Source organism: Oryctolagus cuniculus, chromosome 8 (genome assembly GCF_051225735.1).
Source record: "Oryctolagus cuniculus isolate XC-2025 breed Fujian yellow rabbit chromosome 8, ASM5122573v1, whole genome shotgun sequence".
NCBI lineage: Eukaryota > Metazoa > Chordata > Mammalia > Lagomorpha > Leporidae > Oryctolagus > Oryctolagus cuniculus.
In genome coordinates this window covers 50,116,383-50,188,471 of record NC_142874.1, presented here as the reverse complement: position 1 = coordinate 50,188,471, position 72,089 = coordinate 50,116,383, and the positions used below count along the sequence as shown (strand labels likewise).

Here is a 72,089-nt window from a genome sequence, read left to right as displayed (position 1 = left end):
TGTGTTGGCAATTTGGACAGGGTTCAGCTGGAATGGTTCATCTCTTCTCAAGGCACTGGGTAGGCTCACACCTGGGTTTGTGAACAGTTTATAAGTCAAATGGAAGCTGGGTGTTCCAGTGACCTAACAAGTAAAGAAATGGGTGGTGCTGTTTGCTGAGCTGCGTGTCTCCAGCATGATAGTCTGGATTTCTTCAAGAGGAAGGGCAAAGGGCCAGTGCCGTGGCACAGCAGGTTTAGTTGCCACTTGCAATGCTGGCATCTCGTATCAGAGTGCTGTTTTGAGTCAGAATTGCTCCACCACCGATACAGATCTGTGCTAACCTGGGAAAACAGTGAAGATGGCCCAAGTACTTGGAACCTTGTCACAGACATGGGAGACCCATATGGGGTTTCTGGTTCTTGGTTTTAGCCTGGCCCAGCCCTGTCTGTTGTGGCCATTTGTGGAGTGAACCAGCATTTGGAAGTGCTCGCTCACTCTCTCTCTCTCTCTCTCTCTCTCTCAGCCATTTGGGGAGTAAATCAATGGATAGGAAGATCTCTCTCTGTCTCTTTCTCTCTGTCACTATGCTTTTCAGATAAATAAATAAATCTTTAAAAATGAAAGAGGAAGGGTAAGTCCAATTCATGAACATCTTAAAAGCTTCTGCATGTATCACAATTGTCAGTGTTCTATTGGCCAAAACAAATCACACAACCAAGCTTTATATCAATGGTGGTGGTGAAGGGGGAGGAGTATATGAGATTATGGATAGACATTATTCACTGGGAGCTGGCATGTTAACAATCAGCACACCAACTTTGCTGTGTGCATTGCCCTTAAGAGCTCAGAGTTCTCAGAGGGAGAGACATACATACAAACATATATACATTTAGCATTCTATGAGAAGGGTTAAAAGTGAAATATGAGAAACATGCTAAGGAGCACTAAAAAGAGAATCACCAAGTCTGCTTTGCCTGTGCATAATAGCAAAATGTTCACAAAGAAGGAAATTTTAATGTTGATCTTGATAGATAAATGATAGATAAATAGGAGTTTGTTAGGAGCTCCAGGAGTACACAGTATAGTTTTGAGATTGGAGGAAGGACATTCTAGGAAGGGGAAGCAACATAGGAACAAATGCGGAAGTCAGAAAGACACAGCCTGTGTAGGAGTGGAAGGTCTACATTTATTAGGAGATGGAATGCACACATAAGTAGAGCCAAGTGGTGACGGAAGTCAATGCCAAGGAGATTGGAATAAGTTGACAATGGTAGATCATTGAAGATGTTTTGCCAGGTGTCCAGTGGTACTGGTGATCAGGTGATTGGCAACGCTGGAGGATTAACCTGAATGGACTTTTGGTAGTATGAACAGGGGATGCCTGCTGGCACAAAGAGCACAAGAAAGGCTGCTTTCTCAATTGTACTATAATTCAATGGTGTTATTACACTCATACCACAGGGCTAACCTTCATCTCAGGCTTGTGTAAAGGCTTTGCAAGGCTGTGTTAATGGCACCCCCAGGCTCACGTCCATCAACTCAGGGAGGTCCAGTTCTCTCTGTTACCTCCATGTTGTTTGAAAGTACAGGAGTCAAACTGGGAACCTGGTCTATTGAGAATAGGGCAACTCTGTGAGCCTCTCTGGGCCTGCATGCCCACACATAGCAGCGTGTTTTGTTTTGGTTTGGTTTTTTGCAGATGACATTTATCCCCAAGGCTCACTGTCCCAGGTATGGCCACAAGTTTTCTTTCTTGCCAGATTGCACAAAAACATCTGAGGGTTTTACCATCCAGGGAGACTTATATGGAGCTAGAGAAGCCATCTCCTGTGTTCCCATTCCTAATACTGTACAACAAACTAGCTTACACTACAACAGCTTCCACAACCTTTTGAACTTGATGGGTCAAGCATTTGGACAGGCACAGAAAACGTGCTAGTTCTGCTCCATGGAACCTGGTGTCTCAGCTGGGGAGACTCTGTGGCTGGAGGTGACTCAGTGGCTGTGGTTGGAATCATCTAAAAACTTGTCCACTTGCATGTGTGGAGCCTGGGCTGGGAAGACTTGAGGACCAGGACTGCTGACAGAGACTCCCACTGCGACCTTTCTGTGTGACTTGGCTTCCTCAAGCATGGTCACATTTGCATAGTCAGAATTCCTACACGGCAGCTCCTGGCACCAAGAGCCCGTGTTCTAGAAAATAAGGTGGGGTCAGCATCACTCGTATGGCTCTGCCTTAGAAGCCACACAGAATTGGTTCTGCCATTCGTTGAAAAAATCAAGAGCACATACAAATCCAAGTAGGAGTCCTTTACTTAGTGGGAGGAATGTCAAAGAATTTTGGAGTCCTGCTTTCAGACCCCCGAAAACTTCCCTCCCAGTTTATCACTCGTATTTGTTTCCCTTTCTTTCTGAGGGTTTTGCTTGGGTTCGTCTGAGGCCCAGGGTGGGGTGGGAAATAAGGGGTGAGGAATATTTGCTCTGACTCATGGTGTCTTCTCCCAAATATTTTATCCATGCCATGAGCCATTTCCATTCACTGAGAGCCCGAGTGTTTAGAAACTCAAAAACCAGAAAGAGGCAGGAAGAACATGGCTTTTTATTGTCACATTCCTTCCCTGAGGTTAACAATTCTACCAAAAACTCAACTATCTGAAAGGGTGGAGGACCCAAGGGTTAAGGAAACATGGTTATGTAGGGGGTGGGTGGTGAGGTAGTTCTCAGTTATCATTAAATGACATTTTATTTATATATGTCATTTTACATATCTACATACATTATCTGAATAGCATTCCATCAAACATAGGCAACAAAAATAAAAAATATTGTTCCTCTACTTTGCTAATTTGCTCAACAACCATCCTACTCCTGTTTTGGAATAGTCTCTTTCTATGGATCTCTCTCTCTCTCTCTTTCTATCTCCCTCTCCTCTCTCTCTCTCTCTCCCTCCCTCTTTTTCTCTCTCTCTCTACCTTTCTCCACCCCCACTCTGTCTCACATACATATTTTATTTTTCTTTGTATAATTTTCTTAACTCATTGGACACAGTATCGTTGGGACATGCCAGTAATTTCAGGGTATAGAAACTGAAATATTCTGTTGTAAAATCTTCAACTTATACCACAATCTATAATTCAGCCCTTACTGCTTATCTCACATTGCAGATGATCAAATAGTTCAGCTTTTCATCCTTTTTACTACTCGACAAGAGATAAACATCTATTTATTTACTTTTATCCAAGGATACAAATCCTTTGAATGCCCCATAAAAGTTCACTCTCTGACAGAATAAGAACAATATGTAGTGACCCCTTCTAAAGATCTTTCAAATCAGGAAGAAAAAAAGCCTTTCCAAAGAGTTATGCAAATAATACCTGACCACCACAGACACTGCTAGAAATCAATCAGGAGTTTATAAATTCTTGGTTTTTGAACTGTTTATTGGCCATAATGTAATTGCTGTGTTTATACCTCTCTTGTGCTTTATCTACATCCGTTTCTGAATCACTCACAGTGGTTACAGACTGCAGATTTTCTCCATCAGGCCCATGCTTGGAATGGCCATGGCGGAGGTGAGGCAAGGTGTTGGCTTTCTGGGTGATAGTGGCAAGATTTAGGGATGAACGTCCGGAGAGAATTAGGAGTCTGTTATGAAGGATAAGGGTAAGGGTAAATAGAACCAATTTCAGGTACTTTAGGGCAAATGTGGAAAACTTGAAAGGCATAGCCAAAGGATAAGGATATGTAGTCACAAGATGACTAGACATTGGTTCAAGGACTGAAAGCCAAAGTAGATGGAGAGTTCTGCTGGATGAATTCTATGCAATATCAAGGTAAAGGACAAAGCAACCAGTGGAAACACCTAAGTGGCCAAGGAGTTGCTTGTGACACTAGTGGAGATGATAGAGAGGAGGAGTCAACTTCCCTCACAGAGGGTCAGTGTTGACCAAAGCAGGCTCTTAGAAAATGATGCTTGACAGATCTCAGCAGCAAAGAAGAGAAAACTGAACTAGGTTTTCAAGATAGATTTGCACTCATTTTTTGGTGGAAAGTGCAGATGGCTACACTTACATACCTTTTAGACAGTTTAGACTTGCAAAAGATCTGACAGGCAAGAGGCAAAGGCATTTGAAAATGTAAAGTGAGCTTTTGGACATTTGGGGCAAAGTTCTCTGCTTTACAGCTGAATGTGCCATTAAAGTCCCAGTACTCACTGGCCAGTATGAAGTGCAGCACAGTTCTTGAGAGGCTAATGTTGGGGAGCCATCTTTTTTTGAGCTAGAGGGGGAGTCTGAATAAAATACAGCCTAAGTCAGCATCTAAACAAGGATGAAATTCAAGTTTACAAAACTTTCTTGCAAGCCTGAAGCAGCTTATTTATGAATTTTTAACATTTGCCTTAGAAAGAAACAAGGGTCTATAATTTCATAAAATGCTAAGATAAATAATCAGCAGAAACAAAGTTAAATGATTTCAAATTTTTTTCCTCCAACCAGGGCTGGCAGCAGAACCATGGTGACAATAGAGAACCATCCCTCTGTGTAGGAATCCTAAGGACCACTCCCTAGCTGGGTTTTAAGGAACTCTTCATTTTGAAAAAGTCACTTTTCTAGGTCAGAAAGAGACCAACCTATTGAATGGGTCGTGTATGGCACTAAAATGTGTTGCTTGCTACTTTGAGTACAGTTAAGCTACTTGTCCCCAGTCAAATATTGAGTCAGTAGGCTGGGAATGACCTTAACTCCTTGGCTGGAACTCTCTTTCTCCCCTAGTGCTTTCCAGAATGGAGCAGTAAATCTGGCTGTGTTTAATGAAAGAACTCCCACTGTGCGTGCCACCCACAGATAAGCACCTTTAACTCTGGAACTCCCACCAGGCATGTCTAGCATTCAGGATGACTGAACCCAGGAACCCCACCTGCCAGAGTGATGCTGAGGGGAGGTCTACAAGCAAGTGCAGGACATAAGGAATAATCCCTTGCAATGAACAAATACCTTCTGAAACCCTGAACGTGCTCAGAGGAGCACCACTTGGATTAGTGGATTAAATGCATTAGTCCAGATGGTCTACTAATTCTGCATTATATAACAAGTAAAAGCCAAAGAGTGTTGGGAATGGTACTTTGCAAAGAGAGGACTTTCTAAAGGAAAGTTCAGAGATAAGAGAGGAGATTGCTACATAAAAGGTGTTTAATCTCTTGGCTGTTGAAGGGCTTCTGAGGAAGTACAAGACACAGCATTGATGTGCTCTGGTCAATGATGATATAGCAAAAAGAACCTGTCTCACAGAGGATGCCTTAGAGGACTTCCTCTCAGGCAGTTTATGAAGATGGTCCGCTTTACCAAGACCATGAAAAATCCATCACTTGACCTGAGAAGCCTTAAGTTATATTAAGGAACACATTTGATATATGAAAAACATTCATCTTTTTCTTTTTTTCCTGTAGAATACATTTTATGCCTACCGCAAACTTGAGAGACATAGTCATAACCTCAAATTGTCATCATGAGCATACATCGAATGAATATTCATTGAGTGAATGCTCAGCCTATTGGGTTCTAGCAGAGATACCAATTATGACAGCTTGGGCCTGTTTGCACTCACAGCCATGCAATCCTAAGAAGATAGATTTGGTGTGCCAGACTGTCTGTTGTATCCTCTTCACACATTTAGGGGTCCAGTTGGACCCTCTGACAGACTCAGTATTGCCTCTTCAGGAATTAAGATTTTTTTTCTTAACCAAAACCAGCTCAGAAATGTGCCTCAATTCCGACTGGACTGACCACAGTTTTACCCCCACAGCTGAAGAACGGGTTTCAGCCTTAAGTCCTGGAGGTGGAATCTGTTTAGTTTTCCTTATCTGGGACTCCAGAAATTTTCTTCTTTTGTCCTGCCAAACTTCATTCCCCAGTAGCTGAACCTATGGACAGAGGGGTCAAAGAGGCCTGTGTTGTGGTCTTTGCTGTGTGTCTATTAGCTGAATGACATCAGGTAGATTTATTTCTCTAAGTTTTAGTTGCTCATATATAAAATGGATCCAATGATGAAACCAAAGGGTTGGTATGAGACTAAATGAGATACTTTATGATACATGTGTAGTACAGAGCCCCATACATAATAGTTGCTCAATAAATTTAAGCTATTAAGATGAACAAAATGGACAGAAGTTTGGCAATTCCATTGTTTTGTCTACTTTGTTCTGCATGAGTCTTTTCTCCCAAACTGGATTGTAGATTTTTGTAAGTCAAGGGCTATGTTTAAAAGAGTTTCCAGATTTCCTTCCAATGGAGCCAAATGTAGGGCACCTACTGGGATTTATTAGAGTTGCTGATTGATTTGAAACCAACACAAGGTATAAAATATCTTATTACTTGAGCTCAGATTGAAATTTCGCACATGCATGCTGAAAAAATACAGAACAATTCAGTCTTCAGAAAGCAGGAAGTGTGAGCTCACCCAGTTCAGAGCAGCATTGCATGTGTAAAGCCATTATCCTGGGGCACACCGGCCTTAAAGAACAGAACAAGGTCATCGGCTAGCTTTCAGTTCCTAAACATATGGCTAGAACCTTGCATTGAAATTGAGTGCAAGCAGTCAGGTACAGAACCAGAAAGAATTGCTTGGATGATACACAAATTATTCTTCAATACAGATTTGGAGTGAAACATTCTGTCCCATCATCTTTGACTCCTAGTTACAACTATTATTTCAAACCTTATTTATGTTCCTGATGATCACACAGGAACTGAATCAGGCCAAAGTCTGGAGCTGGAAACTCAATCCAGTTTCCTTACATTAGTGTCAGGGACCCAAGTTCCTGAGCCATCACCTGCTGCCTTCCAGGCTGTACATTAGCAAGAATGGAGTGTAGAGCCGCGGTGTCCCAAGCAGTAGTTTAGTTACTGTGCCAAATGCCTGCTCCCAGTTCTGAGTCACTAAATAGACTTTATAAAACTCCAATGAGCATAGCTTTTCTCTAACAGATACTCACCAGAAAAGAGCTATCAGGAAAAGACATTTTGTTACAAATAAAACAGGGATGGTAAAAGTAGCACACGTTAATCAGCAGCAGCAAAAGCGACTGTTTTGGTGTCGATGTATACATAAAATGCTTCGTTTAACATAATGTGGTTAATAAACACAGATTTATAAAATCCTTTCTTTCATCAATGAACTATGGCAGACTTGAAATACAAGGAGTATATTTTTGAGTGTTGAAACTCAAAAGGCTCAAAAACATCCCAGGAACAGATTCTCCCAAATTAATCATAGTTTCTACCTTTTTGGAGGTGTACACTGCCATCTTGTATTTAAGAATCCAAGTATGTGTGTTTCTTCTAGTCTTTTGACTAAAAGAATCATCGCAGTCTATATAGATTGCCTTGTTAGGTAGTCAGAAAAGGAAAGGGTAAGAGCATTAAACATATTTGAAATTTTTTATTTGTCATTTTGAGAATTTGAATATGTCATTAGCCTCAAAAATATAATAATTAGTGTGTATTTCTTGGAGAGGAAATTTTGCATGGAAAGTTTGAGGAACACCAACCTAAATTCTATAGGGTGAAATATCTTGCTTGTTTTGTGTTTCATTGCATGGATAAAGAAATAACTATCTTAAATCACCCCAAGCTTTAATGTTAATTAGGAAACACAAAGAGTGGATATTTCTCACATGGTTACTTTATTTATTCTGTTATTTTCCAAGCATCTGACCCTGACTTTTTATGGTAACTGGATACTACACTTGTTGCCAGGAGCAATATGCCCTTTCTAGAATCAGGTATAAAACTTAAGACCTTTTTCAAAAAAAAAAAAAGGGGGGGAAACTTGTTGAAGTGAAATGGACACTGTGAGAAACAGTGACTTGATCAGCTCTTGTCCTGATGGTTGATGTACAATGTAATACTTTATCCATTTTAGTATTTTGTTTAGGTTCTAGTACCATTGGTTGAACTCTGTAATTAACACACAATTGTTCTTAGGGGTTTAAATTTTAACTGAAAAGTGATCCCTGTTAGGAATTTGGAAAACATTATGTTGAGTGAAATAAGCCAATCCCAAAGGGACAAATACCACTTGTTCTCCTTGATAGGTGACAACTAACTGAGCACCAAAAAGGAAACCTGTTAAAGTGAAATGAACACTATGAGAAACGGTGACTTGATCAGCCCTCACCCTGACTGTTGATGAGCAGCTTAATATGTTATCCCTCTTAGTATTTTTTTTGTTTGTTCTACTTAATACTTTTGGTTGAATACTGTAATTAATACACAATTCTTCTTAAGTGCTGAAACTTAACTGAAAAGTGATCTCTGTTAAATATGAGTGAGAATAAGAGAGGGAAGAGATGTGCAATTCGGGACATGCTCAAGCTGACTTGCCTCAAACGGTGGAGTTGGAAACATACCAGGGGATTCGAATTCAATCCCATCGAGGTGGCATGTACCAATGCCATCTCACTAGTCCCAGTGATCAATTTCTGTTCACAATTGATTGTAATGATAGGACTAAGAACCAAAGGGATCACATAAACAAGACTAGTGTCTGCAAATACTAGCTGATAGAATCAAAAAGGGAGAGAATGATCCAACATGGGAAGTGAGATACACAGCAGACCCATAGAATGGCAAATGTCCTAACAGCACTCTGGCCTCATAATCAGCCCTTAAGGCATGCGGATCCGGCTGAAATGCCCATGAGAGTATTTCAGGCATGGAAAGCCAAGACACTCTGGGGGAAAAAAAACCTAAATGAAAGATCTCCGTGAGTGAGATCCCAGTGGAAAGAACGGGTCATCAAAGAAGGAGGTACCTTTCTCTGAAGGGAGGAGAGAACTTCCACTTTGACCATGGCCTTGTCTAAATATGATCAGAGTCAGTGAACTCAGGGAGCTTCCATAGCCTTGGCAGCTCATGACAAGAGCCTAGGGTGATTACTGACACCATAAACAAGAGTGTCAATTTGTTAAGTCAACAATAGGAGTCACTGTGCACTTACTCCTCATGTAGGATCTTTGTCCTTAGAGTGCTGTACATTGAGATTTAATGCTATAACTAGTACTCAAACAGTACTTTTCACTTTATGTTTCTGTGTGGGAGCAAACTGTTGAAATCTTTACTTAATGTATGCTAAACTGATCTTCTGTATATAAAGAGAATCGAAAATGAATCTTGATGTGAATGGAAGGGGAGAGGGAGTGGATAAGGGGAGGGTTGCAGGTGGGAGGGACGTTATGGGGGGGAAGCCATTGTAATCCATATTCTGTACTTTGGAAATTTATATTCATTAAATAAAAGTTAAAAAATATATATAAAAAAAGTTTTGTTAAAAAAAAATTCTTGTTCTGATAAACAAAGTGTGACAAAGATTGAATCAGATGTGTGTTTCAGAATATCAGAAGTGACCAGAAAGAGGAGATTTGCATACACACTTCTTTCACAACTGCATGTATTGCAGTATTGGAAAGGGTGGTATCATATCCAGGCAATGTTTAATGACATGAAGGGGACAAAACCCAGGACACTCAGATTGCTGGTTCGCCACCTGGTGGGGGATGAAGTAATCCTCTCCAGGAGGTGATCATGTCACCTTTTTGTGTTGCTTTGTGGGCAGTGTGTGCATTCAAATTTACTCCCCTTAGAGGCTATTTGGGATTCCACGTGTCATCTTGTTTGTATTCTGCCATGTGTTTCCTTCTAACCCAAATGTCTCATTTCACGTGAACAGGACCAGCATGAGACCCTCAGTTGTCATTGGCTGGTCTAGCACGTCATTCGACAGAGTGACACTTCTGGCAACCCACTGTGCCCCTCACTTAGTTCTCTTCTTTGTCTTTTCCTCCCTCTGATTGGTATATGACATCTATTAGTCAACATTCCTTATCAGGGAAGGGAAATCTATTAAAAGGCTGTGCATACTGGGAATCACCTCTATTTTCTTCCCCAGCTGAACAGCCTGTTGCAGCAACAGGAAGTGTTGCAGATGTGTATTATCTCAAGGCTTGGATTCCGAAAGGTGGGGGCACTGAAACCTAAAAACCCCATTGGCTGTGTCTCTTAGCCATGTCCTCTCATTGAGTTCTTGCATTAAGTTGGCATTTGCATCTGCAAGTGACTGGCTTCTGTTTCAAACACTCAGAACTCAGGCCAGGAAAAGAGCTGTGTCATTTACTGGGCACCCTCAAATCCCAACAATTACATGAACAACTATAATTCAAATTTTCAAGTTATACACTGATTTATTTAGCCTAGAAGTTTTCTAGAATAATAAAGTGGTGAAATAAATCTCAAGATGATGTGGCCTCAGTCTTCAGTAAGAATCAACTATTTTCTTTTTGCTTTCCTATGGTTTTTATTAGGTGACTTTTTAGTAGCTACAAAATACTTTCAGTGTATAAGAACTTAGGATTATTTAGTCAAAAGTAAAGCCTTCAAAAATGTCTGCTGTTTTCACCAATATAAAATTTCTCAACGTCTAGGAGTTAAACTATTGATATCTTGCCAACATGTTATCTGCAGTTAAGTTCCTACACATGGTGCTGTGTAGTCATCCTCAGTGAGGTTGACTTCAGAAACCATGCTATAAATGATGGTTTATGAAGTAAATAAACTAGACTCAGAACTTGTGGACCCTCAAAGCATGAGCTATGACTCATCGCTTAATTTTTCTGAACACATTAACTTTACTTAGACCTTGAGAAAAATAATGCCTGTCTTGCATTCCTTATAAGACTGCTGTAAAAGTCACATAGTGTGAAAATTTGATGAGAAGTAGTGCTGCAGAGCTTCCTTCGACCAGTCCTGTACCTATCATTCAATATAATTGACCGTCACTTTCTCTCTGCATTCAAGACACCTTCTCTGGTTTTCCTCCATCACTTTGATTTCCTTTTATACATATACTTAGCTGTCGCCTTCTTTCAGAGAATCTTACACTGGGTTTTCCAAAAATTTTATTTAAGGCAGTGATCCCAGGAAACAAACTGGAGACATAGGGAGAGTAAAATAAGAAAAGAGGAAAAAGTAATGCAATCATACGTTGGTCACTATTTTGGACACTTGGTCCTATCCTGGAGGAACTTTTGAGGAACCACGGAAATGCATCTCACACTGTTTGCCTGGGAATGAAAAGAAGAAAATGTATCTGACACTCCATGATTTCCCCTTGGTGATTCCATGGACAGTCACTGCTCTTCACCTGCACTTCACCACGCGTGGGTGCTCAGTGGCTCCCGAAAGTATTCCAGGTAGCAAAGTAGACAAGCTCTTTGTGGGCTGATGAGAGGCCTTCTCAGGTTGTCACTGTGCGAAGGTTGTAGAGGACTGCATGGAATTAGTCATCACAACAGTGGCTGGAGCAAGAGCCAAGGTCAAGTGGATTAAAGTGGTGCAGAAGAGACGGAAGTACACAGATGTCTGAATTTGGGATTATTAGGCTCTATTCTCTTAATATGTCTTACTCTTCCTCAATGGTTGCATTTATTCTTTTGACTGAAGTCATCACCCACAAGCTTACAGTTCCCAAAAGATCAGTAGCTAAAGTCAGCTATCAAAATTCCATATTCATTTACTCTTTTCTCTACATAGTACCAACTTGAGGATATTTCAAGCAATACTACCTCTTAACCTTTCCCTACTAATATGTTCCATATGTAATCTTTAGCAACTTAGTAAATAGTACCTACAATTGCTTAAGTAAATGTATTACATATAAATTGCTATTTAACAAATTACCACAAAGCTTGGTAACAAAATACCAATTTAGTTTCTCCCCATTTTGGTGGGTGAAGGGTTGAGAAGCATCTCAGCCTAGTGGCTGTGGTGCTGACTCGCCTCTGACTTGCAGCTGCCCAGGGCCGTAGTCATCTGCAGGTTTATGAAGGGGTGGAGTATTTGCTCCCAAGCTGGCCCATTTACAAGGGTTGTCATGGGAGGCCTCAATTCCTCAATGGCTGTTGTGAGGACTACTGGACTCTTAGTAGCTTCTTCACACATCTCAAGTGATACAAGAGGAAGGGAGCAAGGCGAAAGTGTCAATGACTTTTATGACTTTACCCTGGGAGTCACTCCCACCACTTCTGTCATGCCATTGGCCACACCAGCTCTGTGACAGTGAGGGAGTGGATTACAGGAGGAGGTGATAATCAGCAGGTGGACAAAACTGGAGGCTATGTTGGAGGCTGCCTACCATTGCAAGGGACCTGAGAGTAATTACTCCAGATTCAATGTCTCATCCAGTCCTGTTGATCTACTCCCAAATACATCTCAAATGTGTCTACTTCTCTCAACCTTCACTGTTGTGGGGAGCAGCCCGGACTGGACTGAGTTACTGGAATTAAGACTTATTCTATGCATCTGCTCTCCCACAATATGGCGCTGGGAGAGAAGTAAACAGCTTCTGCACAGCTGCCTCCAGTTCAACCAATAAACTGTAGGACTTGCTCCTGATTGGAGGAGAGCAGCGTACTCGGCGTGTGGGTAGCAGAGTTGGGATTGGCAGAGGAAGACTATAAAGGAGGAGAGAGACGGCATGCACCAGGAACATCTAAGGGGAACATCTAAGGGGAACACCTGTGCAGCCCCCGAGAGAGCCGGCCGGCAGTGTGCCGCTCCCCTGCGGAAGTGGGGAATGTGGCAGGGGGAACCGCCCTTCCACGGAGGTGGAAGGGACAGTAGCCAACCCGGGAAGAACCAGCAGCAAACCCGGGGAGGGCCGAGCAGACGAAAGAACAGCGCAGGGTCCTGTGTCGTTCCTCCACGAAGAGGGGGAGCGACATAATGGTGCCGTGACTCGGATATGAAGCCTAGGCAGGGTTTAGTGTCGTTCCTCCACGAAGAGGGGGAGCGACAACTGTCATGTCTCTGATCAAATATTTCACAAGATGGGCCTTGAACTGTATTTTTCTAACTGGATTTCCTTGTCTCTATTCTTGCTTCCCTTCAATCCAATCCTCAGAGTGGTCAGAATGATTTTTGAAAATATATCACGTGATGTCACTCTTGATAATCTCTAAATATGCCATATTACCTTTAGAATGAACCCCAAGTCTCCTAATAAGGCCTGTGAAGTCCTTCTGGTTCTGACCTTGTCTATCTCTTTGACCTTATCTGTCACTGCTCTCCCTTAACTCCTTACAATGTTGATCTTTATATTCCCTTACCCTCTGACCCCAACGCCCCCACACACATGATTTACACCCACTACCATCACCTCCATTCTCTTTCTTTGTCTAATATGACTCATCTTCAAGTATCAGGTTAAATTTTTGGAAGACCTTTCCTTGCTGCCCAATTTAAATTATGCTCCATCCTTTTATAATCTAGCCATATACTCTGTTTATAGTACTTATTGATATTTATTATTAGAAATGCTACTATGTGTTTGTTTGACATCTGTCCCAGTAGGCAAGGATCATGTTTAATTTTTCTACACATGTCTATCCATCAATACACACCACATTTAGCATAGCATAGCATAGTTATTGAACAAGTATATATACCAAATCAAAGAAAGTCTTTCTGTTGTCATAGTTTAAACAAAAAATGGACCTGTGTCTCTGTGTCAGAATTTCCCACAAGTTATGAATGACTGTTTATCAAAGACTGAAGAAGAATTCTACTAAAGGAAATAAAATATGGGTCACTGTCCGCATTGCTATAAACTTAATGGAACAAGATACAAGCAACCAGAAAGATAACAAACACAAACAGAGAGAAACAAACAAAAACTTGTTTCAAATGAGGCCAACAGAGCACACAAAGTATGTTATTATAAGAGAAAATGTTGAACATAGAGTTGCAATACAGTTGAACAGTTCAAGTCAAACTGAAAAAAACAAATGAGTTTACATGTAATGCTTTGCTTGCTGGACTGTTCGTCTACTGACAGTGACAAAAACATGAAGATAAAGCTAACATCTTTGAAAAGTTCATTGTTCATATGAACACAATAAATCAATTGCTATCTTTTTATACACAACGATCTTTCCTTCATTCCTAATGATATCAAGCTGAAGCTTATTATACACAGAAAATCTGAAGTGTTCACACATGATCCTCACACAATGGGCCACCGCTCCAGATGAGAGCATTTCTATCCTCTACCAAGTTAAATATTTATTGAAATGATTTCCCATCTTTTATCACTGTCATTTGCTTTTCACCCACAAGCACTCATGTTCAGCCACTTATACCTTTGATTTTTTTTTCAGGAAAACAAATAAGTGATTGTTTTCTTTAAAATTCAATTGTTATTTATATAATGTGTTGTAGAAGAATCAATGGCATTGAAATAATCTCTTTTCTCCTCTCTTCCACTTTCTTCTCTCTCCTCTTTGCTCTCCTTATTTCCTTTTTAGCTGTCCATACATCACCAGGGGCATTGTAGCAAATTTAATTATCAGTTTTCAATTTCATCCCTGTACAAATTGTTACTTCTAGAAACACTTAACATCCCTAGCTGCTGAAGGGAGGAAATGAACTGCTTTAAACCTATGAAAGGCCAGTTATAACCGTTTCATATATATAATCAAAAGAGATTTCTCCTTCAATTGCTGAAGTGAGAACTAAAGCCTCTTTGAGAATGTGAGCTTGCTGTGTTTCCTCTATGATTTCTCTGAGCTTAAAGAAGCAAACTTTTAAAAATTACCCTTCCATGGTCAGTTGAGACCAAACTCCTTGGAATGAACATATAATTTCTTAGAAGGTGATGAAAGAAACAGTAAAAAGAAAATGAATTTCAGTACTTGGTCATATAAAACATCTCTGGAAGCTCTCACTACATCTGCAAAGTTGATCTGGCCTAATGAGCAAGTAAATATTTCCTTAAGTGAAGGGAAATATTTTTTTAAAACCCTATATGCCATTTAAATTGAGTTACAAATACCTTATAGCAACAGGTTGGGATTCCAAAACAACTTTTTATGCATCTCAGAATTATTGATAGAATGAGACCTTAAAAAATATGGAAGGGGAATTGTTGATAGAATACACATGTTACTATGGTGATATTTTTGGAGCATACTGTTCGCCAGGAACATGGTGTAATTCTGGCTAATTTCAGCCTAAATTAAATGCTGTTGTGACAAAACAGAAATGTCTCTAGGTCACATCAGTGTGATTTGCACTGGGAAATTAGATTATTCTTCATTGGAAACATCAGTTACAAGGCATGACCACACAGCTTCATAAATCTTCCTGATTTAAGAAATGGAAAATGTGCTCTTGTAATGTAATCATTATTAATAAGTGTACTACATTTTCAGAATACTCATTTGTAGTTAGGAAACGACTCAAAGTTTCACCCTTCTAACTATGACTCCAACAAGTCCCTATCAGAGTCCAATTAATAATTAGCTGCTGAGGCATGTAGGCCTCACAGAAGGCAGGAGCAGATGGATTCTGGATCTTGCTTTCTTGGAGCAAATGTGCACAAGAGGGCAAACTTTCAGTGCAAAACCCCAGCCAGCTCTTTGGGTTCCCGCCTTAGCAACTTCTATTTTACAGGGGCCTTTGGGGTACATTCTGCAAGATCTTACTTAATTCGAAGTCCTTGGGTAGATCTGCAAGAAGCATTTGGAAGACAGCTTTATTGTTTCTGTCCTGTGGAATGATGAAAGTAACTGGTCTTATCATGTGACATTTGGTGTCTGGAAACCTAGAGATTAGCCCAAACCCACATTTACCTGATGCCAGTACATATTCAGGCCATCTAGATGTTGGGAAGGAGGTCGAACAAATGTTTCTCTAGCTGATAGTTTATGGTTATCTTCAGGACACAGGTTTATCAGGTTGTATTTGTACAGCACATTGGGGTAAGTGGAGGGAGTTTCTTGAGGTTGAAGGACCTACCGAAGGCTCCATGAGTCACCTACTCCTGGGAATGATGAAAGCAGTGGGTCCCATTATGTGACCTTTTGTGTCTGGGATTTGGAGCACTTAGGATCTGTGACACTGAGTGTGCAGTGGCAGAAGAGGTCTTGCTATCTTTCTGACAGAGGTCTGCAGCTGCTTCCTCTGAACCAAATCTAAAACACCTTCATCTATTTAAATTGCACAATCTGCAACTGCATCCGATGTTATGACAGCAATGCAACGAATTCCTTTTGGTATTTACCATTTAGTTTCTACAAACGATAGTTTCAGACTAAAGATTTTGGTGTCATGTAAATTTCTTTACATAACAAGCACAAAACCAACCAAATAACAACAGAAGTACTTATTTTAATGCAGTTTGTTATTAGTGCGATCTATGAATCTTTGATTGGGTCATACCCAAGTAATAATTACCTAAGAGCTAATAAACAGTAGATACATTCTTAAAAGTCTACATTTGGGAAATATATTAAATTCCTTTAAAAGCAATGTGTTCCTAAGCTCTTATTTTATTTTTTTATTTTTTATTTTGACAGACAGATTGGACAGTGAGAGAGAGAGACAGAGAAAGGTCTTCCTTTGTCGTGGGTTCACGCTCCAATGGCCACCGTGGCCCTCATGCTGCAGCCGGCGCACTGCGCTGATCCAAAGGCAGGAGCCAGGTGCTTCTCCTGGTCTCCCATGGGGTGCAGGGCCCAAGTACTTGGGCCATCCTCCACTGCACTCCCTGGCCACAGCAGAGAGCTGGACTGGAAGAGGGGCAACCAGGACAGAATCCGGCGCCCCGACCGGGACTAGAACCCGGTGTGCCGGCGCCACAAGGCAGAAGATTAGCCTGGTGAGCCGCGGCGCCGGCCCCTAAGCTCTTATTAAAGCTACTTGGGGCTGGCACTGTGGCATAGTAGGTTAAGCCTCTGCCTGCAACACCAAAATCCCATATGGGTGCTGGTTTCAGTCCCGGCTGCTTCACTTCTGATCCAGCTCTCTGCTGTGGCCTGGGAAAACAGTGGAAGATGGCCCAAGGGCTTGGGCCCCTGTGCCCACGTGGGATACACGGACAAAATTCCTGATTCCTGGTTCCTGGCTTTGAATCAGCCAGCCAGCCCTGTCTCTTGCAGCAATTTGGGGAATGAACCAGTGGATGGAAGATCTTTCTCTTTGTCTCTCCCTCTCTCTCTCTCTCTGTAACTGTGCCTCTCAAATTTTTAGAGTCAATATTACAGAGAGAGAAGGAGAGGCAGAGAGAGAGGTCTTCCATTGGCTGGTTCACTCCCCAGTTGGTCCCAATGGCCGGAGCTGCACAGATCTGAAGCCAGGAGTCAGGAGCTTTTTCCAGGTCTCCCACATGGGTGCAGGGGCTCAAGGACTTGGACCATCTTCCACTGTTTTCCCAGGCCATAGCAGAGAGCTGGATCAGAAGTGGAATAGCTGAGACTTGAACTGTCGCCCATATGGGATGCCAACACTGCAGGTGGTGGCTTTACCTGCTACGCCAGAGCACCGGCCCCATAAAAATCTTTTTTTAAAAAAGAAATTACAATCAGGGAATATTACAGCTGAAAACCATTTAGAAGTTAACTTCTTTAAATTTACAATTTACAAAGAAACCTTAGAGATTAACTTATTTAACCTTAGGCTTTTATTTTTAAATTTTTTTTAAAGATTTATTTATTTGAAAGCCAGAGTTACACAGAGAGAGAGGTCTTCCGTTAGACAGTGAGAGAGAGAGAGAGAGAGAGAGAGAGAGAGAAGGAGAGAGAAAAGTCTTCCTTCTGTTGGTTCACCCCCCAAATGGTCGCTACGGCCAGCGTGCTGTGCCAATCCGAAGCCAGAAGCCAGGTGCTTCCTCCTGGTCTCCAATGTGGGTGCAGGACCCAAGCACTTGGGCCATCCTCCACTGCCTTCCCGGGCCACAGCAGTGAGCTGGACTGGAAGAGGAGCAACCGGGACAGAATCTGGCACCCCAACCGGGACTCGAACCGTGGGTTGCCGGCGCCACAGGTGGAGGATTAACCAAGTGAGCCGCAGCGCCTGCATAACCTTAGGCTTTTAAAGAGGAGGAAATTAACATAGAAAGATAAAATCGCTTTCCCCCTTAGCTAATTAGCAACAGAACTACAACAGGAACCTGGGTGTTTTGCTTTCAAGCTTAGCACTTTTGTTGACACACCTATTATTTCCCATTAATCGAAAGAAAAAGGATTAAATGAGATGAAAAATTCAGGAAAAATATAATTTAATCTTTGATGTATGTATTTTTCCAAATAATCTTTTAATAGGGAAGTACTAGTGATAGTTGTATATTCTCATCTGAGTAAATGAATGGTATTAATTGCAAAAATACACCAAGGAAATCCAGTATCAAGAAGCTTGTTGCTTTGGCTCATGTGTGAATACCAGGCACAGAATTTGTATTTTCAAAAGGCTATATAGATTCTCATGATGTACTAAAAATTGTCAGAATTTAGGCCGTAGTTTAAAGCCATTTAAAGTATAGTTGAAGTTGTTTTCAAAATCCAACATGGGAAGCGAGATACTCAGCAGACTCATAGAATGGCAGATGTCCTAAACAGCACTCTGGCCTCAGAATCAGCCCTAAAGGCATTCGGATCTGGCTGAAAAGCCCATGAGAGTATTTCAGGCATGGAAAGCCAAGACACTCTGGCAAAAAAAAAAAAAAAAAAAAAAAAAAAAAAACACTAAATGAAAAACTAAATGAAAGATCTCTGTGAGTGAGATCCCAGTGGAAAGAACAGGTCTTCAAAGAAGGAGGTACCTTTCTCTGAAGGGAGGAGAGAACCTCCACTTTGACTATGACCTTGTCTAAACAAGATAAGAGTCGGAGAACTCAAGGGGCTTCCATAGCCTTGGAAACTCATGACTGGTGCATAGGGAGATTACTGATGCCATAAACAGGAGTGTCAATTTGTAAAGTCAACAACAGGAGTCACTATGCACTTACTCCAATGTAGGATCTCTGTCCTTAATGTGCTGTACATTGAGACTTAATGCTATAATGAGTACTCAAACAGTATATTTCACTTTGTGTTTCTGTGTGGGAGCAAACTGTTGAAATCTTTACTTAATGTATACTAAACTGATCTTCTGTAAAAAAAAAAAAAAGAAGAAGAAATTATCAATTCCCAACTTGACTCTCACTGGGATTAAACATGACAATAGGTCTGATCTGATTTCATCATCATTTAAAAAATCATCTATTATTTTTCACTTTATGTTTCTGTGTGGTAGCAAACTGTTGAAATCTTTACTTAATGTATGCTAAACTGATCTTCTGTATATAAAGAGAATCGAAAATGAATCTTGATGTGAATGGAAGGGGAGAGGGAGTGGGAAAGGGGAGTGTTGCGGGTGGGAGGGACGTTATGGGGGGGAAGCCATTGTAATCAATATTCTGTACTTTGGAAATTTATATTCATTAAATAAAAGTTTAAAAAAAAATTCTCTCTTCCTTTTGTGCTTTTGGGTGAGCTGATTCTTAGATGTGCCAGCTTATATATTGCTAGATATATTTCTCAGCCCGTCTCCTGAAAGTGAGACCTCATGCCATCTCTATTGGGTCTTCATTTATATTCATATTATAGGAGACTCATGTCCTATATGACAAAGCATAAATAGCACTTTCTACTTCTCTGTCCTATCGTCTCTAGCATAAGAATTGCCAATGGCTTTCTGTTGTTTTTCATGCAGGTACACATGCCCTAGTTAGTGTTTCAATGCTCATGACAACTTAACTTCACCTGCTGTGTTGAAGTTTATCTTCTACTTCTCCGAAAACTGAACTTCCCTTTTTGGCTGGGCTGATCCTTCATCATGCTGCACTGAATGTTTGCTTGTTTCCATCTCTGTCTTTACACTTGAGTTTTCACAATGGAAAGGCATATTCCCTTCTATCTCTGCGGACAAATCCAAAACATTCCCGGATCACATAGCCTCCATGAAGCTTATCCAGGTCAAGTTTAATTCAAAATACTTCCCTCAATAAAAATTCCAACAGTTTTTGTAACTTTTGGTAGTTAAATCTATTCTTTTCTTGTAATACCCAGTTAACTGATTGCCACGACAATAAAACTGACAGTTATATATTAAATGTTTATATTAAGGTATATTAGTTATATCTGCATTATTTTAATTGACTCTCACATACTTCCATGAGGTTGACAGAGAACTTATTATGACATTCATCAGTAAAGAAATTCAAAGTTAGATAAGTTACTATGAAATAGAAAAGTTAGTAGTTTGTTTTTCATAATGTAACATTGAAAACAAGTCAATTGTCATTTATTTCCTAAATTAAATGGTACTTTACTGCCTGGGAGTGAGATGGTTGAAAGGAGGGGAAAACTAGCTTTGTAAAAACTCACTACATTTGCTAACTGGCCTCATTTTAGTGAAAACTTCATTATCTAACGGGGCAACGTTTAAGGGCTTTTATACAATTTTAATTCTAAAATTTCTCTCATTAAGAAGACAGATAATGCAGGTCTTTTTTGCTTTCACTGTATTTCTTTTTTTGTACACATCTACTTAAGAGATCATCCTGACCATCCATGTAGAACTGATAGAGTGTATAATAGAACACTCAGGGAAATGATATTATATGCTATCATTACATGATAACAAGGAGGCAATGGAGCAGACAAAACTTTACCAGTGTATCTCATGATGGTTAGGGCTTGGTTTAATTGCATTCATAATTTATAGAAGTGATCCAGTCATTAAATGATCAATCACAGAATGGGAAATATATGTACAGACTGATTGAAAGATTAATCTGTGCAGAATGATAAAGAGATTATTCATAAAATTCTGCACACTCAACCCCGTGCTAACCTAAGAGGCAGAGACCTCCCTCAGAGCTCTGTTTCATGGCTCTTGGTGAGCTGTGGGTTAGACCTATCAATCTCTGACTCCTGAGGCAGCTGAGTATCTGACTCTGCCCACAGAAATATCCATGTTAAGCCCTTATAATCAATAAAGCATGTATGTCTGAGGGCTGTTACCCACATTTCTTCTTTGGAAGTTACCTTAGTTCGTTTTATGCTGCTAAAAATGAATGCTATATGTTGGGTAATTTATAATAGCCATATGCTGGAGCCAGCATCGTCATAGCAGGTAAAGATGCCACCTACCACCCTGGCATCCATATGGGCGCCCATTCGTGTCCTGGCTGCTCCACTTCCCATCAGGCTCCCTGCTAATGTCCTGGAAAAAGCAATATAAGATGGCCCAAGTGTTTGGGCCCCTACCATTCATGTGGGAGACCTGGAGGAAGCTCCTGGCTCCTGGCTTCAACCTGGCCTAGCCCTAGCCCTTGTGGCCATCTGGGGAGTGAACCAGCAGGTGAAAGAACTCTTGCTTTTTCTTTTTCTCTCTCTCTGTATGTAACTGTTCCAAATAACACTTTTAAAAAACCACTTATTGCCTCATGTCTCTGAAGGCTAAGAAGTCCAAGATCAAGTTGCTGGCATCTGAAGAGGGCCTTCTTGTTCAATTGTGCCATGGTAGAAGGTGGAAGGACAACAGAGGTCAGGAAAGAGAGAGAAAGCAAACAGGGGACTGAACTCCCCCTTTTATAAGAAACCCACTCATGACAACTAACAAATGCATAACCAGAAAATTAACTTTTGAGAAAACTTTGTGAAATGACCTTTCCTTTCCTTAGTACACACTCTAGGTTTTTCTTTCTTTTATATTTTAAATATTTATTTATTTATTTGACAGGAAAAATTAGAGAGAGAGACAGAGAGAGACAGAGAGAGAGAGGTCTTCCATCTGCTGATTCACTCCCCCAATGGCTGCAAGAGCCAGAGCTGGGCTGATCTGAAGCTGGGAGTCAGGAGCTTCTTCTGGGTATCCATGTGGGTGCAGGGCCCCAGCACATGGGTCATCTTCTGCTGCTTTCCCAGGCCACAGCAGAGAGTTGCATTGGCAGAGGAGCATCTGGGACACGAACCAGTGCCCATAAGGATGCCAGTGCCTAAGGTGGAGACTTAGCCCACTATACCACAGTGCCAGCCCCGTAGAGAATACTGCTTAAATGTTCTCAAGGGAACACACTCCCCTGGAATGGGACATGGCTGCAGCTCTGTCTCTGCCTATGCAGGCTCGTGAGGGCACACCCTCCCAATGGAAGGCAGTGGCAGAAGGCAGCAGGACGGGTAATCTGTAAGTAATGGTGAATACTGGTTTAGGGAGCTCAAGGTTGCAAATAAGATTCCAGATCCTCGTACTGCATGATAGGGATCAGCTTGCTGTCTCTCATCCTGGAACATAGGGTTTGGTTTTCTCTGTCCCTAAGGTGGGCTTTGGCTAATGTATTGCTGTGCCTGCATGCTTGCTAGCTTGTAGGATTTCTTGTACCCTCTAATAAAAAGTGCTGGCCAAGACTATGGGCAGCACACTCTTCTGATGGAGGTTCCCGTGTTCCGTCTCTTCATTTGAAAAACCCCACAGGCCTCGGTTTTCTTTCTTAACCTGCATTTGTTTTTTCAGTTTCCTGAAGTTGTGGCAAACAGGCATCTTCTAATATTATGCACAAAGAGGCTGAAATAAGCAAATCAGGTATTGAAGGGTGTAGAACCTCCATTTACTTCAAGCTGCAAGGCACAGAGCTATGGGGAACCCACCTTGCACTAGCCAGGACTTGGCCAGGGGTGCCACTGCCTTGATCCATTCAAGTCCACTAAGCCACGTAGCAAGATTGTGTGGTAGAAACAGGACTGAGCTGGTTGTGGGAGTACCTACATCCTGGAATTGGCTCAGTCCCTTCTCCATTATGTATCTTTGAGTTCAAAGGCAGGAGATAAGACTAGGTAATTTCCATTCTCTTTAGCTCCAAAACTCCTTGAATTTTACAATTAAGATCTTATGAGTGTTACCAGAGACAAGAGGTCCATTCACGTGGGGTATTGCTAAAAAAAAAAAATCAGCCTCAAGTGGGAGTCACTCAAAGGAAAACTTTATTTACTCTTGACAAGTGAAGGTGGTTTCCAAGGGTTAGGGACACATTCAGGATGTAGAAAAGTGGTCGTGGGAGGGCCCTTCCTGCTTGCTGCATACATGCAGGATGTGGGAGGGAGTGGTGGGGTCAGGGTAGGGGTGGGAGGGAGTGGGGGGGCTAGCTGCTCAAGCAGCATGCATCTCCATGCGTCTCCATGTATTACCTCTTTAAAACTCTGACTCAGGTTTCTTGCAGCTTTCCTTGATTGGTCTGGCCCTCCCCAAGTACAATACTGCAAGATAAGCCTTCCTGGAATGTCTTTAGCAAACCAAGCTCCGGGCAGTAGACGGTATCACATTCTCTGGTCCTGTGCCTGCACCCCCACTCTTGCCTAAATCCTGCACTGGTGGTTACACCAGGACTCCATGTACCAGGGATTCAATTTTAGTTTGGAATCATAACCTGCTTTGCCCCTCCCTTTTCAGTTGGAGGCATCAGCAGCAATTTTAGGCACACCTTGTTCTCCTTGGGCTGGCTGTGAAACCCTTTGAGGGTCTGAATTGTTGTAGTTACTGTGTATCTTTGTTTCTCCCTACTCTGTCCACATCAGGGTGGGGACAGATGTTGACGCAGCCTGACTTTGCTTCTTTGCCTTTTCCAAATCCAACTGTGCCTACCAAAAAGAAAGTGTGGCTGGCTGTCCCAGTAATTAACCTAGCCAAGAACTTGACATATGAGCATTGTATCTTGGACTCCTCTCCAAGTTTCTCCTAAATATGACAGCTGATCCCTTTTATAACTTACTGAAGATCATTATTTTGGGTGAAACTGTCAAGTTTGAACTCTTCTCTTTTCTGCTTTATTCTTGGTCCTAAACACATATCTGTGTATGCTTGGCTCTTGGGCATTCACTTACAACCTTGTTTCTCAAGAAAACTTTCTTAATTAGTGAGGACATTTGAAGCAATGGCTTAAGTCTCTTCCTCTGCCTCTTTGCCTTTCAAGATAACATGAAAACTTAATAAAAGAGATATTACCATTTTTCTTTTGAATGTTCTGGAACATATAAACCAGAATTTATATTTGGTACAGATTTCCAAAAAGAGAAACATCAATCTGTAAAATGAGTATAACTATGAGCAGCTTATCTGAGAGTTAGGGAGTCTTGTCAGACGTAAATCTCTCAAGAACATGATTTTAGGCTTAATATGCTATTGAAATATCTTCCACTACTCAAAGATCTAAATCTTTTTCTTTGATTTTCCTCATTCTTCATTTTATTTGTCTTTTCTTTATTTCTCCTTTATTTTCTTTAGGGATAGGGGAAAATAGGCTGCAAAAAACAAGGCAAGAAAGATGTTGAAAAAGATTCCATGTAGTTTTAAACTGTGACCATTCTACCCTCTAGTGTTTTTAAACACAGCCCTTTTCCACATTCCAGAACATCTGTGGTTGCGTTTAAGTTCATCCGGATCTAGGACATTTTGCACCAATTTGAAACCTACAACCTATGTGCTTTTGGAGGAGATATGGCTCCATGAATTTATCTTGAGACAGGGGCCCACCCAAGTAGGCAAATAGTTGTAAGTACAGTTAAAAAAATAAAATTCAAATTTCTACAAAGAATTCTAGAATCCATTGGCCAGCTCTCCCTAATCTGTGTGAATCTCAAATCGTTTCCTGACTTTGCTTTTGAACACCAGTGATAAGTTTTGGTTTTCTAATAGTGAGGTATTGAGAGGATTTGGCTATTTTCTCCACCCGGATCTGGGATCTTGGTCCGGCAGATGTTTCCAGTTGTGTTAATGGTGTTGAGTTGTGTGTGGGGTATGATGATGTAGAAACCCAGAGAATAGTTTGAGACCAAGCCAAACATTGTTGCTTGTTGCTCACTGTGGGCCAAACTTGAACTCATGCTTCCAAAGATTCGAAGATTCAAAAGTTAGCTTAATAGTTTCTCCTGGAAAATATAGGATCCAAAAAATTAAAAAAATAATTCTCAAAATTCAATCATTTTTGTATGTGAAATCATTACTACATGAACCCCTCTCTTTCTAAAAGTGTAAGGATGTTTAATGTTTAACTCTTCAAAACTCAGAAAACAGGCTCCTTTTGCAGACTGAAGAAAGCATGTCTTAATGAGACAGTATCCTGAAAACATTGTCAGTATAAAACACACGGTTGAAAGACCTGGTAACATATCCAGTATCTACAGGAAAGAGGGAAAAAAAAATTGAGCCAAATGGTATCATGTTTCTTCTGGGGTTTTCCTCTATTCCTGGTGTGCATGAGAGCCTGAGGTTTTATCATAAAGGGATAAAATGGAAGAAATCATTTACTGGCTTTAGTCATGAAGAAAAGGCATTCACATCTGTTTCTGGTATTCTGTTGAAGAATCTCTCCAGTTGATAATTTGGATTGGAAGCAAATTGGTTTGTTTTCATAGGTCCTTTTCTTCCAAGTTCAGATAAAACAAACCTATCCTGTGGGTCCAATGGTTTGCATTCTGAATTCTTGGTTTACGTGGCACAGAATCCCTCTATTATATTGCTAACACATTATCCATCTTGAAGAGAACAAAACTGGCTAAGTTTTAGCAGGATTTATACTACATAAACTGCCATGACTGACTACACATTGTGCATGTATCATATTGTGTGTGTGTGAAGCTAGGATTCTTAGGGATTTCTAATGTAATTCTTTTAATTTTGTATTTGCTTAAAGTGACTTATGCCTCTAACAGCTACAACTTCTTGCTTGGAAGATTCTATCTCACTATTTATCTAACATGATAAAAATAATGGTGCAATGATTAAGGGTGGTAAAAAGGCCTCTTATGATAAGGTGGGCAGCCCTCTCCTCCTGGATGTCTGTTAAATGAAGAATAAGGAGCTTTTCTTTTTTTAAATTTTTTTGTTCTAGCAATAACGGATAAAGATAAGACCATACCTAGATGAGTTAAGATCAAGTTTTTTAGATAAAGAAAATACAAACCCCCTTCACAAAGTGAAAAATACATTAACCAATTCATGTCCTCACTACTCAGCTGCCAATCTAGCTCCCTGTTAATGAGCTGGTGAAACGGTTGACCGTGGCTGGAGTGCTTGAGTTCCTGCCACCCACACGGAAGACCAAGGTAGAGTTCCTGTCTCCACAGCCTGGGCTGTTGAGGGCATTTGTGGAGTGAATCAGTGGGTGGAACATCTCTTTCTCTCTCTGTGTGTCACTTTGCCTTTAGATAGATCTTTAAAATAAATACCAAAGTGGGACAAATGTAAAAGTAAATAAGTAAAAGTGAAAAAAGAGTCAAATGCATAAACACAGAAAAGCATCTGTTTATTAGAGAGGTGGTAGACCAAAATGACTGCAGCCGAAGGAAAGTGAGTCATCGAGGTCCAGTGGGTTAAGCTGATGTGCCAGCAGCATTTTCTCCACTGATGCACCTGAGAAAGCAGCAGAAGATGACCCACTTGGGCCCCCCACCTGGGAGACCAGATGGAGTTTCAGGATCCTGGCTTTGGTTTGGCCTAGCCTAGGCTGTTGCTGCCACCTGGGGAGTGAACCAGTAGATAAAGGTTTTTTTCTCTCTATCTCTCCCTCTCTCCCTGTTCCTTCTTGCCTTCCCTGCCCCGTCATTCTGCCTTCCAAAAGATCAAATACATAAATCTTTAAAAAGAAAGTGAATTATTGAGTTCATTGTGAGTATATTTTTTTCCCAGAATTGTTTGAAAAAAAAAAAAGGAAATGTTTTATTGCAGGAAGAGGAGGATGACACCTTGAATGAAAGATGTTTTAATAAGTATCTAATTAATCAGGAAAATTATGTATCCTTTTCATTTACTTCTGATGAAATTCTGCTGTAGATACCTCCTGAATAAAGGCTGGACTGAAATACCTTCACAAATTATTTCAAAGCTGAGTGAAATTATTCCATATGGCTTTGGTTCCTTCAATTAGAGTTTTAAAAAGAAATTCAAATTAGCTAAATGGCTACTCTTTTGAAGTGACAAAACTCTTTGCAAAACTTTTGATTTTTTTTGTCTTTTTTTTTCCAAGTTATAATAAGAGACTGGAAAATGGGAAATTGTTTTAGAAAAAAAATGTTGTCCCTTTGTCTTTTTTCCCAAGGCATGGTAGTATAAACAAGTAGCGGATTTCCTGTATGGCCTAATGAGACATAAATGCAGATAGTAAAAGCAAAATGAACACCAGAACATATTGCTTAGAAAAACACATTATGAAACTTGTGACATTCATAGATCCATTGAGACATATTGTTTGGGATTATCTGACTTTTCTAGTTAAAAATAAATGTTAAATGCCTTGAGCCAGAGCTCGGTGGTTGACTGACCACCAAGTCCCATCCTACCTTGTAATCTCTGTTTCCTACATTACACTCTGTGGATGTGTTCTCCTTTCTATTGCAAGAATTAATCCTCTGTGTGACTATAAATAAGACTCCTTTTAGATCTCTTGAACTTGAGGATCTAAAGAAATGGGCAGACACAAGACTTTTTTTAATGGAAATTCTTTTCATATAGTCTTATGGCAAAAGCTTACTTCTAGGCAGAACTAATTGATTCTATATTTTGTAAAAAAAAAAAGGCAAAATTTTAAAAAAATTAACAAAAAACAGCCTAAATGGACAAAAAAAAGAAAGAAAGAAAAAAGAAAAAGAGCTACACCATGGTCTAAATCCAACATTGGATTGAAATAAAACAATTGATATTTTAAACATAATTTCTGCATTTTCACACTTTCCATCCCCCAGCTCATGTTAAATACTTTATTATTTACTATGGATAAAAAGTCAATTAATAGTCTGGAACTTTTAACTAAGTGGTGTTGCAGAAAAAGAAGGAAAATAGACAAATACTGGTATCAGGAATAATTCGATTAAAAATGCCGTGGGCTTAGTAAAATGGGAGAACACACGACCAGAAGTAACAAAGAAGCTCCTCTGAAAACATATAGGCTTTGTACTCAAACTTGGTTTAAAATCCCAGCTCTATTGCTCACTTGCTCTGTGTGACTACAGTTCAATTATTTAACCTTATGACTTTGTAGTGAAAAACACAAGAAAGATTAGAAATCGCTAAACGAAAGACATTAAAGATGCTTTAGAAAGAGGAAGGACTATGGGCAGTGAACAGGAATTCTTGAGTCTCAAGCTACATCTTCATTTCTGTGTAAACTTGATCTGAGGAGGAGAGGAACTGAGTAGGGGAAAATCTCTGAGGTGTTCCCCTCTTCCCTCAAGAGCGATCACTAAGATCCTGAATAGAGGAAGGACCCTTTATAAAAACCACACTGTGGGCCGGCTGGCGCCACGGCTCACTAGGCTAATCCTCCGCCTAGCGGCGCTGGCACACCGGGTTCTAGTCCTGGTTGGGGTGCCGGATTCTGTCCCGGTTGCTCCTCTTCCAGGCCAGCTCTCTGCTGTGGCCAGGGAGTGCAGTGGAGGATGGCCCAGGTGCTTGGGCCCTGCACCCGCATGGGAGACCAGGAGAAGCACCTGGCTCCAGGCTTCAGATCAGCGCGGTGTGCCAGCCACAGCGCACAGGCCGCAGCGGCCTTTGGAGGGTGAACCAACAGAAACGGAAGACCTTTCTCTCTTTCTTTCTCTCTCTCACTGTCCACTCTGCCTGTCCAAAAAGAAAGAAAAGACAAAACACTGTGTATACTTCTGAGAATAACCTTATAACTGAAAAACATGGTAAATCATGATCAACACATGTTCAGATAAAACCACCTCTGGATCCTAGCATATTGCTAGGATAACCTTGCAATCATTACTGATAAGACAATTTCAAAAGGTTAAAAGAAAGCAGAGTTAGCATAACTTTTTTTTTCTTTTTAAAGGTCTACCTTTATTTATTTGAAAAGCAGAGTTACAGAGAGAGGTAGATAGAGGGAGAGGTCTTCCAACCACTAGTTCACTCCACAAATGGCCACAAGGGCCAGAGCTTGGCTGATCTGAAGCCAGGAGCCAGGAGCCAGGAGCTTCTTCCAGGTCTCCCACGTGGTACAGGGGCCCAAGCAATCGGGCCACCTTCTACTGCTTTCCCAGGCACATTAGCAGGGAGTTGGATTGGAGCTGGAACAACCAGGACACCAACTGGCACCCGTATGAGATGCTACAGGCTGGATTTAGGATAATTTTCAATGTTCAGACAGGTAATACTCTTGTGAACTAATTCTTCTGATCTCAGTTGTAATTTTCAATGGTGGCCGGTGCTGCGGCTCACTTGGCTAATCCTCTGCTTGCAGCAATGGCACCCCAGGTTCTAGTCCCGGTCTGGGCGCCAGATTCTGTCCTGGTTGCTCCTCTTCCAGCCCAGCTCTCTGCTGTGGCCCAGGAGTGCAGTGGAAGATGGCCCAAGTGCTTGGGCCCTGTACCCACATGGGAGGCCAGGAAAAGCACCTGGCTCCTGGCTTTGGATCGGTGGCCATAGCGGCCATTTGGGGAGTGAACCAATGGAAGGAAGACCTTTCTCTCTGTCTCTCCCTCTCACTGCCTGTCAAAAAAAATTTTTCAACGGTGAAATTCTTTTTTTTTATATAATTTCTTTTTTTTTTTTTTTTTTTTGGACAGGCAGAGTGGACAGTGAGAGAGAGAGACAGAGAGAAAGGTCTTAAGGTCTTCCTTTTACCGTTGGTTCACCTTCCAATGGCTGCTGTGGCCAGCGTGCTGTGGCTGGTGCACTGTGCTGATCCGAAGGCAGGAGCCAGGTGCTTCTCTTGGTCTCCCATGGGGTGCAGGGCCCAAGCACTTGGACCATCCTCCACTGCACTCCCGGGCCACAGCAGAGAGCTGGCCTGGAAGAGGGACAACCGGGACAGAATCCGGTGCCCCAACCGGGACTAGAACCCTGTGTGCCAGCGCCGCAGGTGGAGGATTAACCTATTGAGCTGTGGTGCCGGCCAAAATTCTTAAATTTGTAAATATATTTATTATATTTTGATATTTTATAAAAATAAAATATGAAAGAAATTGAAGGTTATTTTTTAAGAGACTTAAGGAAGTCTAAGGTAAGATCACTCATACTACTTATTCTTTACTTTTTCTTAGGAGTAATGTCCATTATTCAATAGTAGCAGAGTGATAATTATGAAGATTTGGAAAATGACTTAAAATATAAGAAACTGCTTTAAAATGATACATTTCAGCAAATATTCAGTGGAACAGGATTATTTGCATCAGCGTTATTTTACCCGCAGTTGAGAAGTCACTGAAATACTGGAAACTATAAAAGCTTCAGGGTGAGACAGTCCTGAGCTTGAGATGCAACACCTTTTTTTTTGATTAGTTACATGGTGTCAAGTTCAGTATTTCTACCTGTAAAATGACACAAACCAGAACATTAGGGTATTGTGATAAAAACTTATGTACAGTAGTATTTACTATACACAGGGTTTTTTTTTAATTGTCCAAGAAATATCATCCATTTATTGGATATTTTATGAAGTATACAAAAGAGGATCAATAAATATGTCAAAGTTATAAGATACAAGGTTGTAATTTTAAAGTAAAATGTGACCAGACTAATGTTCTTTACCCAGAAAATTTTAAATATATGGCAATTTTATTTTAAACTAAAATGATTTTTTTCCAAAGTTGCATTGAGAAACTTTCAGCACTACGTAAGAGCTTCGAATCCAATCTATCAGTGCATATTCTTACAAACAGAGCATAAAGGAGTGAGGAAATTTGAAACTGACTTAGGAAAATTGGGCATTTCCAAGGGGAACCCTTTTTAAATCTGAGTTCAACTATTACATCCTTTCATCACTGTTTGTTTCTGTCAGAACCAAGGGTACATTTTAACCATCGAAAAGTATGAAGCATCCAATAAAAAATGTAATGAAACTTCCCTGAATATTGTCAAAGTTTATAACCTGAGTCACTCAAAGGAGAACACTTCACAATACTAAAAACAAACAAATAACAACAACAAATGGCATTATCCATCCAATCCATGCAAAACTCTTGGGAATTGTTCCAGATTATGAAATACTCATGCATTAGAACAACACGCTGAGGACATGGAATTTAATTTATGAAGATGCATGTAAAAATAGATGTAAACTGAATGATTACTGGTCTTGCTGACACATACATTCACTGGCTTCACACAGCTAATGGCAATCTTCTTCCCCGAGGTGGGAACTTCCTTCATGACTGTATGTAAACAATTCTTCCATGGTGGCAGCTCACTGGAGGCCAGGTCCCTAATTACAGAGATGGTATTCTCTTTGGGGGGCATGCAATACTGTAATTTTTCCTCCTTAATTAGGACAGAGGGACTGCCCTGGGCGATGCTTCATTTAAAAGACCATGTCATAGTTCTTTTAAAACCTTTGACTCATCACTAAATGAGCCTGTTGTAGAAAAATCCGCACTCCTCTCATTTTACGGGAAAAGATAATGATGGTAATAATAATCATAATAATAATGCCAGAGGGCGAAGCAGAGGAGGAGAAGAGGGAGAGAAAGAACAAAGGAGGGAGAGGAGGGAAAGAAGGAAAAGGAAGAGGGAATGGCCAAGGGTCACTTGTGCACTGGGCTATTGCGGGCGCCTCTAAGGATACAGTCTCAAAGTCCACACCATGTGAGAATTGCAGCTTCCTGAGTATCATCATCAGATATTCTGATTCAAAATGTCTGAAACGCAACCTGGGGGAGTCTGCATTTAAAATATAAGCCCTCTGGGTCCGAAGGCAGTCCCCTGAAAAGTGAGTCTCTCTATATATTTTAGCATACGAAAGAGCTGCTTTTCAGGCCAGCTCCTGGGGCAGCCACAGGGCCACTGCTTGTGGTTCTGGCTCCTTACTTGTGACTATGGATGGATGCTCTGGCTGGGCTGGCCTCTGCCTGCACAGCCAGCTGCTTCCTGTATGTTGTCATCCATGTAACAGTGTGAGTGGAGCTGCACACTCACGCCCTTACTGCCAAGATTCTGTGTTAATTCTCTTGCCCCCCAATGCTAGTGTCCGAGGTGGTCCCTGTGGTTGCATGAATTAATTTTTGTGTATGGTATGAAGTAAACAGAGAGGTTCATTTTCTATTTGCATATGAGTAACCAATTATTCCAACTTTTTTATTTTTTAATTCTTACCCATTTTACTTGAAAGGCACAGAGAGAGAGAGAGTGAGGCTGGAAACAACTGGAACCAGTACAACTTTTGAAGTCTGATCTATACACAAAGAACAAGGCTCTTGGCACCTTTATCAAGAATACATTGATCGCATATGTGTGGGTCTTTTTCTGGACTCTCATCTTTGTTCCATTGATATACATGGCCACCCTTAAGACCATGCCATACTGTTTTGATAATGGTAGCGCTATCATACATCTTGAAATCAAGGTGTGTGAGTCTTATAACTTCGTCCTTTTCAAAAATTTTTTTGACTATTCCCATTCCTTTTTCTTTCCATTTAATATTTAAAATCAGCTCATGAGTTTCTTAAGACAAAAAAAAAAAAAAAAAAAAAGCTGTCTCCTGCAATTTTGACAGGGATTGTTCTGAATCTTAACCTGAAAAATCTGTATCTTAACCATATAGAGTATACTGAACACAATGCAGGTACTTGTCACTCGTTAGTTATATCCTTTAACATTCCTCCTGTAATGTATTGTCGTTCTCAGTATACAGATATTACATACATTTTGTTGGATTTTTCTGTATGCAATTAATTTTTAGATGCAATTATAAGTGGTAATTTTTAAAATTTAAATCCCAAAGAAAATGTTATCAACTATAGTCACTAGCAGCAGTGGTATATAGAAAATAAATAATTTTTTTTTGACAGGCAGAGTTAGACAATGAGAGAGAGAGAGAGAAAGAGAGAAAGGTCTTCCTTCCATTGGTTCACCCCCCAAATGGCCGCTACGGCTGGTGCTGCAACAATCTGAAGCCAGGAGCCAGGTGCTTCCTCCTGGTCTCCCATGAGGGTGCAGGGCCCAAGCACTTGGGCCATCCTCCACTGCCCTCCCGGGCCACAGCAGAGAGCTGGACTGGAAGAGGGGCAACTGGGACAGAATCCAGCACCCCGACCGGGTCTAGAACCCAGGGTGTGCCCAGCCAAGTGTGCTGCAGCGCCGGCCAGAAAATAAACATCTTGTGTATTGATCTTATATCTATGGCAGTATTGAAATCACTTAGTTTTAAGGTGCTGTGGTAGTATTCTGAGCATTCACATTACCTGTGAATAAAGACAATTTAATTTCTTTCTAATCCCCATGAATTTATATTCTGTTCCTACTTTATATGCTCACTTTATTATTAGTCCCCTTGGGACACATTATGTAGACCTGGAAAAAGCGCTGCTTTCAAAATCTTGGGGTGGGGTGGGTAGAAGCACTCAGCTTTTGACCATTAAGTGTGATACTGGTGGCAGGTTTCTCAGTCATAGATGACTTTCCACACATTGAGACAGTTTTCATGCATTTCTACTTTGCTGAATTTTTTTTAAATCCCCATTTTTCTGAGGTTTATCAGTTTTATTGACGCAAAGCGCTAGCCTTTTGCTTTTCTTTCATTTTAAATTTATATTTACTCATTTAAGAGAAACGGACTCAGAGAGAGGGAGAAATAGAGAACACTCCCATGCACTGGTTCTCTCCTCAAATACACGCAGTGGTTGCGGTGGGCTAGGCCAACGCTTGTAGCTGGGAGCTCAACCCTTTCTTCCAACCACTTGAGTCATCAAAGCTGCCTCCCAGAGTGTACAATAGCAAGAAACTGGATTAGGGAGGGAAGCTGTACTGAAGCTATGGCACTCCAACATGGGATACACGTGTCCCAAACGGCCCCTTAACTGTTAGTCCACATGCCCATTGCTTTTGTTTTGATTTTCTCCATTTAAAATATATTCTATTTCATTGCTCTTAGCTGTCCTCTCTCTTTTTTCTTTTCTTTTTTTTTTTTAATTTTTTGCCAGGCAGAGTTAGACAGTGAGGAAGAGAGACAGAGAGAGTTATAGACAGTGAGAGAGAAAGACAAAGAGAAAGGTCTTCCTTCTGTTGGTTCACTCCCTTAATGGCTGTGACAGCCGGCGCTGCGCCGATCCGATGCCAGGAGCCAGGTGCTTCTCCTGGTCTCCCATGGGGTGCAGGGCCCAAGCACTTGGGCCATCCTCCACTGCACTCCCTGGCCACAGCAGAGAGCTAGACTGGAAGAGGAGCAACCGGGACAGAATCTGGAGCCCCGACCGGGACTAGAACCGTGTGTGCTGGCGCCGCTAGGCAGAGGATTAGCCTAGTGAGCCACGGCGCCAGCCGAGCTGTCCTCTTTCATATTTCTTTTCTTACTATTGTCCTGGCTTTACTTTGTCTTCTATTTCTAGTTTCCTTGGGGTGAAACTTACATCATGAATTTGAGACCATCTCTAATAGAAACACTAATGCTCTAAATTTTTCTTTAAACACTGCCTTAGATGCGTCTCACAAATTTTGAAGGGATTAGTTTTTATTTTTACTCAGCTTCACATATTTTCTAATTTTTGCTTTGGTTTATTCTTTGGTGCCTGAATTATGCTATGAGGGTATTTCAGAAAGTTCTGGAAAAATGGAATTCAAAAAATGAGTTTGTTTGGTGCGAACTTTTTTCATGATACATGTAAAATGCATATGATGAGTAAACTACACACAAACTTCAAATTTTTTGCACCCAAATAGACCCATATTTTTAACTTTTAACTTTTTAAATTTTTATAAATTTTTTGAAGTACTTCATATATTGTTTAATTTATATACATGTGGAGATTTTCTAGATATTCTGTTATTGATTTCAAAAGTAGTTTCAATGTGGATGGAGAACACATTTTGTATGATTTCATTCTATTAAACATCAGTAGACTTATTCTATGGCCACAACCCAAATATGCACTATTCCTATTTTGGTCAATACTTCATGTGCATTTGAAAAGACTGTATATTCTACTATTAGGAGGTTTGATAAATATCAGTTAGGTCAAGTTGATGGTTTTTTTTTTTTTCTCACTAAATTTTGTTTTAATTGGTCTCAAACTTCTGTGGCAGATTTTTGGTCACTTTGCTTCCATTAAAAAGTACTGCTTTTAAAAACTAATAACTTAAAACTCTCCCATACAAAAACAAATAGTCCACAAACATCCCTTCCTTCTGAAGGCACATTGATAGAATGTGTTGCTATCATTAAGCAGTCTTTTACTATTAAACTTAAATAAGACAGACAGTTCTGAGGCCGCTTTTCCATCACTGATTAAGACCAGGGTGGCAGCTGTTAGTGATAATATTCATTTAACCTCCTGGGCTTTCTGGGCAGACGTGGTGACCTCGCTAACTCCAGCAGCCTCCTTGTCCACTGCTTTGATCCCACCCACAGCAACTATCTGTCTCATATCACAAACAGCAAAACGACCCAGAGAAGGACAGTTAGAGAAGCTCTCAACACACACACGGGCTTTCCAGGCGTTACATCAATGGCAGCATCACCAGATTGCAAGGACTTGGGGCCATCTTCCTGCTTCTTACCACAATGACGATCCATGCTTTCCTCCAGCTTAGCAAGCTTGCAAGCACTGTGAATTGTGTGACAGGGGCATGGCCAGAACTGATTTGGTGTGCATGGTTCAGGATGATCACCAGAGCTGTGAAGCCAGCAGCTTCCACTGGTGGGTCATGTCTGCTGTCACCAGCAATGTTGCCAGTGTCAACATTTTTAACAGACACATTATTGACAGTGAAGCCCACATTGTCCCCAAGGATAGCTTCACTCAAAGCTTCATGGTGCATTTCAACAAACAGCAGTTGTGCTGTTGACTGGAGCAAAGGTTACCACTATGCCAGGTGTGGAACCCCAGTCTCTGCTTGGCCCACAGAGATAGTACCCTTACCACGGAAGACAGCCTGTAGCAGCAGATGCAAAGGCTTGTCAGTTGGACAAGTTGGTGGGAGGATGCAACTCAGGGCTTCAAGCAGTGTGCTTCCACTTTGTGGGTGGCTTTCCATCCCTTGAAACAATGCATATTAGCACTTGGCTCCAGCAGGTTGTCATTGTTCCAACCAGAGACTGGCAAAAATGCCACCATGTCAGGGTTGTAGCCATTTTTCTTAATGTAGGTGCTGACCTCCTTAATGATTTCATTGTACCTCTATTGGTTGTGGAGTGGCTCCATGGAATTCACTTTGTTAACACCAACAATGAGTTGTTTCACATCCAGTGTGTAAGCCAGAAGGGCACGCTCACGGGTCTGCCCATTCTTGGAGACACCAGCTTCAAATTCCCTGATACCAGCAGCAACAACCAGGACAACACATGCAGCCCGACATGTGCTCGGAATCATGTTTTTCAGGAAGTCTCTGCGTCCTGGCGCATCGATGATAGCCACATAATATTTGCTGGTCTCAAATGTCCACAGGCAGCTGTTGCTGGTGATACCACACTCACATTCAGCTTGCAGTTTGTCCAAAACCAGGCATAGTTGAGAGAGTCCTTTCCCATCTCAGCAGCCTCCTAGTCAAATTTTTCAGTGGTCCTTTTGTCAATGCCACCACATTTGTAGATCAGATGGCCAGGAGTTGTGGACTTGCCCACATCTATGTGTCCAACGACAACAATGTTGATATGAGCACTTTCCTTTCCTGTTTGGCTTTGATTAATTAGTGGTGTCCACAACACCTGTGTTCTAGAGGCCAAACCGTAGTGAAAAATGGTTAATTCTGGTTTTTTTCTGATTTTTGTTTTGAGGGGAGTTATATGTTCTAACAACTATTAAGGAAGGAGTGCTGAAATCTCTGATTGTAGATTTACCTGTAGTATTTTCAGTTCCATCAGTATTTTTTCACTCTGATTTTATAGCTCTGTAAATATGTGTATACATGTTTGTGATTACCTTACCTTGTTAACTACATCCTTTATCTTACATAGAGTTCCCTTTTTCTATGATATCTGTTATTTTAAAATCTATTTTTTCTTATATTAATGTGGCTATTCTAGCTATCTTCTGATTGACATAGGCTTGGTCTTTTTTCCCTCATGCTTCTACTTTTTACTAATGTGAGTTCATATTTCAAGTGATGTCCAGACAGCAAATTACTGAATCTGGCTTTTTTTGTTTTATTCATTTGAAAGATAGAGCTAGAGATTGAGAGTTCCCATCCACCTGTTCAGTCTCCATAGACCTGAGCCAGCTTGAAGGCTGAACCAGGCCGAAGCGGGGAGCTGGGCATGTAATCTAGGTCTTGCACACGGGTGGCAGGAAACCAATTACTTCAGCACTTACCTATACCTTTCAGGGTCTGCATTGGTGGGAAGCTGGAGCCAGAGCTAAACCCTTGCTCCTGGGTCTTGCATTTTAATTCAACTTGACCTTGGGGTTAATGCTGAGGCACAGTGGATTAAGTTGCCACATGGGATGCCTGCACTCCAGATTGTCCCACCTCCACTTCTGATCCAGTTTCTTGCTAATATGCCTGGGAAGCAGCAGGTAATGGTCTAAGTACTTGGATTCCTGTCTCCCATTTGAGGGACCTGGATAGAATTCCTGGATTTTGGCTTCAGCCTGGTCCAGCTCCAGCTGTTATGGCATTTAGAAAATGAACCAGAAGATGAAAGATCTCTCTTCATATCTCTTTATTTCTCTTTGTTTCTTTGACTCAGCTTTTCAAATAAACAAATCTTAAGAAAAAAATGAAAAAATTCAACTTGACCATTGTTGCATTTTAATTGTGAATATTTAGATCTTTTTTTTTTTTTTTTTTTTTTTTTTTTTTTTTTACAGGCAGAGTTAGACAGTGAGAGAGAGACAGAGAGAAAAGTCTTCCTTTGCCGTTGGTTCACCCCCAAGTGGCCGCTATGGCTGGCACATTGCTGCCAGCGCGCTGCACTGATCCGAAGCCAGGAGCCAGGTGCTTCTCCTGGTCTCCCATGCGGGTGCAGGGCCCAAGGACCTAGGCCATCCTCCACTGCACTCCCGGGCCACAGCAGAGAGCTGGCTGGAAGAGGAGCAACTGGGACAGAATCCGGCGCCCCGACCAGGACTAGAACCCGGGGTGCTGGCGCCACATTACCCTATTTAGCCATGGCACCAGCCCATAGATCTTTTATATTATTGTTAGGGTAGCATTTAAATGTATCATCTTACTAGCTGTTTTCTATTCTTCCCAATCTTTTAATTGTTTTCTTTTTTTTTTAATCTGCCCAATCATTTTCTAGTTATACCTCCTATTGTGTTTTATTGATTTCCCTTGGTTTTATAATACATACTTATCAGGGTCTACCCTCAGGTAGTGTTGTATAATTTATGTTTATTTTAAGATACTTAGAAAAATGTTTCCATTTTCTACCTCCCTCCTTTATGGTATTGTTGTCATGAATTTTGCTACCCTGTTACCAATATCACAATGACATGTTGTAACTTTTGCTTCAATCATCTATCTTCTAAAGATATTAAATATAATAAAACTATCTGTTCTATTTATATTACCAGCTTTACTTATCTTCATTTCTTTGTTTAATACAATTTTTTTGAGATTTTTTGACATCTTTATTTGCAAGTAGCAAAGACAGAATATGAATATAAATTTCCAAAGTACAGAATATGGATTACAATGGCTTCCCCCCCGTAACTTTTTTATCTATTCTTGTTTTCCTTCTGCCAGAAAAATCTTCTATGAACTTTTCTTGTAGTGTGGAGGTATTAGCCATTAATTTTCTCAAATTTTACTGGTCTATGTAGAATTCTGGATTTATTTGTTTATTTTTTCCATTCCATACTGTAATACTTTACTTTACCTTCCAATTTCTGTTGTTTAGGTGAAAACTCTATTTTAATGTTTACTTTGATTTTGTATGCAATATTTCTTTGCATGTTATTTTCAATAGTTTGATTATTTTATGTCTCAGTGAATGTGTGTATGCACTTTTTACATTTATCTAGATTGGGATTCTCTAAATTTCTTGGATCTGTTTTTAAATATAACCTTTTTTTTTCAAATATTTTTCTTCTCTTTCTTTTTTCTTCCTTCTTCTGGTCACCCTAATTTCACATATCCTAAGTAATTTTTTAGTTCCCCATATCTTTTCAACACATGTTCAATTTATTTTTCACTTGCTTTTCTCTCTGTGTTTCAATTTGAATAGTATATTGTCCTCTCTTTAAGTCCACTGATTCTTTACTCATATGTGTCCAGCCCGCTTAGAAGCCCATCAAATCATTTATTTACCCAGAGTGTCATGTTTTTTATTTCTACCATTTCCATCTGACTCTGTCTTACTGTCTCATTCATACTACTAAAATTCCCTTTGAAAATCCTCTTTTTTGTTGTAAAAATATAAAAGTTGTACTTTTCCTGCTTATCTCAAGTGGTTATGAAAATTGACTATTTTAATAGATGTTAACATGGGCTCTGTACCTACAAATCCCTATCCAAATGTAAGCATTTATTGAATAGAAATTTATTGTGTCACTTCTTGGACCAATACATGTGGTTATGCAGGTTGTTAATTGCATCAAGGAGCAAGGGCAAGGGGCTAGTGAAGCTGGAATTCAGTTCCTGTTGTCTCTCCAACAATGTGCTCTATCTTGAGTTATTTCTACTCAGAATAGAAAGGCGCCCATTTTTCAATTTATTGGCAGTTGCTTTAATTCCTTCCATGGTCAGGATGAGCAAGGCACTAGGAATAGAGGGATGAATAAAAAATATAATGTAGTAATAGATGCAAATGTTTATTATGATGGCATACAAAGATGGACACAATGTAAATTTTTTAAAAAGCAACTTAGAACATAACTATAAAATATTGATCCATCTTTCTGCTGTCCATCACCCCCATAGGTGTAATTAATTATAGATATTTGACCATAAGAAGGAATGGAGTAAGAGACTGAGGTGATGAAAAAGAGTATTGTCTAAGGTTTAAAGATATTTGGAAATTATTTTTTATTAAATTAGAAACAATATTTGTGAATAATTTTAGGTAAAATTCTACTGAGTATGAAACCACAATCATTAAAAATGTCTTAGTTGTAAGCTTGAAGGAAATAGGCTCATTTAAAAAGCTCTCTAGTCACGCTCAAACTTTGTGACATGATGCCAATCACTAGCCTCTGAAACTTGTTATTATTGTGTATAGAAAGAAAATTAAATGGTTAAAACCTTTATTGCTGCTTGCCTATAGAATACACAACTTTATAACACTTGTTAGAATCACCATGAACATATGTTCCTTGCACATACATGTTTTTGCTATGTATATTCCAACTAACAGCTCACTCTCTCAGTGGTGTTCCAGTGAATTCCATGATACTTCATCTGTGCTGGCCACAGTTCCCCTCAGACATCCTTGTGAAACAGTAAGAAATACATGTATGGGTCTCTGTGCCCAGTCCTGGCTCAGAACTTCTATTACCCTGATAGATAGGAATAGGGATGCTAGGAAAATCCTTTCTGACTTTGGTCTTTGACCCCAGTTCTTAAGAGAGTTCCAAAATCCCTTGTAACTTCTTGGGTGACAGAGTACCTTTTATTGTAAAGAGTAGACTCTTGATGGGCTCCTAAATGGGGGATGTTCATCAAAAAAGAACAAACTATGATTATAAACTTGGAGATTTCAGCTTAACCCCACCATTCTTGAGAGAAGGAAGGGAGACTGGAAAATAGAGTTTATAAACAATCATGTATTCATGATGTAACCTCCATAAAAATCCCTGAAGCATGGGTTTGGAGAGCTTCTGAATTGGCAAACACATCTGTATGCTGAGACAGAAGCTGCTGCACCTAGAATCCTCCCAGAGCCTGCCCTTCGTACCTCTTCATCTGGCTGCTCATCTGAATCCTTTATTATACCCTTTATTAACAAGCTGGTAAATGTAAGTGTTTCCCTGAGTTCTATGAGTTGCTCCAGAAAATTAAACAAACCAGAGGAGAGGGATGTCATAACCCTACTTTATAGACAGTCAAGCAAAAGCACAGATCACAATTTGAGGCTTGCAATTGGCATTTGAAGTGAGGACAGTTTTGCCATCAGTGTCAGAATTTAATTGAGTTAGGGGGCATGGAGCTGATGTCTATTGTAGAATGCTTGGTGTGTGGGAAGAAGTGTTCTATGTTAACTGTGAGACTAGACTAGGAAAAATATTTTTTTTTCTGTCTTTAGTACTCTGCTTCCTCTTGGTCTACCAATCCTGCCACCAAGGCCACAAGTACTTCACTTGAAATAAGTCCATGTCCAGAATGGATCCCATTAATATGACTCTTAAGTTCCTTCCTTGCACTTTTAGCACTGTTCATTTCTGTACAACCCCATTATCCTAAAAACCATGGAGAAAATAATGACATCATATGGGGAAATAACAATCAAAAAGAAGAAACCTCACACTACTACCTTTTGTAGTTATAACTTCTTCTCCTTACCCTGTTTCCCAACTTGAGAAATTTATCACTCCTTATCACCTCTCTATCTGCATCATAATATCTCACTCTTTATTAATCCTCGTTCTCCACCAGAATATCTAGCCTGACTCTTCCCTCAGCTGTTCCCATCAGGGCTCTAGTCCTGACCATTATCACAATCTATCAGTAGAATATGCAATAGTTGGATAGTGTTGATTTGGAGAGGTGGCAGGACAAAAAAGGAGAAGAAAGGAAAAGCTAGTTCTTTCATAATCTCTTGGAATTCTTTTCAGTTTGTGTACTTAATCTCATTCTTTTGAGAGCCTACTTACATTCTTCTCAGATCTCCAGAGAATATCAGTCTTACAGTCTATAGACCAGCTAAGCCAGGTTTCTTATTCTAAATTATTCCTGATACTCACTTACCATTATATCATGAACTCCCATCAGAGTGCTTCACACATAAATGGCTTGTGAATAAGTGAACAAGCCAAGGCTTGAAGTGTTCACTTTTTTTTTTTTTTGACAGGAAGAGTGGACAGTGAGAGAGAGAGAGAGACAGAGAGAAAAGTCTTCCTTTGCCGTTGGTTCACCCCCCAATGGCCACTGCGGCCAGCGTGCTGCGGCCGGTGCACCGCGCTGATCCGAAGCCAGGAGCCAGGTGCTTCTCCTGGTCTCCCATGTGGGTGCAGGGCCCAAGAGCTTGGGCCATCCTCCACTGCACTCCTGGGCCACAGCAGAGAGCTGGAATGGAAGAGGGCAACCGGGACAGAATCCGGCGCCCGACCGGGACTAGAACCCGGAGTGCTGTCAGCAGTCGGAGGATTAGCCTATTGAGCCATGGTGCCAGCCTCACTTCTTTTGCTGACCACCAAGAGAGCCAGACCAAAGTGTGGGATTGTTGTCAAGGTGCATTATCCCCAAGATCTCAAAGTTATGATACCATTTTTAAGGAGAACTACTATTATTCCTGGAAGGTATGCTTTGGAAATAGCAGACTCTATATACATACAATCAATATTTTTGAGAGTGAGATTACTAGGACTGATACCATGATAACGGTTGCTGTCAAAGTGTTCTGTAGGCAAAGTTAATTTTGAGAGGAATTGCACCCTCTTCCATTTCCATTCTATGCTTCTCTTCAACAGATTTGGCAAGATCTCATGGTAAAGAATTTCCTTACCATCTCTCCTGGCCATCAGCAACTTAACAATATCCACCATATTGTTTCAGAGCACTTCATATCTTCTACTTTCACAAAAACCATGGTCTAGTAAACAATGTTTATCAATGTTCCAGAAACTATTCTGCCTGAAGTCACTGGAGATCACTTATAATGATGGAATCATTTCAGGTTGATTTTCAAGCTCTTCTTTTTTAAACTAAGATATAATTTACCTAGAGGGAAGTGTACACATCTCAAGTAAACAGGTGAATCAAATTTGACAAACACATACAAATGTAACCTAAATCCTACCAGAATATAAACCATGGCTATCTTTATGGAAAATTCCATTGTTCATCTTCCTGACAACACCCTAAGTCATCTGTAACCACAATTCTGCTTCCTATCATAATTAATTGTTTTCTATTATGTTTTAGAACTTCATGTAAATAGTCATATACAACATACATCTTTGTGCCTAGATTCTTTGACTAATTGTTCTGTATTTGAAGTTTAATTATAGCATTTAATATTCACCAATATATTCCTTTTTGTTGCTAAATAATATTCCATAATATGAATATCCCATAGCTTGGCTGCCCTTACTTCTGTTAATAAACACTTGGGATATTTTCATTTTGGGTAGTAATGCTACTATGAAAACTTATTCAGAAGGTTTTCTGTAGATATCTGGTCTACTTTTCTTGATTAAAAACTGTGAGTGGATTTCTGGATAGTAATACATTTCACTACTTAAGAAACTGACAAACATGTTTACAAAGCAGATTTAAAACTTTACTCCTACACCAGAAATAAATGAACATTGCAGAGGGTTTACATGGTCACCAGAATTATTACTGTCAATATTTTAAAATGTAGCCACATGTTTATGTATCAAGCTATCTTATTGTCATTTGAATGTACAATAGTCTTACAAATAGTGATATCGAGTATATTTTCTTTCTTTTTAAAAAAGATGTTACTTGAAAGTCATAGTTACACAGAGAGAGAATGAGAGGCAGAAATAGAGAGAGAGAGAAGTCTTCCATCTACTGGTTCACTCTCCAGATGGCTGCAATGGCCAGAGCTGAGCCAATTCGAAGCCAGGAGCCAGACGCTTCTTTCTGGTCTCCCACGTGGGTGTAGGGACCCAAGCACTTGGGTCATCTTCCACTGCTTTCCCAGGCCACAGAAGAGAGATGGATCAGAAGTGGAGCAGCCAGGAGTTGAACTGGTGCCCATATGTGATGCCAGCATTGCAGGAGGTGGCTTTACCCACTATGCCACAGTGCCAACCCCTGGAGTATATTTTCATATGCTTATTAGATACATATACATATGAATCTAATGTATCATATGTATATTAATCTAATACATATAAATATATATATATATATGAAGTGTCTTCCCAAGTCCTTTCCTTTTATTTAAATAACCTTATTTTTCTCCATTTATTACATTCCATTTTATTTTATTCTAAAGGCAGAAATACAGAGAGACAAAGATCTCCCATCTACAGGTTTACTCTCCAAGTTCCTGGAACACTGAAGCACACCAGCTTCAACTCCAGAGCAGTGAACTAAATCTGGGTCTCCTATGTGGGTGGCAGGGATCCAACTACGCAAGCCACCACTTTCTGCCTCCCAGGCTGCGCATCAGCAGGAAGCTGGAATCAGAAGCGGAGAGAGGACTCACACTCAAGTTCTCTGATACAGAATGTGGCATCCCTAGTAGCATCTCAACCATTATGCAGAATGCCCACCACCTTTTTCCCATTAAATGTTTTTGTTTTTTATTATTGAGTTTTAGGAGTTTTAGATTTTGAAGAAGCTTTCCGTCACTGATACATGCTGTGAACTCTTTTCCTACTCAGAGTTTTTGTTTCCTTTAAACATTTTAAATTTTTATGAAGTTCAATTTATCAAATTTGTCTTTGATATTTAGTGTTTTCTGTAGCCTTTATCAGAAATCATCACTGATCCTGAAGCTTACAAAAATATTCTACTTTACAGATCTAGATTTCCATTTAAGTTTATGATCTATTTTGAGTTAATTTAGTATGCGGTGATTTAAATTACTCTCCCCATGAAAATATCAAGTTGTTCCAGCACAATTTATTGAAAAACATACCTTTCCCATTGGATTACTTTGGTATCTTTGTCAAAATGTGTTGGAAACTTTAAGGGTTTTCTACTCTGTTTTTGTTTGTTTGTTTGTTTGTTTTTGTTTTTGTTTTTTTTTACAGGCAGAGTGGACAGTGAGAGACAGAGAGAAAGGTCTTCCTTTTGCCATAGGTTCACCCTCCAATGGCCGCCGCGGCCGGCGCACTGCGGCTGGCGCACTGCGCCAATCCGAAGGCAGGAGCCAGGTACTTATTCTGGTCTCCCATGGGGTGCAGGGCCCAAGTACTTGGGCCATCCTCCACTGCACTCCCTGGCCACAGCAGAGAGCTGGCCTGGAAGAGGGGCAACCGGGACAGAAACTGGCACCCCGAATGGGACTAGAACCCGGTGTGCCGGCACCGCAAGGCGGAGGATTAGCCTAGTGAGCCGCGGCACCGGCCTCTACTCTGTTTTATTATTCTACTTGCCCATTCTTTCACCAACATTATCCTTGAGTACTGCAGCACTGCAGCTGGATCTGAGATCTGTAAGTTAGGTAACAAATAACATCTTGTTTAATTCTTCCTTTTCAATATTGTTTTATAAATTTTGCTTTGACTTCTATGTTAAATTCATCTTGTCTCTTTTTTTCTTGTCTCTCTGGATTTTGATTGGGATTGCATCAGCTCTATAGATCAATAGTTTACTGAGAAATGCATCTTTGCATTATTGACTCTTCCATTCCACGAAGGTAGTATAGGTTATAAATTGCATTATCTCCCCTTAAATGATATATTGGAGACTTAACTCCCAGTACTTCTGAATGTGATTTTATTTGAATACTTGTAGGGACATTACAAATGAAACCAGTTCACGAAAGATCGAATATACAGATGGTTCCTGACTTATGTTAGTCAACTTAAGAGTTTTTGACTTTATGACGGTGCAAAAGTGATATACATACAGTGGAGACAGTATATTTCAAATTTTTAATTCTGATGTTTTCTTAGGTTGGCTATACGTTGGCTGTATATTGTATGCTTTCTGGAGAATCTAGGCAGCAGCACCAGCTCCTAGGAAACAACAAATACTCTGTGGTTTACCATGTTGCTCAGCTATCAAGTCCAGCAGGTTAGTATCAAAGGCATTTTCTAACTGAACATTTTGAACTAATGATGGGTTTCTTGAGATGTAACCTCATCAAAAATTGAGTGGCATTGGTATAAAACTGGTATTCTTACAAGATGGAACAGATATATGAAATACATTGTGATAATGGAGACAGAGATGGAAGTACTTAGGCTACAAATCAAGGAATAGCAAACCACTAGAAATAAGGAAGAGGCAAGAAAGGATTCTCCCCTGTAGATTTCAGAGAAAGCTTGGCTCCACCCACACCTTGATTACCGACTTTTGGTCTCCCTGACAGTGAGGCAATTTTTGTTCAAACATTCTTAAAATGTGTATATTTTTGCTTTACTCAATAATCCTTTCTCTAATCCACATTAATTCCTGCTCTTTCTACTATCAACTCTTACTTAACAGCATTGCTTAATTAATTTGCTCAATTACCACTGCTTCCTGATTCATTTATCTTCTCAAATCTGATACTCTAGCTGACAAATTTATTATTCAGACACATCATTTCATTATTCATCTAGGTTATTATGCTTTTTAATTTGCAGTTAACAATTACATTTTCATTTTTATAACTGCTAATTTTTACTATTTAGTTAAGGCAATATCTTTTCTTTCCTTTCTACAAATATTAATGATATCTATCTGAAGTCCAGTGCTAGATGCTCTATTATCTCTGTTTCTCAGGTCTAAATTCTGTTTGCTTCCTTACTTTTACAATGTTGACCACAACATGACAAACTACATGGTTTTATTCCTAAAGTGATTGAAAGGTGTGTGTTTATTCTCCACTCAGCTTTGCAACTGAAATTTCCTGCTGGATAGTTAGTTCCTCCTGCTTAACTAGCTTGCCTAGAAGGCTGAGAGTAAAAGAAACTGCTGGAGTTTGTTCATTGCTATTTTTTGGTGCAAAAACTGGGCTGATGAGGTATGCTGCTTAATGAAGTGCCTTTGCAGATGTTTTTCACTGTTCTGCAATCTGCCTTAAGTACCTCTACCACCTGAAAACCGTTAGCTCTTTTGGATTTCCTATTTACAGGAGTGTTAATGTTAGTGTTAGGGGTAAATTGGCTTGGCTGATAACATGCAGTTCAGTTCTCCAGCTATTTCCTTCTTAATTGCTACTCAGTCTCTTTCTGTTCTCTTCTCGTGTGCTCAGTCGCAAATCTCCCTTAATATTGCTTTGCCATTCTGCAGTACAGTCCTGGGATATGATTTCTTCAACATTCTAATCCTGTAAGATTTATCCTTTATTATCATTTTTGAAATTTATTTTCTCTTTCACTTGAAAGGTAGAGAGACAGAGGCAGGGACAGATACAGAGGAAAAAGATCTTCCATCTGCTGTTTCAATCCCTCAAATCCTCCTAACAGCCAAGGCTGGGTCCGGCTGAAGCCAGGAGCCAGGAATTCTATCTAGGTGTCCAACATGAGTGACAGTGAGCTAAATACTTGGGACCTCACCTGTTGCCTCCCAAGATCTTCTGTGTTAGCAGAAAATTGGATTGAAGCAGAGGTGCCAAGACTCAAACTTGGCACTTAGACATGGGATGCCGGGGTTGCAAGGAGCAATTTAACTGCTGCACCAAATGCCCGCCCTATCTCTCATCATTTTTTAATGTGACTGTGTACTATGTAGAAAATCTTTTCTATTATTTCTAGGGCTTTGTAGACTGCATTGTGTTCTTCCTATCAAAATCAAAAGACCACTCTGAACTCCCAAAGTTTTGAAAAAATCAACTAACCTAGGTCAGACACCTAGAGGTCATCTAAAGGAAAAAGACATTTAAGTTCTTTGTATTATGGATCAGAAATGTTAGCAAAAAATGGTTTTGTTCAATGACTACTTTTAAGATATGAATATAGATGGATTAAGTGCAATGGAACTTGGGAAAAAAACAGGAAATTATAATAAATAGTATATAAAATTGATTTACAAATAATTGTGTATTTATACATCTTATAAAATACTGTTAATGAACATGAATTAATCACCTGTTCTCAAAAGATAATGCATAAAAGTATATTGTAAAATAAATCATTCTAAATTTAAAGATTTTTAATATTTATAGTGACGGGTATTTTAGCCCAAATCTCCACAAAAAAATAAATAGGTCAAAAATCCAAGTTTTGAAATTTGACAGGTTTAACGGGAGAGCCTCCTAAAAGCTTTATTCTAATCTTTTTCATGCCCAGTTCACCTTAAGTTTAATATTTCTAATGTTTTCTTATCTTTATTCAACATGTTCCTCTTATTTGACCTTTTAATTCTTTCCTTTCTGAATGTTTAGGTTGCCATCATGGTAGTACCTCTATTCAATTTTCTTTTTACGTAAACGCTATTACATTACACTGGTTTGTCATGGTCAGTGACTCGTCATTGAGCACTTACTGTTTCGGACCACACAGTCTAGCAGTAATGATGATGATAAGAATAGCAATTCCATTCGTTGAGTGTTTATCATCTGGTAGTGACTGCACTGAGCACTGCACTGAGTTTGATTAGATTCTCACAAACGTTCCTCATCGCCTACAGATAAGGAAAATAAAGCTAAAAACATATGAGCAGCTTGCCTAAAGCTATAGAGACAGTAATGGCTGAGAGGATTTAAGTATAATTTCTTGTTTTACTCCAGAGCCTGCACATAGCAGATATCAAATTAAAATTATTATGAATGAATGGTTAGTAGTGCATCTTTTTTTATTCTTCAGTATTTTTTTCCTTTATCATCTAAGTTCTTTCTTAATTCTAAATTTCTATTATGTTAATGTAATTTTCAATTGTGTTTCTTCTTCCTGGGCAGATTTCATTCTAAAAAGCATATGCATTTCACAAAATTTCCAGCGAATACTTTTACTAATACGTCAACAAAAGTTCAAATTATACTCTTTTCTTTATTGCAAATTACATGCCTAGGTAATAGTTTCAGGTATATCACAAAACACAAAATTTCATGTTTAAAATACATGTATGGGCCAGCACTATGGTGTAATGGGTAAAGCTGTTGCTTATGGTGCTGGCATCCCATTTGGGCATGAGTTCAAATCCCGGCTGCTCCACTTCTGATCCAGCTCCCTGCTAATGGCCTGGGGAAAGCAATGGAAAATGACCCAATTACTTGGGCCACTGCACTGACCTGGGAGACCCAGAAGAAGCTCCTGGTTCCTGGCTTTGGATCTGCCCAGCTCTGGCCATTGCAGCCATTTGGGGGGTGAACCAGAGGATGGAAAATCTTCTGTCTCTTCCTCCCTCCCTCTCTCAGTCTGTAAATCTGTCTTTTAAATAAATAAATCTTTTACTTATATATATAATTATAAATATATATATATGTTGTTTCCAGTGCTCTTCCATGTATATCCTCTCTTACAAGACTGTGTAATAATCAGAGGTGGGATAAACTCTACCTATACATGTTTAGAGCAGTATGTGATAGAAACTGAGAGTAAACTTCAGGGTTTGCCTACTTTCATTCCAGTTCAGGGTTTTCTCCAAGTCAGTCTCATGGGTGTGCCCAGTAGCATAGCTCCCAAGGGGTGGAGGGGTACATTGAGTTTTCTCCTAAGAATCATAGGAATCTAGGATAAAAACTCATTTTGAAATATGTAACCGATTTACCTATGTCATTATTCATATCCATCCTCTTTTTAATGAAAAACATGATTGGTCAATATTCTTTGCTTTTAGCAGTTCCAAACAGTCCAACAAAATATTGAGTCAACAAGTATGTTCAATATATATGTTCACCTTACAATTATTTTCTACTTTAAAGATATATTTGGTGAAACCAGGAATCTCAATTTTCACACAGATCCTCATGGATGTTATATTACTCTTTATATCCCCTCTGTGGAAGTCTGACTTTCCTTAGAGGAAAGTAGAGGGAATAGGTACTTTTTCATACTATCTGGAAACAATAGGTAAAATTGCCTGAGAAACATACTTTACTGAGCAGTACGGGACTAAGGTGAAAGCACAATTTGCTTACAGTTATATTTCTGGTTCAGTGCTTTTTACAAACTATTTCATAATGGAAAACAAATGTGTTTTGAATGTGAAACAAAGGATGAAGTTACAAACTATTTCCCTAATTAAAGAATGGTTATCAAACATGTGGTGTTTTTCACTGTAAATAAATCTAGGAGATACCTCACTGAGTTGTATTTATTTGTCCTTGTATATCTTGGGCGAATTTGTCTGTGACAAATAATGAAAAAAACATATTACCAGAGTTGGCATTGACTTTCTATTTTTTTTACTTTCTATTTTTACATAGTGAGAATCAAGAATCATGATCTCTTCTAATTAACATTCCTATGAATTCCAAACATACAATGAAATTTTGTTCCACTTCATTAGTTATTCCACACATGGAACAGTCTTTGAAGTTAATTGGAGTTCCCCATGTTGAAGCAAGATGAGGGTTTTGTGGAAGTGAGCCTGGTGTCCACCATCGCAGAATTTATAATAACTTGCACTGCAGGACTAGACACATTCTAAAAGTTGTATCAAGAGCTCTGCACCTGGGTAAGACCTGAAGGACAACCTATTAGGAAGGCAACAAAGCACTGGCTGTGTGCAGTAGCTTGCAAACTTCAATGTGAAAAGCAAATTCTTTGTTTTCCATCAATGAATACTGACTTGGAAATAGAAAGGCATCAAAAGATTTTTATTCATATTTAGCCAACCACGTGAATGACACTCATTGAACAGTGGTTCAAAACTATAAAGTATTGATGACCATCTTCCCATCTCTCCATTTCAAAATTAAAGATTTACCAAGCTAAATATTCTGGAAAGCTAGCTTATCTTTCTAGTTCTTTTATGCTTTGATGAGTACTTGGTTACATGGGTTGATTCTATGTATTTATAAAGCAAGATATCTTTTGGCCTGTGCCATTCATTCCTTAATTCTTTGTTTAAAGATTTATTTATTTATTTGAAAGGCAGAGTTACAGAGACAGAGGGAAAGACGAGAGAGGGAGAGATTTTGCACCCATTGGTCTACTCCCTATATGGCTGTAACAGCCAGGGCTGGGCCAGGCTGAAGCCAGGATCCAAGAATTCCATTTGGATCTCCCACATGCATGCCAGGGGCCAGATTTCTGGGCCATTTTCTACTGCTTTCCCGGGCACATCAGCAGGCAGCTGGATCAGAAGTGGAACAGCTGAAATGTGACTCTTAGATGGGATGCTGGTATCACAAGCAGCAGCCAGCCCTGCTTTCCAAATGAGTATATAGCTTGATAAATAAAACACAGCCAGACAGTGGTAGAGCCACCCCTCCCACTGAGGTCTGTGTGTGTGTTCTGAGTCCAGGCTGAGTCTCCTGAAGTATGGCCTCCCACCCATTTGTTTGATCTAGAGGTATTCTGCATACCAAACAGTTCTGATAGTGCGGGCAAAATAACAATGGTGATTTTAGAAAGAAAAAAATGATTCAAAATTTGTCCAATTTATGCACAAGGTAGGATCACTAGGCTTAGGAAAAATCTGATGCATTAAGATTTGCCTCAGGGCCAGTGCTATGGCATAGTGAGCTGGGCCTTGGCCAGTGGGGCTGCATCCCATATGGGCGCCAGTTCGTGTCCCAGCTGTTCCTCTTCTGATCCAACTCTCTGCTCATGGCCTGGGAAAGTAGTGGAAGATGGCCCAAGTGCTTGTGCCCTTGCACCCACATTGGAGACCCAGGGGAAGCCCCTGGCTCCTGGCTTCAGACCAGGCCAGCTCTAGCCATTGCAGCCATTAGGGGAGTGAGCCAGCAGATGGAAGACCTCTCTGTCTCTCCTTCTCTCTGTCTGTAACTCTGCCTCTCAAATAAATAAATATATTTTAAAAAGGCAACAAGATTAAAAAAATTGCCTTCATTTTCTCCCAACCATAATAATCTCCTAAAGCATATCCAGTGTTCTCCTTCACTCATCAGTCAAGGAAACATATAATTAAGGTTTTCTGGGATAATCTCAGTTTATTCCTACTGTCCTTGTGAAGATACAAATAGCCCCTCATTACTCACAAGTGTGCTATTTCAGAAAATCCATTCCATCCTGCTCTTTTGCAGGGCTCTCCTGGCCTCTCGGAGTCTGTTGCGCTTCTGTTCCTGGGGACCTGAGCCCTGGTGTTCACTTTCTAGGAACACTGTCTTACCTCATGCTCTTCACCAAGATGGCTTACCCCGAAAACATGACTCTCTCTGACCAACTGTTCTAGTCCATCTTCTGCCTTACTTAAAGCTCCAACCCTCACAGGTGACCATGTGCATTTCAGAGAGGACTTCGATTCTTTAAAGAGCACAGATTCTTTTTCCTACCCAAAGATAAGTTGGCTGTTCTAATGACACGTGGTTTTAGTGTCTTCTTTAGTCTATGTTTACTTGGAGGCTGCTCTGGACTCATCCCCAGTTTTCAACAATTACAGATTTTCTTCACCTCACCCTAAAACTATGTTAGCCAGTTTTCTCTTTCAGCAAAAAGGGTTACCTCCTTCTCCTCCAATGTTTTCACTTCTTTGGAGCTGTCTCCATTTTAGGTTCACCCTCATCTCATAAATGTCATAAGCAAACATTGGGTTGATACCTGCTAAATCCACTAGCTTAAAATAAAGTGTGACTTAAATTTTAGAAAGAGATGTCAGATTAGCATGTTTCTTGTAAGCCTCTTTCCCATCAATGCTATAATGGACCCCTCTATTGACCTCAGTGTTTGGTTCCACTTTAAATTATTCAAATCAACAGGCTTCTATGATAAGTTCCTATGACATAGCAACCCATTTGACTTATCCATCATTTATTCTTTTACTCAGTATTTTCAGACATGGAAGTAAAGCAGCTAATTGTTAGAATCTTAGAAATGTTTTGTCAGGCTAAAAATGCCTTCATTGTTTTATTTTGCTGGCTTGAAAGGCAGAGCAGAGAGAGAGAGAAAGAGAGAAAGAGAGGGGAGAGAGGGAGAGGGAGATGGAGAGAGAGAGAGAGAAAGAGAGAGAGAGAGAGAGAGAGAGAGAGAGAGAGAGACATAATCCATCTGCTGGTTCACTCCCCAAATTCCTGCAACAGCCAGGGCTGGGCCAGGCTGAAGCCAGGAACCAGGAACTCCAATAGATCTCCCACATCAATGACAGGGACCCAAGTGTTTCCTTCATCGCTGCTGCCTTCCAGGATGTGCATTTGCAGGGAGCTCGATTAGAGACCGAGGTGGGACTTGATCCCAGGTACTCCAAAATGGGATGTGCGTTTCCTGGGCAAGTGGCTTAACTGCCATACCACAATGCTTGCTGTTCTATGTTATTTTAAGATAAAAAGTATGCTTCCAGTGATACAGTTAGTTTTCAAAGGAGAAGACTTTGCTATATGGAATAATTCTGTAGTGTGTCTGTATTTGAAAAATGCTAACTTAAAAAACTTACTAAAAATTCTGTCTTATCACAAGATGCTGTTTATCTAATTGAAAATTTTATAGTTATTTTAACAAATAACAGTAATCCAAAGTGTTTCATAAATATGTTGGTATTTTTTCTTCCTTTTCCAGCACAAATTTGAGTATTTTAAATTAACACCTGTTAATTCAAATCCTTTTTCAACAGACTTTTAAATCCCCCCCCCCCTTTTTTTTAAGTGTTAAGAAGAGAAGGCAAAGAGTTTTATGTTCAGGCTGCTCTTCCAGATAGATGGGAGCAGAAACAAGTATAAAACAGAGGACTACGAAGAAAAGAAAGGCTAGCAGTTGATACAGACCAAAAAGAAAGCATAAATCTAACTGTTCCTTCCTCCTACTAAAAAAAATCCAGAAGTGTGTTCTTTACTGTTTTTTAGGTGCAAAATCAAATAAGAATTAATATAGTCTAGATCAAGGGTCTTCTAACACCACCAACATCATTTAGGAACTTACAAACGGAAATGTCTAGGATCTATACTCGATTGACTGAAGGAGAAACTCCTATGCTACAGGTTGGCAAGGGGAAATGAGATCACTGTCTAGGCTTACCTCACTGGATCTCAATACTGTTTGCATATGAGAATATCCCAGAGATCTCTGGTAAAGCCCTGATGCCTCAGCAGCAGAGATATTTTTTATTTGACAGGCAGAGTTAGACAGTGAGACAGACAGACAGAGAGAAAGATCTTCCTTCAGTTGGTTCACCCCCCAAATGGCCACTATGGCCAGCGCTATGCCAATCCGAAGCCAGGAGCCAGATGCTTCCTCCTGGTCTCCCATGCAGGTTGCAGGGGCCCAAGCACTTGGGCCATCCCCCACTGCCTTCCTCTGCTACAGCAGACAGCTGGACTGGAAGAGGAGCAGCCGGGAATAGAACCTGGTGCCCATATAGGATTGATTAACTGGCATGGCATAGGGCTTAGGTCTCCATCCATGTGATGATTCTGATGCATCTAAAGCTTGAGAACAATTACTCCAGAATAAAGATTCCAAGGTATGCACTGTGGGCAGACCAAAGAACCTATACGTTTGTTCCTATTTGCTAAGAACTTAGGATCTAGTTGAATAGAAAAGTTAACCAAGTGTAAAGATAATTCATGATTCCAGTACAGCTCAATGCCTTGGAGATCCATAGACAGAGAGCCCTGGAAGATGATATTTGACAAGGTTCCATGTGGCTGAAATTATGAGAGGTTCACAAAAATCCCATTTCCATTCTCCCTCGGCACATTACAGGGCCATATACCCAGCTTCAATTGCTGTTACAGGGGACCATGAGACCAACTTTTCCCAATGGAGTGTGAACAGATAATAGGTGCTATTACTGAGCCAAAGCTTTTTAGAAGTGATTTATTCTCTATGTGTTCTTTCTTCTTCTGCAAGCAAATGGGAATGCCAAGGACGTAGGAATGGCTGAGTCCCAAGACAGAAGAAATCTTGGTTCCCTATTCATTGCATTATAGAAATTTCCTTAGATTACAAAGTGAGTAAAAACAGCTCATTCAGTTTTAGAAGTTCTTCATCAGGGCATTTCAAAAAGCTAGTGGGATATGGAGTTAGTTTATTTTGGTGCAAAAGTTTTTGAAATCCATGCAGTTTTTTTTTTATAAAAATAATTTTCCATGAGCTTTTCTTTCTTTTTTTTTTTTTTGAGTCTTATTTAAGGTACACAAATTTCATACATTTCTGCTGTACAGACTCAGGAACACAGTGATACTTTCCACCCTACCCTCCCTCCCACCCATGATCCCACCCTTCTTCCCCTTCCTTCTCCTATTCTCATTCTTATTTTTTACAAAGATCTTGTGGGGAGCAACTCGGACTAGACTAAGTTACTGGAATTAAGACTTATTCTATGCATCTGCTCTCCCACAATATGGCGCTGAGAAGGGAGAAACAGCTTCTACACAGCTGCCTCCAGTTCAACCAATAAACTGTAGGACCTGCTCCTGATTGGAGGAGAGCAGCGTACTCGGCGTGTGGGTAGCAGAGTTGGGATTGGTGGAAGAGGACTATAAAGGAGGAGAGAGACAACATGCACCAGGAACATCTATCTGAAGGAACACCTGTGCAGCCCCCGAGAGAGCCGGCCGGCGGTGTGCCGCTCCCCCGCGGAAGTGGGGAAAGTGGCTAGGGGGAACCGCCCTTCCACGGAGGTGGAAGGGTCGGTAGCCAACCCGGGAAGAACCAGCAGCAAACCCGGGGAGGGCCGAGCAGACAAAAGAACAGCGCAGGGTCCTGTGTCGTTCCTCCATGAAGAGGGGGAGCGGCAGATCTATTCTCAATTAACTTTATATTCATAAGATTAATCCTGCCCTAAGTAAAGAGTTTAACAAATAATATGAAGGAATAGAAAACAACTTCCTCATCAGTCAAGACACAGGCTGTTAAAAATCATTGCATCTCAAAATGTCAATTTCCCTGCCAATGATACATGATTTTTTAAAAAAAGATTTATTTATTTATTTATTTGAAAGGCAGAGTTACAGAGAGAGAGAGAGAGAGAGAGAGAGAGAGAGAAAGAGAGATCTTCGATCTGCTGGTTCACTCCCCAAATGATAGCAATGGCCAGAGCTGGGCCGATCCAAAGCCAGGAGCCAGGAGCTTCTTCCAGGTCTCCCATTTGTTTGCAGGGACATAATTAATTGGGCCATCTTCTGCTGCCTTCCCAAGCCACTAGCAGGGAGCAGCCAGGACTTGAACTGACGCCCACATGGGATGCTGGTGTTGCAGGCAGCAACTTTGCCCACTACACCACAGCGCTGGCCCTTTTCCATGATCTTTGTGATAAGCCCTCATATTTGGAGTCCATTTAATATACAAGAATAGTCTGATATAGTCTGATAGAACTAATGGTAGGACTATGCCACAGAGAGAAAATAGCACAATTATGAAGGTAGCACTAGAAGGTGGCAACAGTCCTAAGTGGCTATAACATCAGTATGTCTGTATGCAAAAAGTAACTGAGTTCAGCAGGTAGTGCAGGAAGGACTGAACAGGTTCTGGGAAGCTGTCTAAAGGTTGCTTTGGCTATAGGCAACAGGGAACTGAAGCTGGATTTTAAAAATAACAAGGCATCACTCGGCTTTAGCACCATCTTGGAAACCTCGGCACCGTGAGAGCTCAGTGGAGGAAGAAGCGAATGTGCAGGCTGAAGTGCAAAGGAAGAAAGAGGGGACAGAGGTCCAAGTACACTGCTGGCTCGTGTACCCGTGATGGCCGAAGGAGCAGAAGAAACACGTGCCTGGCCAACAAGTCCAGGTTGTTGGACTACTTGCTACTATATACAACTTGTAGATCCATCGCCAATGGATTGCTGAAACCAACCTACAAGACCCACCTTGCTGACACCAAAGCAGTCCCTGACAGCCCTTTGTCCTGGGCCTGTGACATTCTGGAGTAGTTCTCTTCTCAGTTGTGGTGAGTGTAACACGTATAACCATAAATCATCTCTTCTGCTGTCTTAGCCGAAGAATCAAACAAACAAACAAAACCAAGGTAAGTCATTGTACCTAGCAGGGGTGCGGAAACTTTTTTTCTGTCAGGGCCGTTTAGATATTTAGGACATCATGTGCAGGCCACACAAAACGATCAACTTAGAAATTATTCCGCTATAGATTTTTTGAATTTTGAGTTCCAACTGTGGTTGCCTTGGCAGGGCCAGACCAAATGATTTCACAGGCCTTCTACAGCCGGCAGGCTGGACGTTTCCCAATCTTGGTTCAGTGAAACAGGAAATTCTAAGAAGGCGGGCTCCAGGCACATTCACTAAGGGTTCTGTGTGATGAAGTCTCTTATCTCGTTCTTCTTCATGTGCTGACTTCATCCTCAAGCTTAAAACAAGATGGCTGTGGCAGTTCCAGGAGAGACACACAGATGTGACTGCATCTGGTGGTGGGGGTGCATCAAATGACTGTTGCTTTGATGTGGGCAGAGTTTTCCCAGGACCATGTTTCTAGGTACACAGACTTGTGCTTCTGTCTCACTAGGATGCCCTGCCACATGCCCTTTTTCTGCACCCATCATCAGCAAGGGGAAACGGCATCACTGGATGTGGCTTAGATCACTGGGTCTCAATCCGTCCTCAGGTTAGAGTCCTCCAGTAAGCGTCACTTTCTTACTGATTTCTATTCAAATCAGAAGATGTCCTATTTCACTCAATACCCTAAATTTTAAAATAATCACAGTTTAGGGGCCAGCGTTGTGGTGTAATGGGTAAAGCAGCTTCCTGCAATGCCAGCATCCCATATGGGCACAAGTTTGTCACGGCTGCTCCACTTCTGATCCAGCTCCCTGCTAATGCACCTGGGAAAGCAGTGGAAGATGACCCAAGTGCTTGCACCCCTGCTCCCACATGTGAGACCCGAAAGAAGCGCCTGGCTCCTGGCTTCAGTCTGGCCCAGCTCTGGCCATTATGGCCATGTGAGGACTGAACCAGCAGATGGAAGATTTCTCTCTTGTATGTTTCCCTCGCTCTCTCTGTAACTGCCTTTCAAATAAATAAAATAGATCTTTAAAAAAATAATAGATCATTAAAACTATAGTAGTATATCATTCTTGACCACTAGTTTGACAAAGATATAAAACAAAGTTGGACAAAACTATATTTGCAACAATATTGATACACACAGGCATTTCTTTTCATTTGCTGTTATCCTGAGAATCTAATATATTAGTAAATACTTTTAAAAAAGGAAATAGAATTTGTATTTTTTTGAAGCACTGCAAGGACTCAAATGCAATGAGATGTTGAGATGGGATTTCTTATTTAAATAGCATGAGTACCAAGAATATTAATAATAAAATATTTTTTAAAAAACCCTGAATTCTGATCAATTGTTCTGGCATAGGGTTTAGTTTTTAATATTTGTTTTAAAATTTCCCCACAGGCCAGTGCTGTGGTGCAGCAGACTAAAGCCTTATCCTGCAGGCCCAGGATCCCATACAGGTACCAGTTCGATCCCAGTTTCTCCACTTCCAATTCAGCTCTCTGTTAATGTACCTAGGAAATCAGTGGAAGATGGTCCAAGTCCTTGGGCCCCTGAACTCATGTGGGAGACACAGAAGAAGCTCCCAGCTCCTGGCTTTGGATCAGCTCAGCTCCTGCGGTTGTGGCCAATTGGGGAGGTAACAAGCGGATAGAAGTCCTCTCTGTCTCTACCTCTTTCTGTAACTCTTTCAAATAAATAAAATAGATCTATCTTAAAAAATCCAATCCACATCAAGAGTTAGGAAACTGTGACTTTGATTACTCACTGGAAATGGAATGGGTCTTGGGGAGGAAATGCAAAGAACACTAAAAATGCCCCAGTTTATCTTTCATTTTTACTTTCTTTCTAAGCTGAGAGGAGTCACGAAAGCTTCCTAAGGTGAGACCAGGACTGTGTCATCAAAAGACAATTCTGTGAGCTCTAGACCCCACTGCCTAGCAGAGTGTGCTTCAGCCCTCAGTAGGTGTTCAATGTCTCCTGCATGGATGAGTGAATGGAAAGTCCTGAAGACAAGGACAGCAGCCGGAAGGTTCAGCCTTTACCTCCACAGAGTACAGGAAGCCCTACAACAGGGGACAGATCTGGCGTATCTCTTGATTTTGTTATCCTTATGGGAAAACCTAAGACATTTTGGAAATCTGGATGCACAATTAGATTTTTAAAATTTTTTAGATGACAACTATTTTTTTTTTGACAGGCAGAGTGGACAGTGAGAGAGAGAGACAGAGAGAAAGGTCTTCCTTTGCCGTTGGTTCACCCTCCAATGGCTGCAGCGGCCGGTGCGCTGCAGCCGGCGCACCACGCTGATCTGATGGCAGGAGCCAGGTACTTCTCCTGGTCTCCCATGGGGTGCAGGGCCCAAGTACTTGGGCCATCCTCCACTGCACTCCCTGGCCACAGCAGCGAGCTGGACAGGAAGAGGGGCAACCGGGAAAGAATCCAACGCCCCGACCGGGACTAGAACCCGGTGTGCTGGCGCCGCAAGGCGGAGGATTAGTCTAGTGAACCACAGCGCCAGCTAGATGACAACTATTTTTATTTTAGATGATCTTAAAACTCAGATTCTAAGTCTTTTTTTAGTGCATTCTGTACTGAGAAGCTAATGCTCAGAGTTCCTTTGATTACAGAGTTCTTTTGAATTAAAGAAATTTTCTCCATCTTGCTTCTCAACTGGAAGTGATACCCTTTTCAGGCTCCATCTGGCCTCTCTCATTACACACGTGAGGCCGTCTCTACTGGGAGAGTGTGGTCAGCATCTACTGGGGACAGGCCAGGGATGCTGCTCAAATGTCTCATCATGCACAGGACAAATGCTCACAACGACCTGGCCCAAAATGTCAATGAAACCTTGCTCAAGTCTGATATTAATCAAGCACATTTTTGTAAACACTCTGAACTAGGTCCTGAAATTATTCTGAAATGTCTTCCGTCTTTGGGAATTATTGGGCAGGTGTTTGGCTCAATGATTGGGTTGCTGTTTGGGACACCCACATCCTGTATTGGAGTGCCTGATTTGAGTCCAGGGTATTCTGCTTCCTGCTAAGGTCCACTGTGGGAGGCAGTAGCTGATGGCTCAAGTATTTGAGTGTCTGCCCCCCAAAATGGGAGACTCAGATCAACTTCCAGGCTTCTGACGTTGGCCTGGCCCAGAACTGGCCATTGCAGGCGTTTGGGGAATGAACCAGCAAATGGAAGATCTCTCTACATCTGCCTCTCTTTCAAATAAAATGAAAATAGATAAATAATTTTTTTAAGAAAAAACTCTAGGAATTCTTAAAGACAAGTTAGTCAATAACAGCAAAGACTTAGGACTAGATCTTGGCCACTTTGTGTAGATCCAGGTTCTATGTAGACTCTCAAATAAGCTTTTCCAAGCTTTGAAGGCCCAAGTCAAGGGACCTGTGCAGGCTAGCTGGCAGCCCTGTTGGTGATGTTGTACACAGGCCATGACAGCCAGATTTTATTCTAATCAAGATTTGTATGAACATGGCATTCTGTTTATTCTGTTGCCTTTTTTTTTCTTTTTATCCATAAACAGCAATAGAGGGTGGAAGAGTTATCCCTTCTTGTTGCAGACACAGATGTGTAAATGCATGGAGCTTTCTATGGAGCGAGTGACACCAAAACAACTCATATTATACCTCGTCTACTGCGCTATAGGATTTCAAGCTACAAAATTGAGTGAAATGCTGTAACCCTTTATATTTATGTTTATATGGGCTGAGGAGAGGACCCATTGCACACTGCACAAGCATGCACTTTCAACCCTCATGCTACAATTGGAGGAAATGCTATCCATTGGCCCAGGTTGCATTTTTTTCCCTCAACTCCAGTGGATTGATAGTAAACGTTAAGTTAAACAGATAGTAAAACCTAAGTTAATTAATTTAATCCAAGAAACTTCATTTCTCTATTACTAGTTCTCTGAAACTAGAAGAAAGGAAATGCTTTGCTGAAAATTTAAAGTGCAGAGGCTACACAAAGCAGTATAAGTAAGACAAAGGTCAGCAACTCTCTACAATGGCCCAGAGAGTAAACCTGTTAGGCTTGGTTGGATATATAGTTTTTCTCAACAACTCAACTCTGCTGTTGCAGACAATATTTAAGTGCTCCAATAAAGCACTGATGATGGACTCTGAATTATAACATTTATGTAATCCTTTTGTGCCACAATATATTAGTCTTCTTTTGATTTTTGCAACTGTTTTAAAATAAGAAGGCATTTCTTAACTCGTTGTCTCAAAAACCATCAAGGAATTGATTTGGCCTGTAGGCTAGAGGTAACTGACCCCTGATCTAAGGGACGTGATTGATTACATCCAAGAAGAACAGATAATATCAATCATAAAGAAGATGATTAAAAGAAAGACAGAAACCTATTTCAAATTCTCATCTTCAGCCTAAAGACATTTTTTTAAAAGTATTATAATTTAATAGTAAAAAATAATTTGATAAAAAGAAGTGAAGATATTATAGTAAATCTGTTGTAATGACCTTTCATTGAATTGATTTTTTTAAAACACTCTTTCTTTTTAAACAGTCAATTTTTTTTTTCACGAGAGTGATGGTGGCTTTGAAAATAGTCTTAGGGTCCATGAGAGTATTTCGGGCATGGAAAGCCAAGACATTGGCAAAAAAAAAAAAAAAAAAAAATGACCTAAATGAAAGATCTCCGTGAGTGAGATCCCAGCAGAAAGAATGGGCCATCAAAGAAGGAGGTACCTTTCTCCAAAGGGAGGAGAGAACTTCCACTTTGACTATGACCTTGTCTAAATAAGATCGGAGTTGGTGAACTCAAAAGGTTTCCATAGCCTTGGCAGCTCATGACAAGAGCATTGGGTGATTACTGACGTCATAAATAAGGGTGTCAATTGTTAAATCAACAACAGGAGTCACTGTGCACTTACTCCCCACATAGGATCTCTGTCCTTATTGTGTTGTACTATGAGAATTAATGGTATAACTAGTACTCAAACAGTACTTTACACTTTGTGTTTCTGTGTGGGTGCAAACTGTTGAAATCTTTACTTAGTATATACTAAATTGATCTTCTGTATATAAAGATAATTGAAAATGAATCATGATGAAGAATGGGATGGGCGAGGGAGTGGGAGATGGGATGGCTGTGGGTGGGAGGGAGGTTATGGGGGGAAAAGCCACTGTAATCCAAAAGTTGTACTTTGGAAATTTATATTTATTAAATAAAAGTTAAAACAAAAGAAAATAGCCTTAGGGAAATTCAATCAGAAACATTTCCTACATATCTCAGTCTTCCTTCCATGCTTGCTTTATGCACTGTGTTTCCATGGATTTTGATCAGGGTACATCTTTTTTTTATTAAGCATAACTAGAAAATTTAATCCTAAATTAATTTATTTGAGTGTTGTATTTCTCATTTTCAACAAGAAGAGGTCTTCCAGAGAGGGAATTGCTCAAACCAGGTACATGCATCCCAAAAGAAAAAAAAATTCAAGAAATGTATCCCACAAAGTATGTAAATCCCTTTTTTAAAAAAAATCTGAATATGCATCTCAAAAACAACTACTTGGAGGAGCATTCCTGTGACCTCAATGTACTTGCCTCAAAGGGAACTACTGGAATAAGGGAGGTGAATTAGAAAACTGACTAATGAATGTCCCTTCCCTTCTCCTTCCCCCCCTAAGTTGAATCCTGAAGGTACCACTTACAAAAACCCAATTTTATCTTATTCCAAAGTTTGTGATACACACAAGAAATTGTGGGGCTTCCCCACATTCTGTCCCTGCAGTATGCTGACTGCAGTGCTCATATTATTTCATGCACTTGCTGGCTTACGTATTCTGGCTGCCTATGTCATGCTATTTCTTTGAGAGCAGAAGTTTCTGAATACTGGCAGCCAGCCTACTGCTGGATTTAGATGCAGAATGGATTTTAAATACATAGGGTGGACAGCTCACTCACACTTCCAGAGTCCATGCTGATTCTTTTGGATTTCTATGAAAAAATAATAAATAAATAAATAAATAAGTAAGTAGGGTGTATCTGATAATTTACAGGCCAATCAGAGGGGATGATCTTACTGTCTCTCCCTGGTGTCATCTTGGGTATCTACACAGAGGTAGGTTTTTCCATTACAGCTAAATACTGTCTCTGACTTGGCGTCACCTTCCTCCCGAGAAGCCAAGGGCCCCTTCTAGCGGGAGCCTGGGAGAGCACACAGAGCACATCCTCCTTCCCCTGACCCACAAGCAGCTCCACAAGGCGCTGAGGAGTAGGGATCCGACAGAACCATCGGAGTGAGCGCGGGATCCAGCGACTGTGTCTTAGAGCTGCCTTTGCAGGGAAGGAACATCGTGTTCTTGGGTTTTGATTTGTAGTGGTGCAGAGGGGCTTCCCGAGATATCAGGAAACTGGCTAGGCCCCTCCAAACCGACTCTTTAGACAACCCACTGCCTTCTCCTCTCTACCAGAGTAACATCCTGGGCTGCAAAAATATAAACACCTTGACCTCTACGGCAAGTGAAATCTCAGAAAGATGTGAAAACAACGTTTCTAACTCTTGGATTTTCCCTTGAGTTGCAGTGGGAGGTCTGCAAATTGACAGTTCAAAATGACCAACTTCACCTCCTTCCAAACAGATGGGCACACCTACATCTACTCTTTTAGTACTTTTACATTTTCTCCAAAAGTTCTTTGTAGTTTTTTTCTCTTTAAAGAGGAAAATCTTAATTCCTCAATCCTTGAATGCAAGCAAAGATGGTGGAAGTTACAAGGTGTCATTTGAACTAAAAGACAGTGTGGCATAAGCCAGTCTCAAAAAGACAAATAACATGTTTTCCCTGATTTGTGGTAATTAATATACAGAATAAAAACAAAAAATGTAATGTATATGAGCAAAATTGACATTTTAAGATTTTTTTTAACTTTATTTAGTAAATATAATTTTCCAAAGTACAGCTTATGGATTACAATGGCTTTTTCCTCCCTATAACTTCCCTCCCGCCCACAACCATCCCATCTCTCGCTCCCTCTCCCATTCCATTTACATCAAGATTCATTTTCAATTATCTTTATATACAGAAGATCGATATAGTATATATTAAGTAAAGATTTCATCAGTTTGCACCCACACAGAACATAAAGTGTAAAATACTGTTTGAGTACTAGTTATAGCATTAATTCACATTGGATAACACATTAAGGACAGAGATCCCACATGAGGAGTAAGTACACAGTGACTCCTGTTGTTGACTTAACAATTTGACACTCTTGTTTATGGCATCAGAAATCTCCCTAGGCTCTTGTCATGAGTTGCCAAGGCTATGGAAGCCTCTTGAGTTCGCTGATTTTGATCTTATTTAGACAAGGTCATGGTCCTTGTCTACACTCTTGAGGAAGAGTGCTTTTTCTACTTACTATTTGTTGAATTCTTAATTTAGTGGAGGGTTAAGCTTGTGATTATAAAGAAAATTGAAAGTATGTCACTGTAAAAATTAAAAGAAAAATAAGAAAAAAAGGAAGACGAGAACTATAATTATGCTCTTTAAATTGTATATGTGAAATACATGAAATGTGTTCCCTTTAATAAATAAATAAATAACTTTTTCAAACAAAGATTAAGGGCCTTGAAGTTAGAATATTACACTGGTAACTCTGTCTTTCAAATAAATAAATAAATCTTTTTTAAAAAAAAAAAGTATATTACACTGGATTATCCAGACAGGCAAAAATCTAATCACGTAAACCCTAAAAGCACAGACACTTGCCAAAATTATATGTGGCCAGAGAAAATAATGTGATGAGGGACCCAGAATCAGAAATACGCATGTATTGCTGGCTCCGAAGACAGAGGAAGGAACCCAGGCATGAATATGGGTTCTACATTCTGGAAGAAACAACCCACCAGAAAGGAATGTAGACCTGTGTTGATTTTAGTTCAGTGAGATCTGTCTTGGACTTCTGACCTTCAGAGCTGTAAGACAATAAATGTGGGTTGATGGAAGCCACCAAGGCCAAGGTCATTTTTATGGTGGGAATAGAGCTACCTACAACCACAAATGGTTGGGTGCTACACCCAACGTGGAATATGAGAAGTGGCAGGAGAAGGTGTCTGGAGAGAGCACAAGGATCCTTTTAACCTACACAAGGGAAAATCATGACCCAGAAATTCCCACATGCTGTGGTAGAAATGGAGAGATCCACAGGTGCCCAGAGAGCAAGGGACAAGGGAATGTCTGGGGTGTGAGGAAAAAGCCATGTAATGCATCAATTTTCCATTCAAAGGCAAGTAACCCAGAACATGGACTCCACTATCATGGGGCATAGTCACCAACAGTGCCCCCAAATGACAGTAGCACCTGACCCTATCTTTCTTGTTGTCAGCAGACAACATGGGCATTTAAGGACCAGCTCAGCCCAGCCTCCCCTGCGTGAGCACTTGCAAGGACAAAACAGGGAGCACAGATAGCCTCTTCCTGGCCTCCTCAAGGCTCTGTCATCTCTTCCATGTCCATGCTCATCCTTGGGGAGGAGAAAGGCAGATACTTCCCGAAGCAACGTTTCTACCCATAGTCAGGATCTGAGAAGTCATCAATGAAGGAGCTTTATGTGTCCAGCACAGGGGAAGGGAGGGTGGGAGCAGTGAGCACAGGAACAAGGATAGAAGACTTACAGTAGTAAGTTATGTTTCTTCTGTCCAGTGAGTGATAAGTTTGTGACCACTATCCACACCTATGCAGGTTCATTCAGAGAAACTGACATTTCCATCTTTGTTGATTTGCTTGATAGGAAACAACATCATCTAGAATGGTGGGGCTGGCCCATGTAACCTCTGGAAGAAAAGAGGATATTAGTTGTCAAATAAACTGTAAAGTTCTGTGCCATACCAGTTACAAATGAAAAGAAAGGATGTGGAAAAGGAGAAAAGGAGAAAGGAAAAGAAAAAGTGGAGAAAACAGAACCAAGATTTAGTTTTTGAGAGTACAATATGCTAAGTCCTATTTAATAAATATCAATGTACAAGTCACTTTATTTTCACAAGAAATATATAAGTTAGGAATTGTTTCAATTTCATAAATAAAGTGAGATGATACATTAATGTGTATGTGCCCCCAGCTCTTTGATTTCTCTCTCTTGGGCAACCCAGGTATTATTGTTTGGGAAAACACTCAAGCAACTCTGAAGCTAGAACTATGAGTCAGGAAACTAAGTATTTCTACCAACAGCCATGTAAATAAAGTCATTTTTTTTATTTGACAAGTAGAGTTACAGAGAATGAAAGAGAAAGACAGAGAGAAAGGTCTTTTTTTTTTTTTTTTTTTTTTTTTGACAGGCAGAGTGGACAGTGAGAGAGAGAGACAGAGAGAAAGGTCTTCCTTTTGCCGTTGGTTCACCCTCCAATGGCCGCCGCAGCTGGCGCGCTGCAGCCGGAGCACCGCACTGATCCGATGGCAGGAGCCAGGTACTTATCCTGGTCTCCCATGGGGTGCAGGGCCTAAGTACTTGGGCCATTCTTCACTGCACTTCCCTGGCCACAGCAGAGAGCTGGCCTGGAAGAGGGGCAACCGGGACAGAATCCAGCGCCCTGACTGGGACTAGAACCCGGTGTGCCGGTGCCGCAAGGTGGAGGATTAGCCTAGTGAGCCGCAGCGCCAACTGAGAAAGGTCTTCCTTCTGTTGGTTCACTCCCAAAATGGCTGCTATGACTGGAGCTGTGCCAATCCGAAGCCAGGAGCCAGGTGCTTCTTCCTGGTCTCCCATGTGGGTTGCAGGGGCCCAAGCACTTGGGCCATCCTCCACTGCTTTCCCGGGCAACAGCAGAGAGCTGGACTGGAAGAAGAACAACTGGGACTAGAACCTGTGCCCTTATGGGATGCCGGCACTGAAGGCAGAGGACTAACCAAGTGAGCCATGGTGCCGGCCAATAAAGTCATCTTAAAAGTAGCTCCTCCAGCCCCAGTCAGTCCTTTAAAGGACACCAGCCCTGGTCAAGAACTAGCTTCCAGCTTCAGGAAAGATAAAAAACCATCTGAATTACTAACCAACTCATCAAAACTGTAAGACATTCAATGTTTGTTGTTGAGTTCAGTTGGGGAGCTAATTTGTTGCAGAGCAATATATAATCAGTACAGTATTTATATTATCTAAATAAGCTGCATTTTGAATGAGAAAAGATATTCTGCAAATAGTAATATTTAATAAAACAGATCAGTAACTGAGTTTGTGCTCATTTATTGGATGACCACATAGCAATAAAGTCATCCACGTGAACTAAACCTTCTCTTTTCTGTCTCAGAGTCATAATTGTCTATATGATATTTCCACTGAAATGTTTCTGGTAGATTGCATTAAAAGATGAGAACAACAGTTTTTCCCATGCTCCTTTGCCAAATGACTGGATTTACCTTCAGTAAGAAGGGAATCTGGGTTGGTCTCACTTGCTTTGACCAACAGAATATGGTAGAAGTGCAAGTCCCAAGCACTGGTCTCAAGAGGCCTTGTATTCTTTGCTTTCATTTTCTTACATTACTAGCCTGAGAGACTATCAGATAAGAAACAGGGTGATCAGATTAGATTAGGCATTTTTATAGCACTTGCTCAGTGATATTTACCTATAAAACTGACTAAAATAGTGATTTTAAAAATTCTTTTTGAAATATTTTATTATCACAAAAATTATCTTTGAAAAATATTCTACAACCATGAACACCAGGAATCTGAAAGCCACTAGACTCAAGGATCCATGATTTCGAATCACACACAAAAGGAACATTCCTTAACAGTCTAATATTTGATATAATTATTATTGATCTGTGTGATAGGTCATTGTATTTTCAAAAATAATTATTACTCAATCCTATTAATTTTATATTTTATTATAAAACCAGAACTCTATGACTAACATGTTTACCATTTTATCACAATAAATCTGCCTACCCTCTCTTTTTTTTATAAAAAGAAATTGGGTGATCAAGAAACACTCTCAGAACTGCTGGCTCAAGAACACACCATCACAGCCACAGATACAGGAACTAGACTGCGAGGACTACAGTTGTTGCCTCCAGGGACAGTCCGCATATAACTACTGGCTTGAGAGCCATTCATTACCTTCTAGATACTTTTGAGAAAAATTTGTGTCTTATGACTCTGCTTCTCAAGTCTTTTATGAGTACAGATGGCTGATGAAATCTATACCACTTTCAGAACTCTTGCTTCAATGGAGTCTAAAAATATACTTTTAAATTCTGGCTTCTGCAATTAGAAGTATTTTAGAATAAACATTGTTTGAACCAACTAGCCACATCTACTATGCTCTCCTCTCATATTTCTGCTACCTACTAATCCGCCCTGTCAATCCTTCATAACATTTATCATAATTTGAAATTATACATGCACAAAAGTGTTCGTGTCTGTCTAAAATTTTCCATTCCCATTCACTATATTGTGAAAGAAACCTGCCCATTAAGGAAAGGACATTGTCTTCTTTATAACAATACTTAGAGTGGTGGCTGGTTCATAGTAACTCTTCAACTAGTATTTGTAGAATGAAGAAATGACTAGTGAAATAAGTAAATAAGTCTCAACAAAAATAATAGTCATTTTATGCTGTAGACTTTCTGATGGCAGAGATTCTTATCAATGACACTTTCTCCTATAACCTGACTCTCTTGCCCTTATATTTAGCCTCAGCCCTCAACCGTTCTTTCTTCAGTCTCAATTTATAACCTTGCTGTCACCTCTGACCCTCACCTTTCAAGAAAATTCACTCCTTGGTGAAAGGCTTCTAGAAGTGTAGCATCCTTGGCTTCCACAAGATAAGGACTGATGCCCATCTGTATTCCATTCCAAAGGTACAGCTGCAAGAGGAACAATAGTGCTAAGTGCTGGCTCTAGTTTACGTGCAAAAATGAATATAGAACTCCCATTCCTGCTTCAGTATTCCCACCAGGAGGTGGAATCTGGGATTCATACTGAGACCTTTTAGTAACCATATTTTTTTAAAGATTTATTTATTTACTTGAAAGTCAGAGTTACACAGAGAGAGGAGAGAGAGAGAGAGAGAGAGAGAGAGAGGTCTTCCATCTGCTGGTTCACTTCCCAGATGGCCGTAATGGCTGGAGCTGTGCTGATCTGAAGCCAGGAGCCAGGAGCCTCCTCCTGGTCTCTCACATGGGTGCAGGGGCCCATGGGCCTGGACCATCTTCCAATGCTTTCCCAGGCCATAGCAGAGAGCTGGATGGGAAGCGGAGCAGCTGGGACTCAAACTGGTGCCCACACGTGATGCCAGCACTGCAAGCGGTGGCCTTACCAGCTATGCCACAGTGCTGGTCTCATGTAACCATCTTTTTAAAAGAAGAAATTGATCTCAAGATGGCAGAATAGGGAAGGAGCTTATGGCTGTAGTCTAAGGGAAGATAGTTATAAAAAGTGGAGTGAGTGCACTCTCATGGAAGAGTTAGTGAGAAAACCGCAGTGAGAACTCCATGCAAGTTAGAGGGGTGCTGAGGATCTGTGTGGAGGGTGTGGGTGCACAGCATGAACATGTACATGACACAGGACCCCAGCAGATGGGAGCTTCAGCACCAGCTTTGAAGAATAAGTTAGACCAGATTACAGCAGCCCAAGCCACAGGCGATAAAGCTGAAGGGAGAGCCTGGTATGAGTCCAGCTTGGAGACTGTGGGGGACAGTGTACCTGCCAACCTAGAGGGAAAAAAAGGGCAAGTTTCTCTCTTCCCACCCACCCAACTATGGGGTCCTGTAACCAGCTCAGAGAGGGTGGGCGCCATCTTGGACATATGTAACAGCCGCTACAGCTTTGTGTCCACGTGCCCAGCAACCTGCCAAAAAGAGACACCTGGGTCTGGCTGGGAGCACTGACAGAAGCTGGATATTCATGACTATGGGAGCCTTGTGTATCGGGACTTTGAAAACACTCTGGTTGAATGGGAGGGCATAGGGTATGGCTCGGTCTTCTGGCAGTTGCTGTGGGGGGCTCCATATGCTCAGGGCTCACTAACTGTATGGGTAAGGTCGTTGATGTGGAATCTGTGATCATATTTGCAGGCATACACCTTCCAGATAGGTTAACACCAGCGAGACCTCGGAGACACCAGACGCGTTTATCAGCTTTTCAGCTTCCATTTTATTTTTCAGCAGACTCACATTACATGTCGCGAATGCCCGCTGTCTTCGCCTCCTCCAACCCTCTTATATATCCTGCTCACCGTCCACCTGTTTATATAAGATCCACGGAAAACATGTTACCAACTCAGCAAGAGTAAGTGTGGGAAACATGCAATAACAGGATGCTTAAAGTCAAAACAGGATCTTGCAATTAGCAACGGGCAGGGTGGAAAAAGCCCAGCACTAAACTTCTTGTGCTTGTACATGTCGGGAGGGGCACAGCTGGCCATTCCCTGACACATACTGAAGACTGCATGGATCCTTTGTGTGGTTCTGGATGAATATTTCACCCACTGGGGCTGGTGCATGACATTGGTTGCCTTGGAGGAAATGAGGTGAATGTGAGCTATGCTAACACAGCTGATCAAACCCTCCCTTCCAACAAAAAATAGAGAGAGAGAGATTTCCTATGCCCAATTTGGGTATCATCTTGGATACTCCCTAAACATTGGAGCACTGAATACAGCTCCTTAGCCACACCCAGCACACACCTCTGAGTATTCACTGAAAAAGCAGACACTCTCCTAAGCCACAGACACATAGTCCAAAGATAAAAGCTGTCACAGGGAAAAAAACAACAATGAGAAGTATCTCCACAAATACCTAAAAATAAATGCAGAAATTCAAGAAACAAGAATAAGGAAGACAATATCATGCCCCCAAGGCAACATAACATTTCAATACTAGAATGTAAAGACAAAGAGATGGAAGAAATGCTAGAAATGAAATTCAAAAAACCCATCATAGGATTACTTAGAAGTAATCATAAGCAAATCCACAAATTAAAGAAATCTACACAGGACACAAAAGAAAATTTTTCCCATGAAATTGAAATTTTAAAGAGAAATTGCTGGTGCCGTGGCTCACTTGGCTAATCCTCCACCTGCAGCACTGGCACCCTGGGTTCCAGTCCTGGTTGGGGAGCCGGATTCTGTCCCTGCTGCTCCTCTTCTAGTCCAGCTCTCTGCTGTGGCCCAGGAGTGCAGTGGAGGATGGCCCAGATCCTTGGGCCCTGCACCTGCATGGGAGACCAGGAGGAAGCACCTGGCTCCTGGCTTCAGAACGGTGCAGCACACCAGCTGCAACACGCCGGCCATAGAGGCCACTTGGGGGATGAACCAATGAAAAAAAAAAAGGAAGACCTTTCTCTCTGTCTTTCTCTCTCTCACTGTCTAACTCTGCCTGTCAAAAAAAAAAAAAAAAAAAAAGAGAGAGAAATCAAAATGAAACATTAGAAATGAAAAATTCAATAGATCAAATAAAAAATGTAGTGGAAATCCTTAACAACAGAAGAAGAAAAGATATCCAAGATAGATGACAAATCTCTGGAAGTTTTAAACTCATACCGAAAAAAAAAAAAAAGAAAAGAAAAAGAAAAAAACAAGAAGAAATTAGAAAAATTAATAATAATGTTGGAGATTTATGAGATGATATTAAATGACCCAACATACAAGTCTTAGGAGTTCCTGAAGGTGTAGAAAAAGAGTATGGATTACAAGCCCCTTTTACCCCTATTTGGATAAAGAAAGGGACAACAAAGTATAGGAAGCATATAGAATGACTAATAGATATGACCACAAAAAAACTTCACCATGACACACTGTAGTCATACTTTTCTCAGTAAAAAAATAAAGAAAAGAGTGAAAAGATTCTAAAATATGCATGAGATAAATTACAGATTACTTTCAGAAGATTTCCAATTAGACACACAGCTGACTTCTTATCAGAAACCCTACAGACTAGGATAGAACATTGAGATATAGCCCATGTCTAAAGAGAAAATAAACTGTCAACTCAGAATACTGTATCCTGAAATGCTGTCATATGAATGAAGGTGAAATAAAGACCTTCCATAACAAAAAGAAATTGAAAGAATTTGTCACTTGTCCAGCCTTTTTTTTTTTTTTTTTTTGACAGGCAGAGTGGACAGTGAGAGAGAGAGACAGAGAGAAAGGTCTTCCTTTGCCGTTGGTTAACCCTCCAATGGACAAGTGAGCCAGTGCCTTGGCTCACTAGGCTAATCCTCCGCCTTGCTGTGCCAGCACACCGGGTTCTAGTCCCAGTCAGGGTGCCGGATTCTGTCCCAGTTGCCCCTCTTCCAGGCCAGCTCTCTGCTACGGCCAGGGAGTGCAGTGGAGGATGGCCCAAGTGATTGGGTCCTGCACCCCATGGGAGACCAGGAGAAGCACCTGGCTCCAGCTTCAGATCAGCGCGGTGCACCGGCCGCAGCCCGCCGGCCGTGGCGGCCATTGGAGGGTGAACCAATGGCAAAAGGAAGACCTTTCTCTCTGTCTCTCTCTCTCACTGTCCATTCTGCCTGTCAAAAAAAAAGTTTAAAAAAAAAAAACTTACTGGATACAGCCAAAGCAATGTTAAGAGGAAAGTGTATAGTAATTGGCGTCTACA

General features: G+C 40.7%; 1 pseudogene; it reads right to left on the bottom strand.

Annotated features, from left to right (window-relative positions):
• Positions 1-35,095: 35,095 nt before the first annotated feature.
• Positions 35,096-36,145, bottom strand: LOC100343327 (elongation factor 1-alpha 1 pseudogene; annotated as a pseudogene).
• Between the last annotated feature and the right edge of the window lie 35,944 nt (positions 36,146-72,089).